Source organism: Amblyomma maculatum, chromosome 10, assembly GCF_055883805.1.
Source record: "Amblyomma maculatum isolate TAMU_Amacu chromosome 10, ASM5588380v1, whole genome shotgun sequence".
Classification (NCBI taxonomy): Eukaryota; Metazoa; Arthropoda; class Arachnida; order Ixodida; family Ixodidae; genus Amblyomma; species Amblyomma maculatum.
In genome coordinates, this window is record NC_139353.1 from 46195464 (window position 1) to 46267552 (window position 72089).

Here is a 72089-nt window from a genome sequence, read left to right on the forward strand (position 1 = left end):
CATAGTTTTTCCATACTGAGTGGGATTCACGCGCTGTGAGTGTCGTAGCGTTGTATAGGGTATCTCGCGCGGCGCTCACCGCAAGGTTTACAAGGACGTTTGTGAAAAGGGACACACCGTCGAAGGTAGCAAGGCACTCGTCGGCCTCAAAGCTCATCTGGGATATGAATTCGATGAAAGTTGTTTTGAAGACGGGATCCAACAATCCGGTCTGAAAGACTTCACTACCCTCCCCCACACCCCTCTTTAACTAAACCACAGCAATAAATAACATGGAGACACCTTCAAGTCCGCACCTTTTCCTCCCCAGCATTGCTGGCACTCTTCTCACTCTCTACTCATCAATCCGAATATTCCCTCTGCGAGGCCCCGAGAGCTACATTCGAACATATTATGTTCAGATGTACAAAGTTTCAACCACCGGCCAAATGGGCCTTACGGACAACGAGGCTTGGGATATCGCGGTTTCCAGCTCAGAACCGGCTTCACAAAGGAGACTGGTCGACTGGGCTGAAGCGGTCGCCATCAGGCACTGCCTGCCGGCCACCACCCGTGATCAGGAGCCGGCCCAGACCTTGTAACAAGTATTTCGTGGCTCCACCAAATAAAGTTTTTCACCACCACCGCCATGTTCAAAAGAAGAAGCTAGGCTCAAAACAATCGGGATTCTACACGAGCATCGTTATCCTTCCAGCGGACGAAGGCAACAAACACAACAGTCGTTCTGGAATCTGGACAAACGGGAGTGTGGAAAAAATGTCTATTCTACTCAACAGTGAAAAATACGAAATACTAAAGAAGGACCCAACAACAAGTACTTAAGCAAAGTGTACAAAATATTTTAAGAAGTCTTCCAAAACCTCTCTAAACACCGAAACCTCTATCTGCAGTTATCATGCACTAACGGATCGACTCCAACGTTTTACAGACTGCTTAAAGTCCAGAATTGTGGGATCTATCTAGCATCTATTGTCGTCTTCCGTTTCCCCCTCTCCATTTGTTGTCGGAATACCTGCACGAGCTCATAACAGCAATCATGGGAAAAACAGCGACCCGCATCCGAAACGCTGGGCATTGCATCGAATTGATATCCTAGGTGAGCCTTTAGGCCAGCGAGTGCCTTGCGTCCTTTGACTACACCCCTTTTCACAACTGCCCTTGTAAAGGTTATGATGGCTGCTGCACGAGACGCCCTGCAACACGGCGACACACTCAGTGCCCGAACGCCGGTCAATATGGGCGAAGTATACCGCCTTGTCAAGTTATGCCTTTCAAACACATACTTCTCGACCAAAAGGAGCATTTCATAGAAAAGGTAAAGAAACTCCAATGGCAGCCTCCATCTCCGTCGCTATGGTGAATCTAACTATGCAACACATCAAAGAACGAGCACTTAGCTCTTTCTATCAACCGTCTAGGATTTATATGAGATACGTCAACGCCTGTTTCGCAATCATAAAGAAACCTGAAGTCAGAAGTCTCATCCCTCCTCCAAATTTCATAGAACTGGATGCACAGTTCCCACTAGAAGCAGAGAAGAAAGACGCCATGTCGTTTCTGGATGTTCTCCTCAGATGGCCTTGGCGGGGCCGCACGTGTGTTTCAAGGCTATGTGAAGTGTCTATGACTCCCTTCCGTTGCAGATTACCGAACCTAAATCTGTATTTATGTCGTTCAGGGCTATCCGCTACTAACCTCTGTGAGTCTTGCAAAGAAATTGAATCCATCGATCATTTTTTTTCTCTTCTGTCGGAGGTTCGCATCTCTCCGCAAAATTTACTTAGCAACTCCCCTTTCGAGATTAGGCATTCCACTAAATATTCCAGTTCTCCTCTCCTTCGGGGCAAGCGTCAAGGGATATGCCTTAAAACCAGTGTGCGATGCTATTCATGATTACATAATTTCAACAGGTAGATTCCTATGCTAGGTATGATTTCATTCCCTTTTCTTTTCCTTTTTATTTTTTTCCAATTTCTAGTGAAACATTCATATTTATCCGAATACCCCAGTCCTTTACAATTATATATGCGCAATCTACAATGCACCCTGGCCAATCCCCCGCCGTGGGTATGAGCCATTTTGTCTGAGGTCATCATCATCATCATCTGGTAACCCCCCCCCCCCCCCCCCCCCCCCTCCAAAACAACTGTCTACAATCATCGGTCTACTACCGCGATCCCACCCATGCAGGCTGATATTTGCACTTCACACTATCCGACACGTCATAAGATTTCACTCTTGAAGAGCATATTATGAAGAGTAGAGATAAACTTCATCAAAGAACCCGACAAAACAATATAAAAACACATGATATTCAAGGAAATAAGCCATGAATGGCTACCCTAAGCTTTTTATCAGGAACGTCACGCGTCTCCAAAGACGCAACTTAGAGGTTTCGGGAAGAAAAAAACAGCCGGCAACTCCAGCTCATAAATACGTCATCCTTCCCTACGTAAGAGGCGCCAGCGAAACAATCGCCAATATACTGAAATAACAAGGCATTCCAGTAGCAAACAAGCTCTGGAACACTTTGGTTAACGTGCTATCTATTCCCAAAAGGCCGACTTCCCGGAGAAAGAGCTTAAGGGATTGTTGACAAAATTTCCTGCGCCGAATGAGACGTTAGCTACATTTGAGAAACAATCTAAAGGAAAAAAAAAATTGATAACATAGGAATGATATGAAACTTCTTAAAAAACGCAACACGATAGCCGAATATACCGAACACACCAACCGCGAAATAAACTTGCAAGAAACATCCGTCTTGGACACCAATACCAATTACAGAAATAGACGCCTTCTTTAATCATGCGACCCCAAACAATGTTCACCGGACAAGCAGCGACCTTCATGGTGTGTACCTCAAGGGTCTTCGCTCCTCGTTGGCCACGTCACAGAAGGAACGAAACACCAGAAATCTCCGCTGCACCGGCTGGAAAGAGAGGGCGGGTGAGGGCACTGTGCCCTCACCCGCCCTCTCTTTCCAGCCTCTTTCAGCATCAATTTCTTGTCCTCCCCTGTATTCGCTCACTCCTCGCCCCTCCTTTCGTATCAAGAAACCCTACGTCCGTCAACCCTGAGCCCCGCCGGGGTGGTGCAGTGGTAAGACGCCCGACTACTGTGGCGGAGTTCCAGGGTTCGAACCCGACCTCGGCGGCTGCGTTTCGATGGAGGCGAAACGAAGAGGCTTCCGTGTGCTGTGTGATGTCAGCGCACGTTAAAGATCCCCAGGTGGTCGAAATTGCTCTGTAGCCCTTCACTACGGCTCCTCTTTCTCTCTTTCCACTTTCACTCCCATCTTCCTTCCTTGCCTACGGCAACGGTTGAGGTGTCCACAGAAAACAAGTGAGACAGTTACAACACCTTTCCCTTCCTATAACAATCAGTCCACTGAAAACAAGTGAGACAGTTACCGCGCCTTTCCCTTCTTATAAATCAATCAATCAATCAATCAATCAGTGACCCCTGAAAAAGGTGCCGAGCCGGCTCAGCAAAGTCGGGTTTCTCTAAAATAACGAAAGCGGGTTCGATCTCGACTGCCGGCGGCTACGTTTTGATGGAGGCGAAACAGAGAGGCGTCCGCGTACTGTGCGATGTTAGTGCACTTTAAAGATCCCCAGGTGGTCGAAATTACTCCGTTGCTCTCCACTACGGCTCCCCTTTCTCTCTTTCCGCCTTCACTCCCACCTTCATCCCTTCCCTTACGGCTCGGTTCAGGTGTCCACAGAAACAAGTGTGACACATACTGCGCCTTTCCTTTCCTGTAAATCAATTATTATTATTATTATGGTTGCTGCAGAATTTTCAAGATTCACTTAACTTTTAACGCTACAGTGTCGAAATATGAAAAATTTTTTCTTGTCAGTACAAAATTCCTGGGCTGGTTTTCACTGTGAACCTCTTGCGAAACCAGATTTTTTTTTTTTTTTTGAAACACCAGAATTATGTGTAGTTACAATACAAGAGTAATGCACAACTACAGGGTATAGAAAAGTACTACAGAAAAGCTGCAGATGTACAAAAAACTGGGACTATACGACGTAACTACAGAACATTGTGTGGTATTTTTAACACAGTTCTGCGACCTTTTTCGACTGAATCGGATCGCTGCAGTAAGCGAAAAGAATAATATAACGGTTTGCTCAGAGCGTCAAAATTAACCAGTAGTCATTGTTTTCTCGACTGCACCTGCACGACGCAAAGAAGGCGCAACTACCTCGCAAGGTGGCTTGCATATCTTGACGTTTGGTTTTCCACCTGGTTGCACGCATCGTGCGAGCAAACTTAATTAAAGCTTGCGGATTAACAACAAAGAGAGACGCCCACGCAAGTCGCACTTACCGCAACGTACGTTACCAAAAAGTTGCGATGAAGCAATCTCTGCAACCGACTTTCGCTCGGTCCGCCTTCGCATCGCCTACTAGGTATTCGCTGTAAAAAGAAAGGGCGCTCATGAAGTAGAGAGCGCTGAAAGAGGAAACAGAATTAATTTCTTGACGCGCTCGCTTAGTACGCTGGGCTTATGCAGATAGAGGCCAGCTATACACAGTTGCCTTTTTTCTTGTCCCGCTTGGAGGAATGGCATGAAGGGAAAGAAGAGACCTGGGCTCCATAATGATCGCGCAATGTATTTGCATTGCCAGCGTTCTCTTTCTCTCGTATTGTGTTTTGTTGCACTTGCAAAGTTTGCACTGTTGTTTCGGCGCTCGGTTGCCGAGGTTACAGCAACATTCGCGCGAGAACATTTGCATTAACGGAAGGAGAGGAAAAGAGCTCAAGCTAGAGTGATGGATAAAGGTACGCGTGGTGGTCGCTTGCGGGGCTGTTTCTTACGCCCCAACTCCGACAGAGCGAACACGAGCGAAGTAATATAAAAAATGTTTCTGCATTCTCAAGTTACTATATACACGTGCTTCAGAAACGTAGTTGGTGGCACTAGTTTTACTTGAAAAGTGTTACGTTTCGCCTTCATTTTTGTGTCTCGCGAGTTTATGATGGATGATGCCAAGAACGACGACACGTTTCTTTTGTCTTATTATTGGGGATAGCTTGTCGGGGAAAAGACGCTTTGCAGTGACAGTTATACTTTCGTTTGTCTTAGCTGCCACAGGGCGTCACTGTTGCGGCCTTTCTACATGATCCCTTTTTTCTGGCCGAAAAACTTTCACCGCACTCACGTGTTCTCGCCTCTGACACGCGTCGCCGCGAGCGAGAAGACTGGAAATAAAAGGAGGCGAGTGAAAAAAAGTGGGGCGAGGAGAAGGGAGACGGGGAGGTGATTGGAAGAAACGACAATGTTCGGGCCTTCGACTAGTTGGAGCGAACAGTTCGCTGCTGTCGCAGAATCCCTACACGGTTTCAACCCAATTATTCGCGCTGCTGCCTTCCACCGATCGCTCAAGCTTTTATATCTGGAACGGTGCAACACGTATACAACGCTCCGGGAAACGGCTGGCACCACGACGCTGCTGCTGCTCGTGACAGCGTAGGCAGTTGTTGCCCAATGTTGTTATCCACCTCGCCTCAGGAGACAAGAGCAACGCACTAGTGCAGCTTGCGGAAAATATGAGATACTTTCGCGCGACAACTTTGTCCTGTGTTGCCGATAATGTCATCAGTTTTGCATGGAATGACGCAACACGCAGCCTTTGTCGAGCTTATTCGTGCCTGCAAAGTTCGAGCCTGCAGCACGCACGCGAATGAGCATGCTCCCTCCACACGTTGGTGCCATATTGTATGTGACAAGTCCATATCTATGCGTTGTTTTGTTTTTTTTTTAAGTAACATATTGTTGTCCCGCCTTCTTTGTTTCAATGCTGGTACTGCGGTAACGTTCAAAGTTGTGCGAAACCATGTGTTGCGTTTGTCGCGCCTCTTAGACATTTGATGAAAGGCAGGGGTGCCCATATTGATATTCGGTGGGAACGCCAAGCTTTTATATCCCCTCCAGCTGTGGTGCTATTACAGGCAGACATGGCAGTAATTGAATTACAGTAATGAAATTACTGTAATTTAAATACTTTTCACGGTAATTTACAATGTAATGAATTACTTTATCGGTTTGGTAATTTAGTAATGTAGTGAATTACTTTTGGTAGTAATTTTGCAGCAAAGTAATTAATTCCTCGCGAAATTACTTTTACTAAAGTGCGCCATCACTCCTTCATAGACAACAAAGTAGAGTGCGCGAAAGCAGGAACGACGTGCTGCAATCCAAAGCCAGCTTAAAGGATCGGCAAAAGGAGATAGAATTGAGCAGAACTATAGTGAACTAGAATATTCTCAAAAGGTAAAAGACTTGCGCAAAAAGTAGATGAAAAAGAAAGAGACGGACGTACTCTGTCTTGTTGTCTCGTCTCTTTCTTTTTCATCTACTTTTTGCGCAAGTCTTTTACCTTTTGCTAATATGAACCAACTCGCCCAGAAGAAAGTACTTATAGAATATTCTGGAGAACAAGTTGTTGTTTTGTTTAATAGCTTTACTTAGTTTTTGCATTTATGGAAACTAGAAAGTAATTTCAAAGTAATTGAATTAGTCAGTAGAATTAATTGTAATGTAATTACATTGCTTTTTGGGAGCAGTAATGAGTAATGTAATTTAATTACTTTTCTGCGATTTTCAGCAAAGTAATTAGTAATGTAATTTAATTCATTTTCAAAAGTAATTTTGCCATGGATGATTACAGGCGGCAATAAGAAGCAAATAAATAAAACAAAATAAACGAGACGACTCTATTTTGTGAAGGCTCGCTACGTCCTCACTTCATTTGATCTTCTTGCGTTGGTCTCAGCTGTAGGAAGCGTAAGGCGTCAGAGAAGAAGCCATGGTGGTTGTGGTAGGTGGTGATGGTAGTTGATTTTTAATAATGGTTTCTTTATTATTAAAAATAATAAAGAAAGAAAAAGAATTTCGCCGGCAGAGCAAAATTTCTAATATCTTAAGCATCCTAGCTGCGGCTGGCAGCAGAATGGGAACTAATGGTGAGAGAGAAACCATTTATTTTCATCAGCTTTAAGAGGTGAGGGTTCGTTTTGATTGTTGGCCGCGCCAGATGGCTGCCAGTTGCGGGGCAAGTAAAAAAAAAAAAGGAGGGGGGGGGGCACTTTGTACATTTTTACAAAATACAAAAAGTAAACGAGTTCACGTCACTCGCGCGCACGTACCCATGCACTGATCAAATTACTATTGCGCGTGCGAGACCACTGAAATAATTTACGCAATATAAAATCAAGAGTCTGTATATACATAGTTGCGCGCATGTAGCTTCCTGCACAACACACTGCACGAGCTGCAGGGTTGGGGTGCCCTGCAGCCTACGTCTGATGTAGCACACGTTCATGTCATGCACGCGCTAGCTGGATAAGGTCAAGCGATATTTAGAACCCGCCAGCTCGATGAACACAGAGGCTTACTATTGTTATGCCATGTGTGCCCGCACTGTCGCACCGCCACAGGAGCGGCTTGTGGTGGTCCTGCAGAAGACTCCCAGCGCCCCGTAGGCAGCGTACATCTCGCAACGTGGCTATTCGGAAGCGGTGCAGCGAAAAAGCAGCCGCTCCAATGTCTCCACCGCCTTGCAGGCGTCGCTTGATGAAAGTAAGCCCATGGTGTACCCAACTTTCCCCAGGCCACACGCCGCTGACGCGCACTCGGATGACCATCGCGCGCTGGAGGTGGGGCCATAAGCATCGCGCGATGCCTAAGTCGGGTGTTGCTAACGGAGATGATCGTAGATCCTCGCACGGACGTACTCCAGAGCGAGTGATTCGTCGCTAGGAGGAAGCTGATGTTCGGCTTTATCGATCTCGTAGTGTAATAAGAAGTGTATTAAACTCAAGTTGCGGTATTCTTCTTTTTTTTTTTTTCGTCAAATGTTCTTGTCGTAAATGTCCCTTTTTCCTAAATAATAAGTCGTTCGAGCCATGAGGACAAATATATTACTAGTGAAAGTGTACAAAGGTGGTTTTGTTTATGGCTAGGTAGAGTCTACGCCCGCCCAAATATGTGATAACATGTGTGTCTATGATTGCAGCGCGATAATAGATTACGTAGTTTAAGCGTAATTTTTCTACACATAATGCGCTATTGGATATGCGAGTCTCGTTGTGCTACCTATAGCTTCTTATGGGTTCCATCTCCACATTATTGTGATGCACACTTTCACGCAGGAACATGCGGAATCCTCGGGCACACACATACACACATAAAAGGCAAACTGAGCCTCACTGGGAGAGGACCGGTTGGTTCCCGTCACCTGTACACCTGAAACATATAAGGGCTATGCCTAAGACGCAACTCACCTTAACTGCGCAGCGCGAAATAAAAAAACAACACTAAGACCGCCTGCGACATCCAACCCTCTCTGGCGGTCATGTTAGTAGCGGCAGCACTCATCATCATCATCATCATCATCAGCCTGATTATACCCACTGCAGGGCGAAGGCATCTCCCATACTTCTCCACTTAACTCGGTTCTGTGCTAGCTGCATCCACTTGACCCCTGCGAACTTCTTAACTTCATCCACCCACCTAACTTTCTGCCGCCCCCTGCTACGCTTTCCTTCCCTTGGAATCCACTTTGTTACCCTAAGCGACCATCGGTTATCTTCTCTTTGCGCTACATGTCCTGCCCATGCCCATTTCTCCTTCTTAATTTCCAATAGAATGTCGGTAACTTCAGTTATTTCTCTGACCCACTCTGCACGCTTCCTATCTCTTAATGTTACCCGTACCATTTTTCGTTTCATAGCCCTCTGGGTTGTCCTCAACTTAAGTAGAACTTAAGCTGAGGACAACAGACCCCCCAAAATTCGAGCGAGAATCTTGCCAACTGTCGCTGTGACTGATTCCTAACAGGCCCACCAGATCGTGACGATAGAGTCCACTTGCCCCCGCTCGGGGGATTCAAATATTGCTTTTTCGAGATATCATTAGTGTAACCAGATTAAACTTGTTTAATTTTAATATGCAAGCCCTATTTCACACAATAAAACCCGACTAAGAATGTCGTGGCTTGCGGATACCGAACGCGAACGAAAGGAAAACCGTCGCAACGGAGCGGATTCGAACGCAGGAAATTTTCGCGGAAAACTATGGCACGGACCATCGTAGCTATCGCCGCAACCGAACGTGCCGCTTGCAGATTGCGACACACTATCGCGCTGTGCATTTCACGTCATCCTCTCCATCGAATTCCATCTGTGCGTGGAAGGTTTCTCAAGTCCTACTCGATTGAACCACGTTAGAAACTCGCCTTTCTTTTTTCTCACGTAGGCACTTTTGTACATTTTGCACTGCATTACGCCGATGTCTGTAGATTTCCTCAGCCGTAACAACCTTTGATCAAGATATATATGATTTTTAGCAACAATTCCAAATAAAAACAATAACTGCGAATCTAATTTCTGATTAAATGCTTCATTACTACTCGATTACGCATAGCAGGTCAGAAACTTCTCGGATAAGATGTGTTGAATGAATACCACAGTGAGGAGCCAAGACTCAAAATCTAAGCCAACATCAGTGTTTCAAAATTTTCTGCATTTGTCTGCAATGCACGTCTTCGAAGGCTTCCATTGATATCTCTAATTCCCTGTATTTCAGCCCTAAATTAATTCTAAACTCGCACCGATGCTAGTTCTTGTCTCCGAATTAGTAAACCATGCAGTTGGACACCGAAGGTAACTAAAGACTTACATTTTGCATCTCATTGTTCAATTAAGTTACTAAACGTCACACCTATGTCATCTCGCATCTGCTTCTACTCAGGTTAATAAAAATTAATCATGAATTGAGCATCCTTATCTGAAGCAGCCAAGTTTAGGTAGTACAAGTCAGCTTCGTGGCAGAAGGTCCCGATTAACCTTTAACGACTAATATTTCAAAACCATCTGGTTACCGCCCCACCGCTTAGACTCTGAGGTTAGCGCGGGCCAATCAGTTTCGAAGCCGGCCTTGACAGCCACGTTTACTTGGAGGCGAAACACAAGATTCTCGTGTGCTGTGCAATGTCAGTGCATATTAAAGGCATCCAGGGGGTCGAAATATTGCTGAGAACTTGATTACATCTTTTTTCATAGCCTGAGTTGATTTCAGTCGTTAAACGCCATAAACCACAAACTGTCCACCTACTGGTTAGGTGAAACACAAATAGCAATCGTAAAATCCCACTCCTTCCGATGAAACTTGAGTACATGACTTTGCTATGAGTGCGTGCCATAGATCGTCGAAAGGTTTTATTTACCACTCACCTCCGCGGCACGCTATTCTATACGGTAATCGAAGTCCCGTTTTATCAACAAACTCGCGAGCTGAAGCCATAATTATATCCCACTGCCATTTCAGTGTACCGAACTGCGCGTATTGCAGGCTGGGTCAAGCCTTTCATTTCCGCAGCTTTTCCGGTTGTATTGCCCTGCTTCTTCTTGTACAGGGTATCAATGAAACCTCATCGCAGGCTACCAAGATCACTAGCATTATCTCCTCTAAACGTCAAAGGAAGCAGCGCAGAATGTTTTTTTGTAAAACAAGAATAAAAAAAAAAAACGCAGTTCCCGGATCCTCCAATACAGGGGCAGAGCGCACGTCGTCCGCGCCCGGAAATACTCTGCGCCGCCAGAGTCATTTCCTTCCGACGCGGTCATTCGTTTGAATTCCTGCCAGACGTTAAAATTCATGGCGACCGAACGCGGCTGAGCTCCCTCCGGCGGATAAAGTATAAGGTCGGCCCCTCTCCCGCCATCCCCCACCAGAGCGCGCTGTGCGGGGCGCCCCGCTCATGCAAACGCCATTACGAATGCATAGGCGCGTTTCAAGATTCACAATTCAGTTCTTCGGACCGTCGGGGGCGGCGCCTCAGGCGCGTGCTTATTTGCGCGCAAATCTAACACCATCGACCTCTCCCTCTCTCCCTCAGCATTGAGGGTGAGTCGCTATGCTGTCCCCACACAGGCTTTCATTTCCCTCCCTGTCTTTCCCTTTCTCTCCCTAGAACACATTTGCGTGCGCGTCATTCAGTACACTCTCGAGCATAATCGGTCCATTTGCGCGGTCTACGAGATGATTCCATGCGAAACCATTCACTATATGCCGACCGCATCTCAAAACGACCACGTGTCTGATTCATTATTTAACGAGTTATGATTCGTGCGCACTGCGGGTGGTCTTCTGAGGAAGGAACAATGACCGGTGTTGGTACGTGAACGGTGGTTTCGAAGCACTCGTGTACGCGGGCCACCGCTGCTGGTATGCGCACTCGCATCACGTCCAAAAGCTCCAGGATGCCATCGTTGCAACGATGTCTGGCCGGTGCGAGGGAAACACAAGCATCAGTGCCGCCATCTGCATTTTTGAGCGCTAGCGTCCTTCCGGCAGTGTACACACGTTCCGTGCTGTGCCCTCATTTGCCCCCTGTTTCTGTCTGTCCAGGTGCAAGAAATGTAAATTGGGCGCCCATGAATGATGGAGAAGACTCGTAGGTCCCGCTTCGTCTTGTCACGTCACTCGCTTAGCAGGGCCACCAAGCGAATGGCAGGGAAGCATCCCTCCGCATACTGGGAGCCCCTGCACAATATCTATAGGAACAAAAACTTCACTTCGCAAGCAGTTTATACACTCACTCCACCCCCCTTTGGTTTCATTTTTTACACAGCTTTAGCTCTACTGCACTCATTCGCAAGTTTCGCGTTATTTCTGAAGCGACCCTTGACCCCAGATATAACGGATACGTGACCTCGGTTGTAGCGCAGGTACACCCATACCACGTGACCTCGCATATAACAAACACGTGACATCGGTTGTAACAAATATGCATGCATTCTATGTGATCTCGGATGTACAGAACATGTAACCTCGGTTGTATATCGGATATAACGAATGCGTTATATCGGTTATAACGAAGATGCATGCATTCCCTGTGATCTCGAATATACCGAACACGCAACCTCGGCTATAATGAGGATTTATCGTCGTGCTATCAGCGGTAAAGTGCCTTCAGCTAACGCTCGATGTACAGTCTTTGTCAAAAGGGTAGAGCACTGGGCGTTTGCTTCTGAGCCACTTCGTGTGGCTTGTAATGCATTTCCAGTACTCCGAATCTCTTGACGGTAAGATTTTTTTACCGACCATCTCTATTAGGGGGGCCTCCACTAATGCTAAGCCAGCGACACTATGTGGCTCAGAAGCAGACCCCCGGGGCTCTGCATTTTTACCAAATGCTGTACGTGTTCGACAGAATGGAGCTGCTCAGTATTTTACTAGTACTTTGTCGCTAGTAGGTTTGTATTCCTGCTCCCGTATGATGGCCTTGTTCGGCGCACTGCTCCCGTGGTCAGAGTCAGAACCATCGATATTATTTTAGAAATTCCGTAGTAACCATAAATTCGTTGGTTAAAGGTGGTACAATCGCGCGATTAAACAATTTTTTTTCTCGAAGGTGTCATAACATTAAAGAATTGAAAACAACAAATTCCCTTCTATCGTTTCAGATCAGCTGGCAGCAAATGAAAACCAATGGGGGGGGGGGGGGGGGGGGGGGGGGGGGGGGGGGGGGGGGGGGGGGGGGGGGGGGGGGGCTCCACACGGGATTTGGAGAGAATTTGAAATTTACGGCATTAATGATGAGGAATCTTTCGCAGTCAAACAAGAGACAAAGTTGTCCACCTGTCGTTGACAAGTTTGAACGTTGTCAACTTCACAACAAAGAAGCTAGCAAAATGTTGCCAGCCACATTCGCTTGACGTATAAAGATGCTCCCTTGTTCTTTTTGCTCTTCGCAAATTTTATCACACACATGCTACTTTAAATAACAATATTTGTTTTATAATCATGTGTGCGGCTTCAAAACAATAACAATGTGTGCGTGCTCATCTTGAAGTGACTAACACCACCATGTTTATAAGCGGTACGATTAACAAGGAGGCAGAAAGTGAGACAGATAGGGCTATGATGCTGTGAGATTGCTATGATACTATTCTATTTATGCCATGCGCTCGTTTGTCAGGCTCCAGGGATACTGAAGACACAGCTCAAGCAAATTAAAAAATGTTTTAAATGATATGGAACTGGGACGGAATGGAGTCATTAAATTGCCGTCTAACGCCCCTTTTTCATGATCATCCGGATCCATATCATCGTGCAAGCACTCCGAATTAGGGCCCGCCGAAAGAGGTATTTTTAGAGTAATTCTCTTCCAAATCCAAGTGAACCCGTTGTTCATGTGTGATAACCTGTTTTCGCGAAAACAAAAAAAAAAAAGAAATTATCGCACAATATTTGCAAAGTTCCTTCTGGTCCAGGCAGCTCATCATTTTAAACTTAAGAGCAGCGTGGATTCCAAAAGCTGCTCTATAAAAATCATGCGTGCGTTTTCCTGTCATGAGCTGCAACATCCTCTTCCCATTCTCCCTCAGTATTGTGGCCACAAGAATAATGTGACAACGATGTTTTCCACCAGTGTATGGATATACCGGAGAGTCACACAGTCAAAGGAGCAAACGGCATTGTTACGGGCCCGCCGATGCTTTTCGGAGTAGCTTTCTACAACGCCGTATCGCGGCGCCAGTTTTGTGGCTACTAATGCATCGGCCTCCCCCTTAGTCAGAGCGACTACAAGGGCAAAGGTAAGCTGCTTAAAGCTTATGTTTATATCAGGTAGGAGCAGGCTTTGAGTACTGGCTTCGGAGTGGAAGGAAAAAAAAAAGAACAATAATTTAGATTCTGCTTAGATTCTACGTCTATCAAGAAATTTTCAAACGTGGATATTGTAACTGGATATGTGGCAGAGTGATATCTAACATTGCATAGCTTTAAGCATTCTGGTTGGGTAGATGCGGTTTTGTTCGTACTATGGTAAACCTAATCCTGCTGGGTAGGACCAAATGCATTTTCTCGCATTGTTCGTAATGCATCTCGTGAGCACTGTCGTGTTCTAAGCGTGTGCAGGGACCAGCTCTAAGAAGAATATAATTGGCAGCGTTCGCACACTTTTTGTAAGTAACATTGATGACGTATGGCGATCGATTCTCTATAGTCTGTGTACATTCCTACAACATGGCAAGGAGAGCGTATTTGAAAGGATACAATTATTTTATTGTCAGCACATTCGGACAAAACTATGACGCAGCGCGAGTTCACAATATTCTTGCACTCTCCGGAGCGAAAGTAAAAAAAAAAAATCAACGAGATGGTACGCCGAAGCGGCATCCCCTATATTCTTAAAACTCGCTCAGGAATGCATTGCAGACAAAGGTAAGAGCTCCAGTCTCCTCACGAGACAGCTCGCCAGTACTTCGGTGTTCACTAACGGTCACTCTCTTCGTTTTTACTACTCATCTTCGCTTTCGCGACGACACAATGTATACAGCATTGATCCAAACGCTCTATCGCGCTGACAGCCACAAATGAAACACTCTCACCTGGCTCACATAAAGGGACCAGTAAAATAGCATAGAGGAGTGGGGAAGAATACGGTCTTTCTAAGAGAAACTGTCTCTGCTTCCGTCTCAACCTGCACAAAGCGGTCTTCCCACCATCTCCGCCACTCCCGAGGCAGTCGTGCCTTCCGTCGGGGCCGTACGCAGCGCATTGTAGATTCATAGCTTGAGGAGCGGAAGCGACCAGGAGACGAACTCGAGAGAGGCTGTGGAGTGAAATTTCTATTGAAAACGTCGCGTGCGGATGTCTCTAGAACGCCGCGATACGCAGCGCACTCCAGCCAGATGTATGCGGAAGGAAGACTCTGAGAAACGCGCCGTCTGAACCCCATCGTCATCATTATCAGCGCTCTTGAGAAACTTTAGCCTGGAAGCGTGCTTCTTCGCTGTGCGGAGTAGCAGTGCGCGTGTTTGCACATTCGGTGGAGAAGTGGAGCTGCACCAGTGGTATTCACCTTTGCAAGTGATGAGCCATAGGTCGTCTTCTACTGATTTTTTTTTCTGCATAGAAGTTTCCAAAGAAATTATCAAGGATAACGTTGAAGATATGTTTGCTGTGAATGGTATGTGTTAGTGAGGCGACTAGAAAATTTACGCCTGGGCAACAAAAATCCACCTGGACGGCTTCAGAAGATGTAAGTGAACCTAATTTGCAAGCGACGATAGAGGAGAGCAGTGTCACTACTTGAGATACTTATGTATCAAGGCATTAGTTCAGAATTGTCAAGTACCATACTTGTAACCAGAGAACACGCGTCGCCGCCTCAGGCACGTATGCAAGGAGGGGTTCCGGCACCGCCCTCCCTCAATTATCATTGAAATAAAGCTCGTCCCCTCCACCTCTTCATCTCTTACCCACTTATTCTTGTAGCAGTGCTCTTGTTAGTAAATTTGTACCCCCCCCCCCCCCCCCTACCCCACCCTGCATTGCACACCCTCCGGGCAAAACACACAAAATTACACTGCGAAGTATTTATTTATTTATCACACTACCCAAAGCACTTTTGACATTACAGTGGGTAGGAAAGAATTAACTACAACAAGGCAGGGCTACATGCTGGTAGGAAAAAAGAAACAGAACACAGAAAGTATCAGTTCAGTTCAGTTCAGTCGTTCAGTCGTGTCCGACTCTTCGTGACAGAAAGTATAGTACAGCAAAATTTCATACAAGCAAACTTAAGTACACGCATTACAGCAGCGCGGCAAACTTTTCACTAGATTTTGATTAAACGACTTCTTAAGGCAGCATATTCCATTCATTTATTGTTTTGTAAAAAATAACATTTTAGTAAGTAAGTTTGTTCTGCATTTTATTTCTTTTACTTTGTAATGGGGGGGGGGGGGGGGTCCTTTTTTGCTGATATGTAGTCTGGCGGCAATATATAAAGGTCACAGTCAATGCCTGTTTCAGAATGAAATGTGTTATGGAAAACTTTCAGTCTAATATGTATCTACGTTTCTATAGTGAAACCCATCCTAAAGTTTTCTACATGGTTGAGAAACTGAAATTCCCAGCTGTATTTATTTAAAATAAAACGTGCTGCTGGGTTTTTAATCGTATGTAATTTATCGATGTCATTAACTTGGTATTCCTGCGTAGGAAACCTAAAACACGACCGGCTTTCGTAATGATATAATTAACGTGCCTATGTCAACGCAGTTAACTAGTTAAACACCAAGATATTTTTAGTCAGTGACAAACAGCAAATGTACTAAATTGATACTGTTAACAAAGTTACATTGTGACCTTTTATTAGTAAAACACATACTGACACGTTTTCTGATATTAATCAGCATGACCCATTTATCACACCAGTCACCAATGGGTTCTATAAAGTGACTTATATTTAGTGACTCCGATAGCGTTTTAAATACATCATGGTAATTCTCTATTGAAAGTGAGATGTCGGCTGTTCGAGCCTTCTGATAGGTATAAATATGCCTAGTATCGGTATGCAAGACCTGCGCATCAGCTTCATGTCAAAAATAACAGCATCGTGATCACTGACTCCAGGTATAACAAGTACAGGCTTCACTGTCATTAGAATGTTAGTCAGGAGAAGATCTAATACAATGGTACCATGAGTTATCTTAAAAACTACCTGGGATAATGCGAACGACTTACATATCCTTCCAATCTGCTGGCTTGACGCAAAATTTGTCTTGGTTGTAGAATACGTGTCTGATCAAGCAATATCCGGCAGGTTAAAACCTCCACCAATTACTAAACTGTCTGCACTAACAATTTCTAACGCTTCTGACAGGTCAGATAAAACTTTAACCTTGCTTCCCGGTGGCCTGTAAAAGGAACACACAGAGAGGGACTTTCCATTACCGAGCCTTATTTGAGCCCATACAGTCTCACATGCTCCATCATTGACATCCAACCCATGGGAAGTTAGTGACTGACTGCGTAAATAAAACGCCATATTGTGACCGTCACAGTCTTTACAGTAACAAGAATAGTTTTCCGGAAACACCTCACTATCTTTGATTCCGCTGTGAAGCCGTCATTCCGTTTTAAGAACTACCGAAGTCTCGGTCATATCAATTAGGTTGCAGAATTCATTTACCTCATTATTTATGCTTCTGCATTCAACTAAAGAAAGAAACAAAGATTGTTGGGAAATCTTTTGTTTTTGGCAGCCAGCCCGAATACCCTCACCTTTTTGCTCATCAATCGTGTACTTGGTTTTATTTAGGTACAATACATCATATTTGACAGCTATTTTGTCATTATCGTGACGATGCAGTCTAGTGTAGCCCTCTAATGCCTTCTTATTTTTTCAGACATTTTCAGAGACTTCTTCAGAAATTGCGATATATAGCTCTGAATATTTCAGTTTTCTTTTTCGCATTAGTAAGAACTGCGTGTTTACCTTGAAGCATAGAAAATTTTGCGATAATTGGACATTTCTCAAATGCAAACTTCCCAGTTCTGTGCACCCTTTCAATTTCTACCTGATCGATTTCCAGAGTAGTACTGCAAAGGTCTCGAACAATATTTTTTTTTAGATTTTCAGTGCGCTTTAGGCTCATCTTTATCTTCAGAACCGAAGAAAAGCAAATTTTTACTAGAGCCTGATAATGTTCCTTTAAAAGATCACCAGTGGTTTTGCACTGTGAAACAACATTCAGGTTTTCATCAAACTTAGCCATTTTGGTTTCCAAGGATGTCAAACAATCCGAAAGACTGTACATTGTTTTTTTTTTTTTTTCAGCATGATATCTTTCGATGGCTGTTAGTTTTCTTTTAATCTCGTTTTGATCATCCAGAAGGCATTGCATCCCGTCATCACCACGGCCGGGATTTGTTTCAATATCACCGCATATCAGCAGCACGTAATAGAAGGTAAAATGAATCTCGCCTCAGAAGCACGAAACGATGCCTCTTTCGGTACAAAATACATAGCTGATTACAACGGCATATAATATGGCTACATATCATAGGGGGTGGAACCGGCAAAAAGAAAAATAACGCATTTCACAAAAAAGACTCACTAACCTGCAAAAAGAGCAGGGCCCGTATTCCGAGTTGGCGTCGTTATCGAAAGTGTCGCAATCTCCCCGACCTCGAGTAATCTGATTGGTGGAAATCCCGGAATATGATGTGGCCACCACTTTCGGTTCCGTATTGGCAACACCCAGTTCCGGCGTTTCGACCAATCAGGTGACTCGAGGTCACCTGAGATAATGAAACTTCGATAACGACGCGAACTCGGAATACGGGCCCAGTAGTTGCGTGAACCCGACGATCATTGCAGTGCCGGTTCCACGCCACAAGGACGCAATGCAGCGGAGTGGGACATGTTGGCTGAAATCCCATGGTAAGTCGACCGGCAATGGACAACCACCAAAATCAGCGGCGAGGCACACTTGATCAGCGATAACGTCCGTTGTAATCGCCGATGCAAAACAGATGAAGGAATCACCATCCACTGATTATAGAGATGCCCCAGTGTCTGCCATGAAGACGATGACTTTGCTGCTGAATAAAGCCTTCACTAAGAGCAGTTGTTGCGTGAACTCGGCATTCATTGTAGATCCGGTACCATGCCTCCAAGTATGTGGTTCTTTATATATTAAATAAAACAAAAACTGAAGTGAAACGATCTTTGCTAGCCACGGTATCTGATATCGAGAATACTGAAGTAGCTGAACTGCAGCTGCGGAAAGAAAGGAGCAGCGAGGAACAGGGAGAGGGAATCACAGAGGTGAACGACAGTGAGAAATTACCGAGTAGGTTAAAATTACAAAATATACATATTTTTAGTTTTATCCTACTCTGTCCTTTCTCCATGTCGCTCACCTGTGTGATTTACTCTTCCGGTCGGCCGCTGTCGCTTTTCTTTTCTTTCCGCAGCCCCAGTTCAGGTGCTTCAGTATTTTCGGTAGTAGATACCAGGGCTTAGAAACATCGTTTTACTTCCGTTTTTGTTTTATTTAATTAATAAAGAACCATTTACTACTGCTGCTACTACTACTGCTACTTCTACTACTGCTACTGCTACTGCTACTACTACTACTACTACTACTACTACTACTACTACTACTACTACTACTACTACTGCTGCTACTACTACTACTACTACTACTACTACTACTACTGCTGCTACTACTACTACTACTACTACTACTACTACTACTACTACTACTACTACTACTACTACTACTACTACTACTGCTACTACTACTACTACTACTACTACTACTACTACTGCTACTACTACTACTACTACTACTACTGCTGCTACTACTACTGCTACTACTACTACTACTACTTCTACTACTGCTACTACTACTACTACTGCTACTACTGCTACTACTACTACTACTACTACTACTACTACTACTACTACTACTACTACTGCTACTACTACTACTGCTACTGCTACTACTACTACTACTACTACTACTGCTACTACTACTACTACTACTACTACTACTACTACTACTACTACTACTGATACTACTGCTACTACTACTACTACTACTACTACTACTACTACTACTACTACTACTACTACTGCTTCTACTACTACTACTGCTACTGCTGCTACTGCTACTACTACTACTACTACTACTACTAATGCTACTACTACTACTACTGCTACTGCTGCTACTGCTACTGCTACTACTACTACTACTACTACTACTACTACTACTATTACTACTACTACTACTGCTACTACTGCTACTACTGCTACTACTACTACTACTACTACTAAATTCACAATGGCGTCTTTACCAAAGTAGGCAAAATGCGAAATATACATGCTAGCTGGTCACGTTTCATTTCGCAATTGGTACGATACTAGTGTATCAGCTAGTGTCAGGCTTCAAGCAAACATTTGCGAAATCAGTGACTGTCGATCTTAGCGGTAGCGTACTTTGAAAGTTTAGGACCTTTTAACTCCTTAGGAGGGCAATGCGATAGTGATGTATTTGCAACTTTGCATATTTCAACACATCACACAAGGCGAGCTTCCGCACATCCTCCGCTGAAACCGAGCTAAGAAAACAATGTCACTTTAAAGATATTTGGTCTAGAAGGTACGCATCCGGCAACGTCTTCGGCGATTGGCTAGTTTCTCGAGATGATTCGGCCCAGTAGTGAAGTTTTGCGTAAACACAGAACCTTAGCGACGCAAGGAGCGGGCAGTGTTTTGGTCACTTTGGCGGCTTCGGGCTCATCGTGCTACTCATCCAGCGCTGTCAATGCGCGTGCGCAGGAGGGGCCCAGCAAAGCAGTATATGTCTACACTAGTACGTCTCCGGTATACTGCATCTCTTTATATTTCTCGTTCACGTTCAGTTCCGCTATCATGTTCCTCTGATCGCCGGCAGGAAACGCTGAAAGGGAGGTCGTCTGAGTCCTCACCGAGGCCTCGAAGCTTTAGATTATTTTGTCCTCTGGAGTCTTTGACCGAAACTTTCCGGTGAACGTCGCCCTGCTGGTATGCACCGATGACGTGATGGTTAGAAGGTCGGCGTCCTCTCCCGTGCTAGGTCTAATTTCCGCTACGTCCATCCCTTGGCCTGCTTCTTGGTTCTCTTGGGGTTGAGAAAGATGCCTGAAATTGGCTTTGCCGCTCGACAAATTAGGGTGTTCAACGGCGGAGCCAAGTTTGCGACCCGTTGGCACAGCCGTTAGATTATAAGTGAGTAAATAGAAGGCTTCAAGGTGAATTTCACCCAAGAAATATCGCTAATGAAGGATGCGAGCTGTATAACCTGGTTTAGTTCTCTAGCGGTGGGTGATACACACTTGCGCTAGGAAAATAAATTTAACTTGAGTAAGCATGCAATCCTAATAAGACATATTAATGTTTTCTCTACAATTTATTTTTTAATTTAACAATACTGCAAATCTCGCTGGAGATTATAGCAAGATGGACACACAAGTAATAAATACACACTGGAATGAAAAGTTAGTTGCTAATGATTCGTAACCCCCTTCTTTACTCAGCAGAATATGGCTCGTGAAATAACACTATTTACAATGCGAACATTTTTAGAGAATTTAAGGCTAATATTAGCTAAAAAGGTTGCAATACCTCTTTGTTCTTCTTCGCTTCTTTTTTTGCTTATTTATATTTATTTTGTTTTATTTATTTATTTATTTATTTATTTATTTATTTATTTATTTATTTATTTATTTATTTATTTATTTATTTATTTATTTATTTATTTATTTATTTATTTATTGGTATTTTTATTTATTTCTTTTTCTCGTGGTACTGGCACCTAGAGTAAAGGTTAAATCCCTAGAGTGAAAAGAAAAGCAAAGTACTGCTAAGGTGCCCTGGGCAGCGAATGGATTTTAAAAACGTGAAAAAGCTTACCAGGGGCGCTGTGAATATTGCCTGCGTTTCAAATCTGCCAAACTCGCGCATGCTATCACTTTTCTTTCTCCACCTATGCGATTCACATTGGCATAAGTCACGCCTTTACTTTAGCTGCCCGACGAAGCGCACAATTGTCGTTTTACATATTAGGGCACGTCGCATATATGAACAGGCTCGTCTATATAGTCACGAGGTTGAAACGACGCTGCACCCGTCCGCCATCACCTGCCGCTTCCGATTTTTCGTGTCAAACCTCGCCGCACCTTGTGACGGTAACCTATCTTGGGCGAGAATCCTCGAGCGATTCCGCTTCACGAGAGATGAAATATATTTCCCCTGATATTTTATTCATTTAGCTCGCCGTCTTCCTCGACGCTCGATTCTTCCTGGTATACCACGCCGGTTCACGGAAACGGCGAAAGGTGGCGACTACTTTGACTTGGAAAAAGATTCGCGCAAATGCGGCTCGCAGATTTTTTTTTATGCATTTATATCTCAGGTTAAAAAGGGGAATGGATGTGATTCCTGAACGCAGTGGAATGACGCAGAGACGATGAGAAAAGACGAAGGATAAAGAGCGGTTGTCAAGGGATGGCCTATTTCCCATGAAACACGTTCGTGATTCGTTGCGAGCGCCGATATTATATATAGTTTTTTTACCGTCCTTTATCGTTCGTTTAACGCATAAGGCATGGCACGTGGGGCAATCACTTCAGCAACGCCGTCACATAAAGGAAGAACAGTTTCCATTTCCCATCTGTAGACAAGTTCTTTCATAGCCTAAAGTGCCCTTTCTATTATCTTTATATTTTGTTTTGTTTCAGTGATGCCCTAACGCGTACAGAAAAATAGTAATGACATGACATATCTGCCATGATTTTGGTCGGAGAAACTTTACAATGCTGTCTCGACGAATTCATCTGATTGCATAGAGACTTAAGCACTGGCTTCAATGCCATCAGAGGTCTTGGTTTGTTTTGATACAGTACCTTAAAGATCCCCGCAAGGGTGTTACATAAGGTGTGGAATATACAGCAAAATAAGTCCAATAGTTGCTATCTGAGTTCAACACATAATATTACCTCTTACTGCTTTGGAAAAGTCCGATGGGCAGGTGATAACGGTGATAATGTGGGAGAGACCGTTTCAGTGTAATGCTGCTCGGAGGAAGGGTGGAGGAAGCAGCGAATGTGATCGTATCAGCCAGAGACCGGGTAACCTGAAGAATATGACCAGTGCGATAAGATATCCAAGCTGGTGGTGTCATGCAGCCTCTGTGGTCATGAGGGCTGTAAAATGACTTATGAAACAGGTTTAGGCTGGAGATGCAGTGACGAAGCACAAGAGTTGATAGGGCGGATTCTGCTTTTAGCGACGACACGCTGACTTGGTAGGAAAAGGTATTGTGAACAAATCTAACGGCATCGTTCTGGATGGATTCGAGGCAATGCATGAGGTATATTTGATATGGATTGCATATAGGGTATTCATATTCTACTTTATGTCTGATTAGCGAATTGTAAGCCAGAAGTTTACCTTGGGGAACATGAGGCCAGTGGAGAGCATGGCGTAAAATCCTAGTGATGTGTCTGCGGATGATATTGCGTTTCAAATATGCATGCCCCAATTTAGATAATGAATTAGCATGACTTCGAAGTACCTAAATGAGTCAACTGCTTCTATTGGTATGTGCGCTATAGGTTAATTAGACGAGTGAAAGATATATAGTACTGCATTCGTGAGGGTTGAGTGTAATAATCCACATGTCACTCCATTTCTGAAGATTAGTTAGGTAGGATGGATTCTTGGTCGGAAGAGTTATTAATAGTATGGTAAATGACCCAATCATCTTCGAACATCATCCGTTAATGGGATTTAACATCCAAAAGCAACTCACGTTAGGAGAGATGAAGTGGAGGGCTCCGGAAATTTTGACCAACCGGGGTTCTTTATCGTGCACTGAGATCCCACAGCACAGTCTTGCTCTTCACCTACATATAAAAGCGGCCGCATCGGCCATAATTCAATCCCACATCCTTGGGTACAGCATTCGAGCGCCCTAACCATTACTTCGCCGTGGCAGGTCAAATCAGGTCTGTCCACCATAGACTTCGCACTAAAACATAAAATTAATGGCCCTTAATGGCTAGGCCTAAACGAGGCACTTTATATAACTATCGCTTGTTTAGGAAGAGGCAGGGCGCTTTGCAATTTGGTAGTTATAAAGAGGAGAAAGAAAATGACAAAAAGCTTAGCGTAGCTGAATCAGAATGATCATGCGCTGGCCCTGCTTGCTCCAGTTTTGTAGCTTTAGCATTCATTTTTTCAGCAGAACAGCAACCGTTATATTCCGTTTATTCTACTACCCCTGTACTCTTACTTGGTGTTTTTCTTTTCGTTGATACTCTGAGAAAATCCGAATGAATTCTGATAAGCTTCCAAGCTAAGCCCAGAAAGCGCGCACAACATTGTTCAAGCACCACCGTCATCCGTTCTATGCGACACTTTCATGCCAACTGTCAACTGTGCGATGTCAGTGCACGTTAAAGACCCCAGGTGGTCGAAATTACCGGAGTCCTCCACTACGGCATCTCTCATAGCCTGAGTCGCTTTGGGACGTTAAACCCCACCAACCGAACCAAACCAACTGTCAACATGCAGCCACACATTTATATATATATATATATATATATATATATATATATATATATATATATATATATATATATATATATATATATATATATATATATGTGCAGCCACACACATATATATATATATATATATATGTGTGTGTGTGTGTGTGTGTGTGTGTGTGTGTGTGTGTGTGTGTGTGTGTGTGTGTGTGTGTGTGTGTGTGTGTGTGTGTGTGTGTGTTTGTGTGCGTGTGTGTGTGTGTGTGTGTGTGTGCGTGTGCGTGTGTGTGTGTGTGTGTGTGTGTGTGTGTGTGTGTGTGTGTGTGTGTGTGTGTGTGTGTGTGTGTGTGTGTGTGTGTGTGTGTGTGTGTGTGTGTGTGTGTGTGTGTGTGTGTGTGTGTGTGTGTGTGTGTGTGTGTGTGTGTGTGTGTGTGTGTGTGTGTGTGTGTGTGTGTGTGTGTGTGTGTGTGTGTGTGTGTGTGTGTGTGTGTGTGTGTGTGTGTGTGTGTGTGTGTGTGTGTGTGTGTGTGTGTGTGTGTGTGTGTGTGTGTGTGTTATACAGAAAAGTTATATAAGAAAATAAAGCACCCCCAGTTCTACTTACGTTGAGGAAAACCCTGAGGGCTATGGAACAAAAAATGGTAGGGGTAACATTAAAAGATAGAAAGCGTGCAGAGTGGGTCAGAGAAATAACTCAAGTTACTGACATTCTAGTGGAAATTAAGAAGAAGAAATGGACATGAGCAGGACATGTAGTGCGAAGAGAGGATAACCGATGGTCGCTGAGGGTAACAAACTGGATTCCAAGGGAAGGAAAGCGTAGCAGGGGGCGGCAGAAAGTTAGGTGGGCGGATGAGATTAAGAAGTTCGCAGGGGTCAAGTGGATGCAGCTAGCACAGAACCGGGTTAAGTGGAGAGATATGGGCGAGGCCTTCGCCCTGCAGTGGGTATAATCAGGCTGATGACAATGATGATGATGATGAAAGCAACCCCCCCCCAAAAAAAAAAATTGCACTCAATATTTGTGCCTATTAATAAACATAATCAATAAAATAATAAATTCTAAGGCACAATATAGGCTCCTTTTAGACCAAGTGAAAAACGAAAATCACATTTAATGACTCTAGTTTGAAAGCGTAGTGTTTCTTTTCCCTTCGACCTCACCAACCCAAATCTTGTTCGCGCTTCTATTGCATTATCTATGGAGCCCTTGAGGACGAAAGCTAAGCAGCAGCAAGTACCTCCGGACTGATGCGAACCTCCAAACGTCAGAACGCAGTCTCCCCGTTTAAGGCTGAAAGAAGCGACAAAGAAGACAGCCCACTGCACGCACGGCACGGGAAGGATAAGGCCAAGTGGGTTCTAATCGAAAGCGTTCAGCCTCGCAATCACGTGATTCGAATTCCGGGATGCCAACCGGGACTTTAACGGTTGACCTAGGCCGCGTAAAAGGGTCACGTACTCGCCACTAGTAGCAAGACTTTCTCTTCCGGCTCCTTATTTATCGGCAGGCGTATATAGCGAGCAACTAACGACGAATGCCCCCGCCTCGTCAAGGGGAGGCGCCGGAGAGGGGAGATAGGTAGGTGTACGCGGGAAACAGCGCAGATCTCGTCGTTCGCTCAGCCATCAGCAAACAAGCCGGGGAAGCCGAATGGCGGGTAGCTGCTCACGCCCGATGAAACAGAGTTATCCGTCTGCGTGGCGTTACTTAGGTACCTTGCCTCATAACGAGTAAGAAAGCCATGCGGCGATGACGAAAATCTTCGATTCAGTCTGCTGCTGATTACTGGGAACAGATCCACCTAACTCTAAAAGAAACATTCGAGGACACTTTGGCGACTAAAGTGATGAAAGGCGAAAGCCTGAGTGCTGCATTCTGCTACGCGACTGTTGTGCATATAGAGATGGATGCTGCTACGAGTAAAGCGAGCGACTACTCTTTCACATTCTGCGAGTGCGTTTATTCAGTGAATTCTACTTGGCAGCGACGAGATCGCGTTGTTTGTATCTTCGCAGTTCTATGTTTAATGTTGTGTGGTTGATTTTACCGGGTATGCGGTATTAATTTGTAATTAATTAATTAAACAACCGTAACTAACTAGTAACTATTAAGTATTAGTCATTAATTATTAATTACTAATTAGTATTTATTAACCTTTACTATATTGGTAATTGATATTGTATAACTAATTACTAATTATGTATTTATTGATCATTGATTGGAATATGGCCATATAAGGCGCGCATTCACGCATACTGTGGTGGCGCTCTGTGATTGTTCGAAACCTCCATGACGTCATCCCGTCTCGACCAATCAGAGCCGCCTCAAAAGCGTGACACTTTTGCTGATGACAACGATGAGGCAATAAAGGCTTTAGCCTTAATAAAATCAAGTATTAATTACGCAACAAAACTAAATGATATGTCGTCAAGGAAAGAGCAGCGTCGGCGTTGTCGGCATCGGTGACAGCGTTGCAAGCGTAGAGTCAAGTGCATGCCTCTTGCGGGCTATAGCTGGAAGCTAACATGGGAGGGCACTTATTAGGGCGAAACCCTTACTAGGCTAGGTGGTGTCCGCAAAATCTGTCATCAAAATATGTCGCCGGATGTGACGTCATCGCCTGGTGATGTGATATCGAGTCAGTGGTCATTAATAGTAGTGCCTAATGATAATAAAAATATTATAATAAAATTAATGCTAGTGATTACCTATGATGTAGATAATACATGATATGTATTCAGTGATAAGATAAAAGTGATAATCACTATGTGAAAATTATTGACAAAAAATTAGTGATATATAGTTAATAATAGGTAGCTAGTAAAAACGTTGCGGCAGTGCTAATACAAAGCTAAATGCGAAGCCGATGTAAAGTTCTGGCATTCTTGCGGTAGATTACCGACCGCAGCAGCTCCTGTTTCTCTATCTCAGAGTGCTTTTCAACAACTTTATAATGGCCAGCAGTTGCAAAGGTCGAGGAATTAAAGAGTGAAAATATATTTCGCTGCTTCACCTGATAGCACCTAATGACGCAGCCCGTCGTAAGCGAAATAGAAGAAAACCGTCGCATTAGAGCGCTGCTTTCATTCCAACCTCACCAGGCCACGTGTTTCCGCGTCATGAAAAACGAGGTTCAGTCTCTACGGCAATTTAGAGCAACTTTCATGAGGACCTGGCTTCTCGGAGCTCTTTTGTTTCTCTCGGAAAAGTCTCTGCCCTGCTTTTCGAACTCTACCGCCGTGCGTACCGCAGCAGGCGCGGATGGTTCTTGTTCCGGTTGCGCAATTCGTGAACGCAGAGCCGTCGCGCCGCCACCCCTGCCGGGCGGCTTTGCGCACTGCGCTTCGGTTCTGACTGCGCTAGCTCCAATTTAGGCTTCCTCGTGCAGACAGACTCGCAAATTGGATTTGGGAACAAAAACTTTCTCCTCTCCTGCAAGCTTAAAAGGAACGCCTGGCGCGTGCACTATCAGTGCGAGGAGCGGCAATTCCGCTAATCTTAGCGCTGAAAACACTGTGCTCATCTCTTTTCCTTCTTTTACTTTCTTGGGGGAACGGCGGAGTGCGCAGGGATTCTTGCACAACCGACCCTACCGACACTCGCTTAAAACGACGCAGCGTTGCGGAGGTTATATCCGGCAATTGCTAAGCACCAGACCAGTTGCTAAAAGCTACTCGGAAGCTAGATGATTTCGTGAGTGGCCCACGCCTCAGACAATCTATTGGACGCTACGTACGGTTAGCTAGTAGCGCATATGTGTCAGCTCTTCAAGGACAGTTTCAAAAGAAAAACGGGGAAACGGCCCCTGCGATCGCTTGCTGACGCTGTCTGTACAGTTTCCCTCGTACAGCACGCTTCTAGTCAGCCGAAGCAAACACGTGGCGGAAAAAATACTGCTCGGGAAGAGTTGTGCGAGAAGGTATCTGGTCCCAGGGCGTTAACTATTCAGCCGCGCTTCGGAACCACCGTGTGTCTCGCGAGGCTGTTGTCAAGGTTTGGCTCAAGACTAATCTAGTTCCTCTTCCCGCATCAGCTAGGACGCGTCTGTGTTACTATGCCGGTTAGTCTGTGCGCATATGCGAGAACAGCCACTTCACCCCGAACGCTCTAACGCTAAGTAGACGTTGATGGTGTCGTCCGGTAAGGGACAACCCCAGCATTTTGTCAGAGTTTGGTTAATTCCCAGCGGCATTCACAGGTTTGAAGTTGGGAGAACTCCGGTGCTCCCTAACCTTCCTGCCTTGTCAGCACAGAGCTCGTCTTACAATATGAAAGTTCGCTTCGCTTTACCAGATAAGACAGAGATTTTTACAGAAACGTCTTTGCAAACTGAATAACATTATGTCTTCATTGCGTAATAGAGGACTTCTGTCGACGGCAGAAAGACTTCGCTACAACTTTCGGCTGGTTGCTACCCTTAATCCTGCTGAAGAAGTTTCGCGCGCGTATAATTAGATGAAGAATTTCTATAATGACGTAATGCTCAAGAGACTCTGGAATAAGCGAAGAAAGCAAAACAATCGTTAAATGAGTTTTGCATAAGTGTTTGCACGTAAAGACAGTAATCATTCTTAAGACATCTTTTGAGGAGTCGACTGTGCATTAACGTGTGGTGCAGAAGCGATCAATCACAACAACAGAGAAAATGTTCCGATTTTCAAACAAAGCGGGCGCATCGAAAGTAGGTGAAAATTCCCGCTTCGGGTTTTAGGACTCAGCAAAAGGATACAGCACGAGGACGCTTAAGTCACTTCAAGAGCGGGACACAGCGGCATTAGAAACAGCACTGCTACAATCATTGTCTGGGAACAGCGGGGACATAGCTGAGTGACGCGTTCTGTTCTCTAGCAATGCATTCGTACGAAACTGCTCAAATCTCAGCTTTACTGAAAGGAATATGTGGATACATGTTTCTCTCATAGCAGCCTGACGCGCTCGTTATCATTATAAAGCGGCCGACACTATATTAATAGCGACAGATTTACTTGGCCTTCGCAATTGCTTTTGCTGAGATACCGCTACTGTAGAGGCATTTAACTGCGAGTCTGTACTCCTGCTGCTGCAGAAACGCTTAGTGTAGGATTTTAGACTAATCCACCAACTTCATGATGCGTTTTACCATTGGATTTCTGCGTCGGGCTCACCTGGCTTTTTGACGCAGATTCCATATTCTTCCTTAACTATAGCCAAACGTTTTCAATATTGTCTTCTTTCTTTTTGTTTTGTTTTTTTGCGCTTACAATAGATTGCTGTCAGCGACTTCGGATAGTTATTGCGCTGCGGTAACCACAGGCGGTGTTTGTTTAGGCTGGATTTCGATTTTGTACGCCCAGCTGTCTAAACACGTCAGTGCAAACTCAATTGCAGCTGCCAACTGCCACTAGAAGCCCTCCGCCGTTCTTGATCATGTCACGTGGTATCAAGCCGCCCCACACACCGGCGACAAATAAGTGCTCGGCCATTTCACCTGCCAACTTCCACCTGCCAACCTCCAACCAACCGGCGATGTCTACAGTGTCAGCAGTCTCGCGAAGTCACACATCGCGACGACCAATCACAGATCAGCCATGTGATGCGACCTTGTGACGTCGTTGAACCCTCAACAGTCGAGAGAGCTCATGTGTCCTGCAAGTATACCACATTATTAAATTCTAGCCTGTAGAGGAATAGCAGCTGCGTTGTTAGAAGAAATGCGCTGATAACAAACTTTCATCCTACCTACACCCGTAAAATGAGTACGGCAGTGGTGAAAGAAACCTATCTCATTCCTCATCGGCACTCCAAGGGCCGCTGCTTTCACATTTTGAAGCAGGATTTAGGCGTTATACAGTTGGTGACCGTATTTGTGTTCACTTCCTGACTAAAGATAGGAGCGGCGAAAATAATAAAAACCGAAAACAGCAGGACAGTGACAAGACACCAGGAATCCAATGGACACCCATTATTGAAGTTTGACTTTCCCTGCCCGAGTGCGGTCACTGTGCGTGTTTCTTCTTCTGGCGAGCTTCTCTGTTGTTGATTTATAAATTTAGTTGCTAACCACCACAATGTCGTTGCAGAAAGCGTTTCGTGCTCAGTATGCGCGGCAAATTCTGGAAGTTGCGAATGATTTTAAAGCAGATTAGATCAGAAACGTTTAACTTGAATAATGCAAGCTAGCTACCATCCGATGCAGAAATGAAACTCGGTTTTTCCGTAGAAGTTCTCTTCGCAAATGCACGGCAGAAGATTCACAGAAAAAGAATGGAGAAAACGACCACAGTCTTTTAAATCTCTTTAGCGGCAGCTGTAGAAAAAAAAGAACGACGTGGCTAAACATTCAGTGTATTTTTGATGAAGCATTTCGTCACCAAAGTCACCTGTGTCCCCATTGAACTTTCTGAAAACAGTCTAAACATTGGACTTGTCAGCGGGCTTTGAGAAGCGGTAGAAACGTATGCGAAAGGTATTCAGTTCCAAAAGTAAACAGGGACAAAAGGAGTTAGCCCCTCGGCCGGTCTACTTTATAAAGGACGAGGGGTCGCAGACGTTTTAGATGCATTTCGCATATGCGAAGTGCCTACAACAATGAAATGGTCAAATCCTTGTTATCCTCCTCTGATAGTAGCGACAGGAGTGCTCTATTACAGAACGCTCGTTTTCACGCTGTTATCTCGCAGCATGGCCTCCGAGATTACCTTCGCGCGCACGTTTCTCTCCGGTCTTTCTAATCGGTCGGAGAGAGCATAAGTTGGAAAAGGGGCGTGGCAGCGTCTTTCGCCGCACCGCGGCGCTCGCCACCTATGCATCAAGTGTTCCGCCGCAGCTTGGCACAAACTATTAAACACGAGTTTCCTTAGCTTGCGCTCGTACCAGAGTCGAGCTACCAGCTTTAAAATGCCACGGGCAAGACAGCAGCCAACAATTTCGCTATCGTTAAAGTACTAATAATATAAGGCCCACATGCGCAAAGTTAGACAGCGACTACCCGAAGCTGCATGCCTGCCCGAAGCATGCATGCGTGCTCTGGCGCTCTCTGCTGCGGTTCCGCGTCTTTTTTTTTTTCTTTTTTTTTGTCAGTGTGTATATATACACGCCGTACATTTGCGAGTTCATTAACTCGCTAAATACAGTATTTACGAGTTCAGAGACTTACGTAAACATCCATCGCACGAACTCTAAATGGTTATTCCGCCACAGCCATATGATTATTGCTTACTTAGATGCATCTCACGATAGCTTTTTTTTTTTTTTCTCGCACGGTTTTAAAGCAGCTTTGGAAGATCGTAAGCACGCAAGTTCGATAGAGTCCTTACGGAAAACAATTTACATGTGTGTTTATAATATGCCTTATGGCAAGCTTGCATAAGAAAAAAAAAAAGAAGTTCGATAAAGGTGAAAGGTAATCGAGGCAGGTTCAGGCACCTCTGTCGTCATATGAGTATATGCGAGGTTTTCGGAAGTGATCCCGATAAAAACGGATCAGCTTATACGATCGAAAGTGAGAAGAAGCTATTACCTCGTTTTTAAACTACGCGGCCCGCCATATAGCATAAATGTGCGCAACTATCACGCGAGCTTCAGCTTATTTCTTGTTTTCACTTGTTTGCATATGCTACAGACTGGGTGCAGTGCTTTTATTTTTAATTTTTACTCCAATGCCTATACACGCAGAGGGCCAAGCCGAGCAATTGGGTTAATTCAAACGAATTGCGATTAGACTATAGAATGGCACTATTATACACGCTGCCACACTAGTTAGCAATTTTTCATAACCTTTCAATGATATGCGAAACTTATCAGAACATTTTTGGCACTAAACATCCGCGGTTGTAATGATACTAGCCACTTTCTGAACAAGAAGTGCACACAAACATTTCGTTATTTGCAAAGTTCAATCACAACATGATGACTACTTGCGTAGTTTTCTATTCGCAAAGATAAAACTCGCCAGACAAAACACGCAGCTCCTATCTTGCTCAGCAGTTTTTTCTTTTTTTTTCGGTAAGCTGCTTGATCAATTACTATTTTTCCTGCGTTGATAAGCTATGGCCTAAGCAAGTTTTCTATGATTATCTTCGTTGTTTCAGTGGCGTGGTCCTTTCTTGCTGCACAAAGCTAGAAGAGAGTACATCTCGAAGTAAGCAACATAAGCTAGTGACATGTGCGCTATACATGAAATGTAGCGATGTACGCTCCACTAGAATTTGTTATATTTGCAAGCAAGCGCAGAAGCCTTAGGATTAAAAATGGGGATGAAAACGAATGTCTCATCAGTTCACCAAACTGCAACAAGACCTTGCAGCTGGGAAACATGCATGCTGTTACGACCAAGCATCCGCATTTGCGCGCTCTATTGTTCGCCTGTGGGCATGGAAAAGTTTTGTGAATATGTGGTGATGGTCCATTGGCTCTAAGTGAGCCTGTTTCCAGGAATCCTGTTTTGTAAGCATGTTTTGCTTTGTGGACAACCTGCAAATGCCAAATTGGCCCTGTCAAGAGAACGTCTGGAAAAACACAAAGAAACGTCCCCCTGCGGGAAATAGCAGGAAGTGCTTTCTTTTGTTCACCCTTCCAGTCGAGAAGTGCTATCCTCCAGTGATGAATGCCTCCTATCCAAAGGAGACGACAGAGTGACATGTCCGCTGACGTGCAGGACAAGAGAAGAGCATGACTCATACGGCCATTAAGTGATTTCCCGGGAATGCAGGAAAGATTTGCAATTGTCGAAAAGGGACCATGTTGGGAGCCCTATGCGGCGCCACGTGCACTCGGGTTTCTGAGAAGTAAAACCCCCAGAACCAGCCTGTGGTTTCTTTGCTGAAGAATAGAAATGTACCTCCTCTCCTCGCCGTTCCCAAGCTTTTCCCGCCAACAAGTGATCACGCCCAACGAATGAATGCCGGACCAGTCAGTGCTTCAGACCATCAGTGCAGTGATGTGTTCGATTGGATGCCGATACCTGAGGGGCGTGCCCTGGATTTGGTTGGTCAGCATCTTCAGAGAGGGGCTGGACATAGGGGGTTTTTAAGGACGCTGCAGAGCACGAAATGTCGCTCTGGGCCCTGGGTAAACGGCTCATCCAGTCGCTTCTCGCTATGAACTCTTAACGCTTGTCATTTTGCTGATGTACCCTTCTTCTTCATGTAAATATTCTTGTAAATACGTTTTCTCAAAGTGCCAGTAAACCTGCTTGTACATATTTTACCAACTTCGAAGATTCAGTCCTTCTTCAACCCGGAGTCTCTGCACGCTACCAAGTGAAGGCCGGGTCGCCATAGCCCCAGCGTCACGACAACTGGTGGCAGCGGTGGGATCTGAATCTACAAGCCACAACATCTGGTGATTGGAGGTGGGATCTGAATCTACAAGCCACAACATCTGGTGATTGGAGGTGGATCTGAAGCTACAAGCCACAACACCTTGTGATCGGAGGTGGCATCTCAAGCAACAAGCAGGAGCAACAATCGGCCAACAAGAGGGCAGCTCGGAACATCGATCGCATGTGTGGGTGAGTGCTTGGCTTTTCTTCTGATGTGGACCAGGTTCTAGAACAGGGTTAGATTTTAGAACTGGTAAAGAGAGTGTGGAAACGCCTTTAGGTTTGGTAGTTTGCACTGTTGTTTTGGAAGTAGCCGACACTCGGAGCGATCATGGACCTACAAAAGCTGCAGAAACCGGAACTGTTGCAATTGTGTGAGGAATTGGGAATTGATACAAGTGGTTTGGCACGAAAACCTTTGATTATAAAGGCAATCACAGATTTGGGAGCCGATGATGAGGAGCTCAGTGAAGCATGGAACCTCATCGGTCAAAAAAAGGAACAGCTCAGACAGCAGAAAGAGCGGGAAAAAGAGGAAAAGGAGCGGGAAAAAGAGCAGAAAGAGCGGGAAAAAGAGGAAAAGAGGCGTGAGCGCGAACGTGAGTGGGAAAAAGAGGAAAAGAAGCGTGAAAGAGAAGCAAAAAAGCTGGACCAAGAAATTGAGCTCCGGAAATTAGAACTAGAGTTGAGCAAGAGGTCGGGCAATTGTCCCCAGCTAGCGGTACCTCTTCTCAACAAGGAGGCAGATTTCAAGATGTCAAAGTACATGCAGCCATATGTGATATCAGGGGATATCGGTCTGTATCTGGCTAACTTTGAGCGAACCTGCGAAAAACTGTCCTTCCAGCGAGACACTTGGTCTCAGAGATTATTGACGGTTCTGCCCTGCGAGGCAGCGGAGGTTGTCGCGCGGCTAAGCAAGGAGGACGCGGACAACTACGAGAAGGTCAAAGCTTGCCTTCTGAGAAAGTATAGGCTTAGCGCCGAGGCGTTCAGACAACGTTTTCGGAAAGCTACTAAGTCCAGGGACGAGAGTTACCCTGAATTCCTGTACAATTTAAGAGTTAATTTGGGCGAGTGGCTAAAGAGCACAGATTCCTACAGTGATAGGGACGCTGTAGTCGAGCAAATTCTTTTGGAGCAGTTTTATAACTGCCTCCCAGAAAAAGAAAGAAATTGGTTACAGGACCGAGGCGAAATTAAGTCGGCAACTGAAGCTGCCGAACTTATTGAGGAGTATGCTTCGCGCCGACAATTCAGCAACCCAGCAGTGGATAGGCCCCGCAATCCCAAGTTCAGTGTGAAAAACCGTCAGGAAAGGCACTTTGCTAGAGTTGGAAACGAAGAAATGAAGGTTTCTTCAGGCAAATTCCCTAGAAAGGACGGCAGTGAGAAAAGTGGGGAAGTGACCAACGTGCAGAACACAAAGAATAAGCTTGAGGCTAGGAAGCCGCTCACATGCTTTAGGTGTAATGAGCAGGGTCACATTGCCGTCAACTGCCGGAAAGAAAAGATTGCTTTCTCGTATGTCAGGGACTGCGATGAAAATATGCAGCTTTTAGAACCCTACCTGCATGACCTAGTAGTCAACGGGAAGCCTTGCAAGGTACTGCGCGATTCGGCCGCAACGATGGATGTTGTCCATCCGGCGTATGTATCGCCTTCCGACTATACAGGACAGTGTGCATGGATCCGACAGGTAGTTGAGGAACAGAGTGTGTGCTTGCCGATCGCGAACGTGGTCATCGAGGGCCCTTTCGGCGAATTAACAACCGAGGCTGCCGTTTCAGGAAAGCTTCCTAAGTGCTATCCGTATTTGTTCTCCAACAAATCGGACATGCTGCTGCGAAAGAGGGGCATCCTTTTCGGAGACAGAGTTGTGCAAGCCTTAACACGTTCAAAGGCGCGAGAACTAGCTACACTGCTCATTCCAGAAAAATCCACAGCGGAGGAAACGGCAGTTAAAACAATGGTAAATGCGGAAGATAGCAGGTCAGAAAACTTTGAGAGCGAGGCATCTCAGATAAGTCAACTTGAAAGTGAGCTTGATGAGACGCGGAATGAGGACGTTCTTGAGAGTAACCTCTTGCCGCCAGTGTCTAGTAATCTCACGAGACTTTTAAGTGGAACCCGAGAGGACTTAGCTATAGAGCAAGCCAATGATCCCAATATACAGGAGATAAGGGAGCGCCACCGCGCCACTAAGACAGCAAACAATATTTCTTTCGAGATGAGAAAGGGAGTGCTGTATCGCTTATTCAAGGATAAGCGCGGAGTAGAGCGGGACCAATTAGTCGTTCCCCAAAAGTACCGCGGAGACTTACTGCGACTTTCCCATGGCAGCTCGTGGTCATGTCACCTTGGAATAAAGAAAACAAAGCAGAGGCTGTTGCAAGAATACTATTGGCCTGGATGTTTTAAGGACACGGAAAATTTTGTACGGTCATGCGACACGTGCCAGCGGGTTGGAAAGGCGCAAGATAAGTGGAAAGCTCCGATGGTGTTAGTACCAATCATTACCGAGCCGTTTCACCGGTTAGTAATAGATATAGTTGGGCCACTTCCTGTGACCGAGTCAGGGTACCGTTATATCCTCACTATGTTATGCCCAGCCACAAAGTTTCCAGAGGCTGTTCCGCTGCGCGAGGTGACGTCCGAGAGTGTAGTGGATTCGCTGCTGTCAGTGTTTGCACGAGTTGGATTCCCTTCCGAGGTCCAAAGTGATCAGGGTAGCGTTTTCACGAGTGTCCTCACCACCTCATTTCTCGAGCGATGCGGCATTAAGGTAGTGCATAGCTCGATCCATCATCCGCAGAGCAACAGCGTAGAAAGATGGCACTCTGTTCTCAAACGAGTCCTGAGGGGACTGTGCTATGAAAACAAGCGCGAATGGGATACCTGCCTGCCTGCAGCGCTTTTCGCTTTGCGGTCAGTGCCGCACGAATCCACTGGATTTAGCCCAGCCGAGTTGGTGTACGGAAGGTCACTGCGCTCACCTTTGCGAATGGTGCGCGAAGCCTGGGAGGGGCGCGGAGAAGACCCAACAGTAGTAGAATTCATTCTGAACCTCTTGAATCGCTTACATAACACTAAGGAACTCGTTGAGGCCAGCATGAAGTCAGCCCAGGCTCGTTCCAAGGTGTACTATGATAAGTCAGCCCGTCAAAGGACGTTTTGTATCGGGGACCAGGTGATGTTGCTGAGAAGTTCAAGGCAGAATAAGCTCGAAGTACAGTGGGAAGGACCGGCTGAAGTCGTTGCAAAGCTTTCTAACACTAACTACGCAGTGAAAATTCCCGGTAGGCGTAAAGAAGTGCGCATTTATCATTGCAATCTTATGAAGCCTTATGTGCAGAGGGAAGCCGTGGTAAATCTAACGTTAAACCTTCCCGAGGAGATGGGGGACAACTTGATTTGCCTCAGCGGAAAAGGAAGCAACGCTCAGGAGCTTCTCAAAAAGACGGAGCAGAGAGGAGAACTAAAGAAATCCCAGCTGTCCGATCTGGGCGAGATAATAACAGAGTTTGAGGCCTGCTTCGTGGACAGGCCAGGCAGAACTGATTTGACTGAGCACGATATTGAGCTGACTTCAGACGTGCCAGTGCGATCAAGGTGCTACCGATTTTCTCCAAGGCAAAGAGAAATTCTGGATAGGGAAGTAACTCGCATGCTGGAATTGGGAGTAATAAAACCCTCGGAAAGCGATTATGCTTCGCCTATGATCTTAGTAGAAGCTCCAGGTAAAGACCCTAGGCCTGTGGTAGACTACCGAAAGCTAAATTCTCTCACCAGGGATCAAGTGTATCCTATTCCGAATATTGAGGAGAGAGTAGAACAGGTCAGTAGAGCGGCATATGTGACTACGCTGGACCTTACTCGAGGATACTGGCAAGTACCGCTCACTGAACGCGCCAGCAGATACGCGGCTTTCGTCACTCCGACGGGCAGCTACCAGCCAACAATGATGAGTTTCGGGCTCAAAAATGCTCCATTTTGTTTTTCCCGACTCATGGATAGGGTTTTAAAGGGGTGTGAAACATTCGCGGTGCCTTATTTAGACGACATTGCGGTTTTTTCCGACTCATGGGCAGACCATATGGTACATCTAAGAGCTGTACTGAGCCTTTTGCGTCAAGCTGGACTAACCGTAAAGGCCGAGAAATGTTGCCTGGCAAGGGCGACCGTGGACTACTTGGGTCACAATGTAGGTCAAGGTTTCAGGAAACCCAGCGAGATTAAGATTTCTGCGGTAGCAGACTACCCGCGGCCGAGCACGAAGACGGAAATTCGAGCATTCCTGGGTCTGACTGGGTACTACAATCACTACATCCCTAACTATTCAGCTTTGGCTAGCCCTCTGACCGACGCTCTCCGCAAGACAGAACCGACAAATGTAGTCTGGGACGAACAAAAGGAAGCCTCCTTCGTAAACCTGAAGGCTGTGCTGATTAGCCGTCCGGTATTGCGAGCTCCAGACTATGGCCGAGAATTCACGGTCCAGTGTGATGCCAGTGATCGAGGGTTAGGTGCTGTTCTCTGCCAGAGAGATGACGACGGTAATGAGCACCCCGTGCTCTACTTGAGCAGAAAACTGAGTTCTAGAGAGAGGGCTTATTGCGCGTCAGAGAAGGAATGCGCTTGCATTGTATGGGCCATTCAAAAATTGCAGTGCTATCTTGGAGGGGCCAAATTCACCGTAGAGACGGACCATTGTCCCCTGGCTTGGCTGCAAACTGCGACATCGAAGAACAGTCGCCTTCTTAGGTGGAGCTTGATTTTACAGCAGTACAATTTTGAAATAAGATACAAAAAGGGGAAGTTAAATGGGAATGCGGACGCGCTTAGCCGCTCTTTCTAAGCGGTCCGAGATGTTCCTCACCATGTATCCAAATTGATAATCAGGTTTTTTTTTTTTTTTTTTCGTGCGCTTGAATATAGATGACTATGTAAAGCAGCACGTTTGGTTTTCGAGGCATACGTGGGTCCTGAACGTCTTGAGAGTGGGCTTTTCTCGAACAACAATGGCAGTTTTCTTTTGACCTGGTCTCTTCAGACGGGAGCCGAGTGCTTGCTTCGACATGTGGTTGAGTTTCAGATAGCTCAAGCAATTTGGCCTACAACAATCAAGACAACGCGACAAGCAACAGCGAGCTTCAAGCGTTCACGTGCAGGCCATTAAGTCGTCTCTTCATGCAGCAGCTGCGGCTGCTGCCCTCCGAGTCTCTTCTGGCGGGGGAGGAGGCTGTTACGACCAAGCATCCGCATTTGCGCGCTCTATTGTTCGCCTGTGGGCATGGAAAAGTTTTGTGAATATGTGGTGATGGTCCATTGGCTCTAAGTGAGCCTGTTTCCAGGAATCCTGTTTTGTAAGCATGTTTTGCTTTGTGGACAACCTGCAAATGCCAAATTGGCCCTGTCAAGAGAACGTCTGGAAAAACACAAAGAAACGTCCCCCTGCGGGAAATAGCAGGAAGTGCTTTCTTTTGTTCACCCTTCCAGTCGAGAAGTGCTATCCTCCAGTGATGAATGCCTCCTATCCAAAGGAGACGACAGAGTGACATGTCCGCTGACGTGCAGGACAAGAAAGGAGCATGACTCATACGGCCATTAAGTGATTTCCCGGGAATGCAGGAAAGATTTGCAATTGTCGAAAAGGGACCATGTTGGGAGCCCTATGCGGCGCCACGTGCACTCGGGTTTCTGAGAAGTAAAACCCCCAGAACCAGCCTGTGGTTTCTTTGCTGAAGAATAGAAATGTACCTCCTCTCCTCGCCGTTCCCAAGCTTTTCCCGCCAACAAGTGATCACGCCCAACGAATGAATGCCGGACCAGTCAGTGCTTCAGACCATCAGTGCAGTGATGTGTTCGATTGGATGCCGATACCTGAGGGGCGTGCCCTGGATTTGGTTGGTCAGCATCTTCAGAGAGGGGCTGGACATAGGGGGTTTTTAAGGACGCTGCAGAGCACGAAATGTCGCTCTGGGCCCTGGGTAAACGGCTCATCCAGTCGCTTCTCGCTATGAACTCTTAACGCTTGTCATTTTGCTGATGTACCCTTCTTCTTCATGTAAATATTCTTGTAAATACGTTTTCTCAAAGTGCCAGTAAACCTGCTTGTACATATTTTACCAACTTCGAAGATTCAGTCCTTCTTCAACCCGGAGTCTCTGCACGCTACCAAGTGAAGGCCGGGTCGCCATAGCCCCAGCGTCACGACAATGCCCTTGACCACTCGAGCATACGTCGTAACGTTGATTGACTGCCGGCTTCACGAGTGACCGTTAGGCACACAAAGGCTACCGCCTACACGAGGTAGTCTTGACGAGTAACTGTTTCACAAGCAAAGAAAACTATTTACACGGGCACAATTCGTAAATTCTAAGTAAAACGGAACGCATTATGTGAACGCCGCAATAACATCAACACTCCGCTTCGGTAGTAAACACAACACTTAAATTGTGAAACATTTCGGACACACCTTGCGGTCAGTCTTTGCTTGAAAACCAGCTAAAAATTAAAGGCTACGTGACACGCTCGTAACAAATTTTTCGTCAATGTACACGCGCGAAAAACGAGAGAACCGCCAGCGGAGATACGCCGCGAGCGGGCTGGACGATGCATCGATGCATAGGCGTGCACTGCCGCCTGGTGGCGCCTGGAGGAACTGACAAACTTACAACATTTGGCTGGGGCGCGTGGCGATTGGAACGGCCAGAAAAACACACGCGTGCGAGGGCGATCTCGGAGGCCATGCTCACAGTATTGCTCGGCCTGCTATACGAAAATGAACTATAACCATTGTCTAGCTACGCGTTTGGTTGAAGAATGCAGTGTACGTGAAACAATAATACAAATAGCGCTTCATCGGTCCAGTCCCGTTGTAAGGCTGCGCAGAAAAGAACCAATCTCAAAAAACAAAAACTCGGCTTTCTTGAAACTTACTGCAAATAAAACAAAACACGTTGCCTCAGTGAGAAAACATAGATCTGCGAAAACTTTGTTAGACACGCGAACGCTTCATCGAAGAGCTCCGGTCACGGATTCCTACTTGGGAGTTTGCGCACCGGCACACTCCCATCGTTTTCACAATCTGCTTCTTTTTTTTTCCTCCGAGCTTTCCTATCGTTCGATACCGAACTCTGAAAATGTTGACCGCAGCAGGTGTTCATCGCACGCACGACTCTAGCGTGCGCACTTTCGACGCCCTGCGGTAGCGTGGCGAACAGAAAAAAAAAAAGAAAAAAACCTTGGAGGCTACTTTCACTTCCCGAGTGTCTCGTCTGATCACCGTGGTCGCTTTCTTCTCATTCTTGGACTGCTTTCTTGCGAGTTCGAACCGTGTGGCTGCTCTGCTGGGGTTCTTATCTCCAGTTTGTATACGTGTGCACTTTAGAGAATTTCTTCAGTCGATAATGCGCGAGTCGGCGTGGGTCACAGGACTGCTGATGCTTACAACACCTGCAGCAATACTCACGATACAGAATGGGCTCTTCTAACACAACCATATCCTTGAACAGGAAGATAACATCATCATCATGCATACTTCCTCACAGCACCGTGTACGCCTTTGTAGATGTTACTTTCTGTGCACTCCTTCTTCTTTTCGGGAATTTATTGACGCCGGCTGCATTTAAAGAAGGATGTTGAACGTAATGGTGTGACCACTTCCTCTCACGGTGACAAATTGATAGCGGAGTTTAACCATCACTTATTTTTTATTCTAGAGCACCTCAGTTCTGGCACCTGAGGAATAATGTGATTTAGTAGTTCGGAATAAATATCATGCCAACGTGCAGACTAAAGCGAAGTGCGAGGTTGAGTGCCAATCCTGTAACTCTGGCTTCTTTGCATGCAAACCCTTAATGCAACAAAGCACGCTTTTCAAGCACAATGTACTCTTGCTTTTCCAATAGAAATTCAAATGTAAATTTATTTATAGAAAAGGAAAGGTGCTGTAGCTGTCACACTTTTCAATGGATACCTGAAATGTTTCGTAAAAGAAGGTATGAAGGTGGAAGTTAAAGAAAAAGAAATAAAGACTTTGCAGTGAATGGCTCCGGAATAATTTCAACTGCCTGAGGATCTTAAGGTGCATTGACATCTCACCACAGCCGCTGAGGTTGGGTTCGAGCCCAGGTACACCGGTTCATTAGCTTAGCACCTTAAAGGGCAACTCCGGTGGTTTTTTCATCATTTTGTGCTTTTAATTGAATTACATTCCTCGGCACGTCCTGACTCCAACACAAAAAACCGTTTTCCAAAATTCCAATTAGAAGTATTTTTTAAAAAAGAAAAACAGCAAATCGAAACCGAAACTGCTTTCACGGCCAGAAACGACGTCACATTTGACGAAACGGTGACGTCACACTCAGTATTAGAAAAACACTCGTACGTGCGTTGGATGGTGAAAATAAAGTATGGAAATCATGACGCACTGCATAAAATGTCTGAGGTAGTTCAATATAAGCCTCACAATTTCATAATCACGCGGGAAGTGGACATTAACGCCTGTATACTGTTTGTGACGTCAGAAACTCAGTGTTGCCCGCAGAAATACTCTCAACTTAAGCCATGAAAACGGCATATTTTAAAGCCGTATTGCGCCTGAACGGATTATCGTACGGCACCCAAATTTTGTAGAATGCGCCAGGACGGAGAGAAGAACCTGTGGTAAAAGTTTCACTACAATATTCGAATGTCAAAAAACCCCCGGAGTTGCCCTTTAACTTCTGAGCCACCGTGGCGGATCACGGTAATCTTGAAGTCCACGCATGACCCATTTCGCCCCCATTAAGCAGAAACCCCGGCGTCGTAAGGGCCACTTTGGAATGTCAACCAACACAATTAAATGTCATGCGTGACGACACGTACTTTAGCTACATTAATTACATGACTGATATTGCGAATTGTAAGCTGATCCATCTATCAGATGATTGAACTTTACAAAGTAACTGTTTTTAGGTAAGAAAAAATGTCTTTACAATCTGGATTCGAAGGCGCGACATTTGGGTCACCAGCCAAACCACCTGTCGAATTCCATGGACCGGATGGTGGGCTATGTTGATTGAGTAGTAGACGTTGCGTTTAGAGATGCGCACCAGTCCTGCCGTCGCTGACGAGAGAGGCGATTCTCATGTCGGCGTGCCGCTGCTGTTAATCTGTGTAGTGTGTCGCGCCATTTCCTAGAAAGTGGCAGTCTAATAAGTGCCAGTTGCGCCCTGCGACGAGCCGCCCATAGCCGAAGAAGACGCAGATCCGGCGGCGGTCTGTTTTCCTCTACCCAACTGGAATGATTTGAAGCGCGCAGTACTGAGTGCAAAACGGCCTGAGGATCTGTAGCTCAAGGCAGCGAGTTATTTAGTACCTTTCTGAACAAGTCTCACTCTGAGACCCAGCAGCAACGTTTACGGCGGCACTGGCAGTCAAGTTTCAAACCAATGTGCAAGCTGTCCAGTTCTCGGACCCATGATACAGGACGTGCACCCCACCACCAAGGGGGATGATCCCACCGTACGATTTCAAGTGAAACAGCGCAGCGGCACGAGGCCAGAGGACAAGAAGGGACGACGCACAGCGCTGACTAACGACGAAAGCTTGTCCCACCAACGGGCCCAGTTCTTGTTCCCACCGTATGGTTGCGGTGCCTGGAAAGTTAAGGACAACTGCTCGAAGACATCGCGCGTTAACGATATCCATGTGGCCGAAATTACTCCGAAGCCCTCCACTATGGCGCCCCTTTCTTTCTTTCTTTCTTCCTTTCTTTCTTTCTTTCTTTCTTTCTTTCTTTCTTTCTTTCTTTCTTTCTTTCTTTCTTTCTTTCTTTCTTTCTTTCTTTCTTTCTTTCTTTCTTTCTTTCTTTCTTTCTTTCTTTCTTTCTTTCTTTCTTTCTTTCTTTCTTTCTTTCGACTTTCTCTCCCGCCTTCCTCCCTTCGCTTACGACGCGGGTCAGATGTTCACTTCACAAAATGTGGCAGATACTGCATGCCTCCTTTCCTGTAGGCCAACTATTACTATTTAAGAAGGAGAGATGAAGTGGGACGCTTATTGCTGACTTTTTCTTCTCTTTAGTGGTCGTTTCGATGTTATTTATATAAAATAAAAGGTAAATGAAGGAGCAAGTTCCAAGAAAGTTGACTGGCTCCGTCTTTGATAGATAATGCATGATTAATGGTTGGACAATCATTGATCAGTGTAATGATGAATGTAAGAAAAAATACGTTTGTACATGTAGTACCAAATCTAATAAGGTATCTGCGCCGATTGTGTGCCATGTATACCACTATGCTAGTGATCGCATGCGACGTTAGCTTGCCGCTAAAGAAATGTAGTAAATACACACGGAGTTTCATTTTATCTAACACTGTCAGTTGGAAGCAATCAAGCTTATAATTTATTTACAGCGTGTTACGGAGTTGATCAATCAGTTTTTGGAAATATTGTTGAGCATAAACTGAACAAGAGTACCTTGGCCTCGCCGACTATTGGTTTCGTCCCCCCCCCCCCCCACACACACACATATATGAAAGGCAGGGCTCCTCCCGAAACGTCGACTCCAAATAAACTTGGAAACAGTATGAAGCAATTTTTCACTTGTATGTAACCTCTAGCAACTAAGTACGTCTATTTACTAATGCTATATATATATATATTGGAATAAAGCTTCCTGCAAAGACCCTGATACTGTACATAAGCCTCACGTTGTAGCAATGCCTATACTACAAAAGGCGAAGTTAAACTTTTGGGGTTTTATTCTATAATTCGGAGAATTCCTTCGCTTTTATTTCAGAACGCCATTTTGATTTTTCTCGGTGGCTAACAATTACAAATGTTTCGTTGTTATCGGTGAAATCTGCGATTTCCGGGTACCGACAAAAGCGATGCAGACTTTGTGTTGCAATTTAAAATGGTACAGTAAGAGCCCGAGGTGGCCGAAAACCAGGGCGGCATAAAGAAACATCTCAATGGACAACATACTGGTGACGTCTAATGTCGGGGCGTATTAGAAGTTCGCAATGTTTAGAGAATGGGAGCTTAAGTAAAGTTTGGCTCACACAATACGATAGAAGTGGTCTCTAAACGAGAGGACGGCCCATCCATCATATGGCTTGGGCAAAGAAGCAGCGATTGAAGTGCCGCGTCATAAGGCTGTTGTTGCTGGCTAGTTCGTGTAATATGGCTTAAACGGGGACAGCGCAGAAACAGGACAAAGAGCATGTTTTGTTCGTTCTTCTCTTTGCCCTGTGTCTGCGCTGTTTTCCTTTTGAACTGCCGCTTAACCGTCGTGGAAGGCAGAACGTGGCACTTTCATGGCGTTTACACGTGACTTCACGTTGACGGTTTGTTGTTATGGTTCCAGGAGGTGTCAGTGTATCGAGATGCAGCGGAAGTGCTTATTTAGCTAAGGGATCACCCTGAAAGTATGATAAGTCTAATCTCAGGCGCGGCATACAATTCTTAGCTGAACGATGAAGGCATTCGATCGTCAATGATATGTCGGAATTCACGAAGAAATGCCTCGGAATTCACAGTATAAAAATAAATTCCTAAGACAAATTTGTCTCACCGCGTTCCTGTGATCTACTGTAACTGGTGCTAAATACCAACTTGGTTGTGATACGTAAGCCAGGAACAGGTTCTTTTTTTTTTTTTTTGTTAAACCTTGACTTGCTAACAACTAATTTTCTTTACTCTTATCGCGGATTTTCAGTTTAAATGGTGTAATTATAACATATGTGTCTTACTAAAAAAAAAAAAAAAAAAAAAAAACTTCATAGAATAGCTAACACTGCACCTTCCGCTATTCTGATAATTGGTCAGATCCCCGGATCCGGATGTATCTTTTTTTTTTTTTTTTAAGTAATAGTGTTTTATTAACGTCACAAATTTCGCGCATTATATCGTGAAGACCAGGGGAATATTGCCCGTAATTCTTACATATAGTATCATAGCATGCCTGAAATAAGCTGCGTGCAGGAAACTGTTTTTTTTTTTTTTTTTCTCTATAGCCGTTCCTCCAAAAAGGGTAATAATGTGAGTGCCTTAGTTCCTTCGCACTTGGGCTGTTTGGCATCAGGGCCCGGTTTTAACCCCTGCTATAGCGTTTCAAGATCTCCAAACTCAGCCCCAGGACGCAGTAACCACTGTGTGCGCTCTCGAAAATATGAGACGGTTTAGACATTGTTCTTTGTCTTCCTATTTGCCAGACTGTTCATGACGTTACTGCTTTTAGACCACAGTGTCGCGTGTTGCAGTGACGTCAAGCTTGACGTCATGCTATGCGGACCAACCAACCTGGTGTGTCCTCTCAACGCTGGCCCCGCACAGCCAGGAAACGCTGCATTAAGAACCATGTTCCTAACGCTCGCGTATCAATATTGGACAGCGTGCCTGTGAACTAAAAATTGGCGAAACGATTCCCGCAGTCTGATGGAGTCCTTCATAGCGGCCAGGTGCACTTAGTCGCATTTGTAGACTTGTCAAAAAATCGTGGAAATAACCCAGAAAATCTGGACAAGCGTATTTCATTCAAAGAGAAGCATTTTATTTGTCAGTGTCATCTTTGGCTCCATGTTTCGACTCCTTTTTTAACAATCAATGTAAACGCAAATCTTCCCTGCGTAGGCTTCTAGTTTCTTGCTGTTAACGGCATTTCTATCGTCAAAAACGTTATCTATTGGTTTGCTATGGCAGGCCTAACTAGTCAATTCGAGAGATAGACAAAATTTACAAGATGTTGCGGCCCATCGGAAGATTGGACCACTCTGTTTGATATGAACATACACCAAATTTTGCAATATTCCGAAGTTGTCTCGTAATAAAAGCTGCTGCCAAGGAAGGATAGACTTAATACAGGCGCAATAAGAAAGACAGTCCCCACACGGCCTGTCTCCCACTAGACAGCTCCTGAATTTAGATCTTTTGAAGTGGTCCCGTCACCTATCTGAACACAGGGCGCAGTTTATGCCCCATCTGATGTATTCTTAAACAGCAGGTTAACAGGCGATTTCGTCGTCCGCTTCCTTGGTTCCGAGAAATAATAACAGGGTACGGCAGATCAAATTTCAGAAGCAAGTTACATAATTTTCAAGCACGAGTACATTGAATAAGAGCACTGTAAAATGTATATAGCATGCTGCTTTTTTGTCCAAATTAGAGCAGATGTTCGCAACAGGCGACAGAAGGTTACTGCAAGGCTACTTGTTACTTGTTACTTGAGATATATAGGTTACTTGAGATATATAGTGTAAAAAAAAAAGACCACTTTTCTTTATTACAATAAAGGGTATGAACAGAGAGAGAAAAAAAGGATGGAACGGCCATCTCTGTGGGCTGTTTAATTTTAACTAAAGCGCACTGGGAGGCGTTCAGCTCAATCGAGGGGAGCTAATGAAGATTAATGAAGCCCGGCTTCATTCGACACGCTCGGTGGTCACGTGGAATGCTCCCGTCTCCCAGCCACCTTTCCAAATGTGGCACGTTATTGTCTGCCCCAGGGCTTTCGTTATTTGCGCGCGCGTGATCTTTCCTCATTTTTTTTTTTATTTCAGGCACATCCTTTCTCTTCGCCTTCGTTTCTCTCGGTCTCGTTTTCTAATGATCTCCTCGGCATTTCTGCGCAAAAGAATTTCATTTTCCTTCTGCCTCTTTTTTCACTTCCCTGCTCTTCTTTCCGGCTTGAAGAATGGCAACTTAGCCGATTCATGGCCCGGCAAGTTGGGAGAGGCAACGGTGAGCGACCCAATGGCGATGGAGGTTTCCGGCTGGGTTACGAAGTATTTATTTTTACTTTATCCTGTAAGCATAAAATGGTAGGGCACGGGGTGCTAAGTAATCGCCTTAGTGCATGCCGCTACGTGATCAGGAAGTTCTTCTTCGACAAAAACAACAAAGTGTAGAGTAAAACTTCTCAGTACGGTGCCGGCGTTAATACTCGGCGGCGCAAGACTTAGCATTAAGCCAGCTGTAAGAGAGCGTTCATTTTTCTCCCAAAGAAAGTGCTTTCACCTTGAGAACTCTTAGGGGGGAATTTTGGTTTTATTTTTTTGCGTGTGTTCACTGACATCCTGAGTAATTGTAACTACCCTTCCTTCATTCATAAACTATAATTTACGGCATGCCTTCATTCTTTCATTTACATTTAAAGTTGTTGCGTGCCGTTTTTACTGGTCCATTGATAAAACGGCCTTTATCCATTAATTTATCTATGCTTGCGTAATTCAGCTGAATATACTGCGCGCGTTTGAAATTGTGCCATATTCCGGCATTTTGTACCCAGCCCTGACTTCTAAGCGGGAATCCACGTGCGTATGTATGTGCATTCCTTTACGTCTGTCTGTCCAGACAATAGTAACTAGTAACGAAGTTATCTCAATCATTTCTAACCTTCTTCTGGTTTAGTTTGTTCTAAGTTAACCACTTTACACCGGTTGTGCAGCTAACGTTTTTTTTTTAATAACGTAGTTTATTTTGCAGTTTTCTTCGTTCCTTTATTCCTTATTTCCGGTTATTCTCTGAGATCGCAATTCATTCCTTTATGAGCAGACATATTTTCATTATGACTAACCACAATACCATATTGACCCATCGTAAGTCAACTATTTTATTCTTGATGAGCTGCTGCCAGAACCCGCCACCATGCCGCGTTATCATTTTGCTTGTTACGCACAGAACACTCTAGGTAATACTGCGAAGGTTCCGTGCTATATTGTTCATGCTCAGTGTCGTCGATACATGCTTTATCGCGTTCTTTGTAACTCACGATGCGTTAAGATTTGTCTCGAAGGATCGAAAACACTCATGGCTGATTCCATACTGTTCCAGACTATTCTATGGTTACCTTGCCCAGTTTTCACAGTATGTACTCATCGACTTTAAACTCGACAACACCAAGACTAACGTCCATTCGTAGTTGTACAATCACCGAGGACGCTTGCTACTATCACTTCCAAGACGGATGACAAGCGTAGGACAAAAATGCACCAAAAGGCAGCTCAGCGTAACTGCAGCATGCGCAGATGTTAGGAGGTGTGTGTGCGTGTGTCGGGGGGAGGGGGGGTTTAAACACGCGCAGATAAAATGGCATAACTGCTTAATTCTTCAGATATGCTCCAATAAAATAAGAATCAATATAAAATGCCTAGCTGTCTGAATTACCTAAAGGGGTTTGCTAAATTTGTAATTTTATTGCAACACGCTTGTTTATAATCGCAGTTGCATTACAAGCCTGGCTTTGCAGGCCTTGTTGAAGTGCTTACTCAGCAGGAAACTGTCCAGTTTCTGATCGCTGCCTTTTTACTGTTTCCTCTGGTTCTTCAGGGAATGCTACTAAGTTAACTCGCTGTAACAATATGTACCGTCTACTAAGTTTTCATCCTGCACGCTAGTTGCTTCTGAGTCATTGCTGTTTGGTAAGAGACTTCAAAGTTTTATTATTCTGTCGTTTTCGCATTCTATGTGCAGCTGGCGCAACGTCATATTGCGTCAATGCGGGGCGCTTCTGGTTTCTTTATACGAGCTAGGCGCTTGGGAAACGGAGCTCGTGGCATGCAAAGACTGATGCACAGTGGTACGTCGTCACAGCGATGACTCTACTGTCAGTGTCACACTACATCGTTTCCCGCTGGACTTTCACACGTGAGGTTTTGTCGGCATGTGGGGTCTACTTTGCGCATGCGTATAGCTAGTTGATATATTCCGTGAAAATGTACATGGAACACACAACGCAGCCCACCCGGCGAGTTGCCCAAACCAAATCGGAGGCGAAAAAGCTGCGCTACCCAATGTGTGGCATTAAAGAACGCCTTTTTGTGGGCCTAGTGCACAAACCCCCGGAAACAGTTGCTCAATTCGTAACCAAGGCGCTCACGACGGAGCGCGTGGCTCAGCATCGCTTCGCCCTGTACGAAATAGACAGACCTGTCCTCTCCGCTTCAATTACGGAGTCCCTCCATGCCTTCAGCAATACTGACTCGCTCCTCTACATGAGATGCTTCATTCTGCGTGATGGGCTGCAGATTTGTTGTGCTTCGTCACCAGCACCCGGTTCTATTGCCAGCGTCGTTCGTGAACGAGGTACAGCAGATGATGAAACCTTCGTTACTGGCGCTTCATCATCTGCTGTACCTCGTTTACGAACGACGCCACCCTTCACAACAGAGTGTCAACGGCCTACCTACGCTGATATTTTGCGGCAATATTCCCCGGCATCGTCCACATTTCTGACCGTCCCTCACGTACAACTACAATGTGCTAAACGATCGATACCCGCGGTACAAAGCGGACGTCTGGCGTGGCCCCGACTGAAGGCGTTTGGGCTTTCACTGTGTAGAGCCCGGTCACCTCTACTGCCAGGGCCTATATCGAGAGTTCGGTCTGCATGGTTTTTCTGCAAATCCTCCGAGACACCAGTTTGGCCAACTTCCCTAATAACGCACAACAATAACGTCCAGACCCGTTGTTGTTGTTGTTGTTGTTGTCCAAATAACTTATGGCACATACCCACAGAGTGGGATCGGCCAAGAATTGGGTAGCAAAGAATTTTTTTTTTATTTGTTAAGTATACTTGCATAAAAAAATGATTTGAGGGGTAGAGGAAAGGACACAAAACGGGAAATAAGTGAAACATAAAATGAAAAGTAGTAACACTCACGGGAGATCTTCATCTTCATCAGATGCCACCTGACGACACTAGATGGCAATATATTGTTCTATACCTCAGTACTCAATTCGTTGTATATTTTGCTAGTATGCTTTATCACTCTATTTGTGTGTTTTTATAATAAAGCAAAATGTACACGAACCATACATGTTGGACACTCTATTGCGAATTGCGCGCTTACGCCAGCGCTTCACAGGTCATGCCTTGCTGTATATTCTACGGCGAAGTATCTGCACAAAATTTGTCATCACGAGTATACTGAGCCTTTCCCTGTCGACGAGGCTCTGGTTCGCTCCCTTCCTATGCCATCTTCTTTGGGAGCCACATTTATAGGATAGACAACTATATGCAAACAGCGGGACGCGAACACATTAGAATGGCAAATGATGGCTGACGTTGAGAGGTCCCTCTCTAAAGGGCGACGTTAGAAATACGGCATAGGGGATCCAGAAATAACTCCACTTTATAATTCGTGCCAAAAACAGACGTAAGTATTCACGTCATAAAGAGTTAGAAACTATACTCCCCCCCCCCCCCCCTCCCCCCATCTCACCACTTAGTGATGCGGTGATGCAAGGCCTTTAAGGTATGGGCGTCTACGATACCACGGTACTCATACTTTGTAACCGCCACCCGCCGAGGTTGCTTTGTGCTTTTTTGGGCGCAAGTCACATCAGTAAAGAGTTCACGTCAATAAAAGACCCTTCATTTAGTTTTTTTGCCTTCGGCAATGTCACTATCGCGTGACAATATCTTTTCTGTTGAGGTTGCAGCCGTGTCGCGCAGGAAAGAATTGTCCGAACGTTGGGGTATCTTGAAAATGTCATGAAAGACGTCATGTACCTCAAACGCGCATGTTTATAATGTAATTTTGCTCATGTATGCTTATCTTGAAGGAATTAAGCCATAACACTCTGCAGACATAGAGAGAGCGAGAGAGAGAGAGAATTCAGGTAAACAAACGACGTCACTGTTGTTAAGGTTACTCACGCGCAATAAACAGAATCAAGCAAACGAATACCAAGCGAAGGTTGCACATAAAGCACGTCCTCGTGTGTTAACAACAGCTTGCAAATTCACGTTGACTCTGAATAAATAATAGGCTTCTGGCAGCTTTGCCCAATTTTGCATTAATTCGCGAAAAACCTCACAGTAACTACGTTTCAATCACCGTCAGAGTTTAATTACGCTGAAAGGCTATCTAAAATAGGAAGCATGACCGTCTTTTAACCTTAAGCCTCGTTGTTTGGCAGCAGAGGCTTTCCGGTTGTGTAAGCTTGGAAGCCTACCCCTCGCACTGCACCGAACTGAGGCGTATCACTAAGATTATACGCGCTTCAGCAAGCTGTGGAAACAGCGCACTCGATGCGAGAACTCCCGCCCAACAGATCCCTTTGCTAACCCCTCAACATCACGCCTTCTGTTTTCTGCTTTCTCCTCCTCCTGCCTCGTACATCTTTACCCGTCAGTTGTGCTTTTTTTCTTGCACTCATCGCAGGCGGCGTACTCTCAGATGTCTTTTGCCGGAGAGAACAACGCAGGCTCCCACTTGGCTCCCACTCCTTTCCACCTTTCTCTCCATCCCTTCCTTCCTCGACGATTGCACGATTTCGTCAGAGTTACGGGCTTGCCTTTCACCCTAACGCGGACTCCAACTCTTCCTCTTGTGCGCTTCGCCCCCTCCTTCAGCCCTACCGGCGTGTGCATCCCCTCCACGACGTCTCACCGCGGTGTTTCCTGTCGTCACGCTCGCTGCGACATCCTCGTTTCGGCGCTCTGCCGTTGAGGCCTATCAGTGGCACGCAGCGCTGAACCGACCTCATCGGAACCGACTCGGGCAATTAGCTCGGCCTCGGAAAGGACGCCACGCGGAAGGACACGGCCAGCCGATGAGTGCTGCGCGAAGGCTGTGCTTCTGCAGCCCGACTACTCCTTCGCCTCCCCGTCCCTGTTCCCGCTTCCCCGGCTCCTTTGCTCCCGTCGCTCGGATCCCCCTGTGTACAAGCACACCCTCTATTTGGCTCCAAACTGTAGGCACTTCCACATGTGCGTACGCAGTCGGGCCCCCGTTTTACGACCCCTTTGGGGCCATTCGGGCTTCCGCGGAGCAGCTACGGTTGCTCCTCGCACTCGTTGTGCCTGTACTTTCGTTTGGGAGCGAATTGGGGAAGGCGGGATAGCGACATTCCACTTCTTTTCACCGCCTTTCATCGAACTTCTGTTTTCTTCATATTTTCTAGGTTGGTTTTGCCGGCTTACACCCCGCTGCAACAATGGCTACCGTTCTTCGTTTTGTTAACTGTACCGCACCGTTCGATTCTGATATATCCGTTGGAGCTACAGATTCAGCTGGACCCTATGACCTTGGCACGGGTCGAGCCCTCGACGGTAATTAAAGAGTAGCTGCTGTGTAAAGGGGCTTTCTGCCAGTGCCACGGCGGACATGAACAAGCATGATACGTTATTCTCTGCCTTTTTCAGCTGCGCGCTATACAATTCACCCATAGGCTGATATTTTTTAACATCAAAAATGGTAAATTTGTGTGGCCCAGACAATGTTTTAGCTCCAACATCTATTCTAGTGAATTTCTAAACATTTTTGTTATTTCCTTTTCCTTTGTTTGCACAAGTAAGCTTATTATTTTTATTTTTTTGTCTCTCTTTCAGGACTTCAACATCTTCGTTATTTACCGTGCTGTGCATACCGCAAATAATTTTACTTTGTTATTATGTCTGTGTTTATTAATATCTCATATATTCTGTACTAGATATTCTGTACAGAGCTACACATTTAAACACATCTACACACACCTAAAGAGTTTGTATCGCTCATCAATGTTACTTCAACTGACGCTTCTACTTTTTTCTATATGATATGTACTGTCTGTGTTTATGTAATGTTATGCAGTAGTGTATATGTATGTTGAACTGTATATCGTCAGACCAGGTGGTTACTGTGAACTGGAGAAAAGGAGTAGCCGTAGCCGCGCTAGGCCGCACCAATTTTTCCTTGATTGTTTAAGTAAATAAAAAAGGTAAATCGCGAAGTTTGCGGTATCTGCTATACTGCACTCGGTGAGATTTATTCTGGTGTCTTGAACCGGACTGCTTGATTACGCAGTGCGTAATGCCTAAGTTTCTACCTGGCACATGTAACAAAATTCATTCCTGCTAAAAGGTTCCCACCATCTCGTGGTTCTTTCTTTCGTGGTGGTTTGTCGTTGTCTTCGTTGATGATTGCTTTGTTAATTCGCTCCGCGAGAAATCTCGGACAATTTACTTTTATTTGTGGAGAATATATATGCTACCCATTTCCAAGTTAAGATCCTGTTTGTCTTAAACAGGGTTCATAAACATTTCCGCTAGCCTTCGTACGGAGCAGCAGTGAGTGGAGCCAATGTCCCAGCTGTAGACGGTTCTTTACAGAGGCGTTCAAATAAGTTACTAGTGTTACATACATAGGTCTCTTTTCTTTTTAAGTACAATAGTTCTCAAATAATTTTTTTTCTTATCCTCACCACTGTAGCGTTGAAAATATACGCAGTGATTGATAGTAGTGCAGGATTAAATAACTGGCTACCAACGCTAAAGAAGCAAAACTTTCTACGGCATCATTTTACACTGGTTACAGAGGAAACTATGTTTAGAACATTGCAAATGTTGTACTAAAACAAGGCATTCGTTTCCTTTCTACCCGTGTACAGTACGTAGCATTTTACTCTCATTCTCAAACATCCGAGCAAGTAAAAAAAATCATAATGGTCAAAAAGAAAGAAAAAAACTAGGGTATTTGTTTGCGTTCTTAAGCTTTTACGAAATGAAGTGTTATAATGTTTTCAGATTAAGGGCGGCCACTAGAGTTTATATATTATGCTGTCTCGGGACCCACCTGTCGTGAAAACTCATTTCATTATGCCATTTCGCATGGAACCGGCTTCATTGATTGCGAACACTTGATTTAGATAGATGGATGAATTTATTGAAAGGAAATGCAGAGAGGTTGACCGGAATGATTAAAATCTAGCCTGCTACTCTGCACTGGGGAAGCGGATGGGAGGAGGAAGAAGATCATGATGGGTAAGAATATGTAGAGAAGGCATATGAAATATATATAAAGGCGCGGCAGCTTGCTTTACAAGCGCGAATCAGCTCCGATGGCCCACAACAAACGGCAAAAAGCCCGCACTGCCTGGACACCCTTCCCCTTGTCTTGCCAAGCGCCCAGTAACAGTTCCTTCGACAGAGGCCTCTTGTCCAATCGCTTCAAGGAAGCGGCTAGCACATTTCTTTCACACGCATACATTGAGCACACCAATATTATATGGTCCACAGTCTTAGGATTTAGGATTGCAGACGACGCTTCAAAACAATCCTCCGCCCCTAACTGTTGCTTTCGCGCTGACCTAATTCTCATTAGCGCGATTCTTCATCTCCTAAAACCTTCTTTCTCAGCCTATTTATAAAATTGACAAACGACCATGTTAGGTTCTAAACAGGTCCCGCCTCGGCACACCAATGACGACGGAGATTGAACTACAGTTTACGTCCCGGCTATACAGCTTTTAATTGTTGTGCTAATTAACGTGCAGGCTTCGTATTTGCTTGGGGCTATAATTTACGCTTGCGAGTTTGTACAAGTGCGGTATATTGGCGGTAAATGGTCCTCTAAACGTCATTTAAAGTTTGATTTGGCTCGTAAGGTACATTGATTCTAAGGACGCCGCAAACGTGACAGAGTACACTCGGGAAGCCAACGGGTCGTGCACCAATCGAGATTTGCTTGTTAGTGTGGCATTGAGTTGACAGATACGATGACACGTTACGTGGCCTTTATTTCATCGTGATCTGGTTTTGTGATATCAGCGCAATGCTTCATCTAGATGCTTCATTTAGACATTTTTACAATCCTTCCGCGAATTTGTTTTGGTGCGGCCGCACGGACTCAATAAGTTAAATAGTGAAATGTAGTTGTCACTTCCGAAGAGGTGACGTCACTGCCTGTCTGGCGATGTCGCTTCTCCGCAGCCAATTGGATGATTTCAAGACGGATACCGCGTTTTTCTCCCGGTGATCTCTCCGATTTTCTCTCACGGCTTTTCGGTCCTCTGTAAACGACTGCTGACCATACACAAAGCATTATGTGCTTTAAAATTAATTTAGCTTATAACTTGTTGAATTATTAAATATTATGTCTACATTCTATTGCGCTCGATTATGCTTGATTTATGAGCAGTTGGCTCTAAAACTAACAGCAATAGCACATTTTGTTGCAGAGCTTCTAACGTTTATAACCCGAAGTGCGATAAGCTACTGGTATTATTTTTTAGGTTCATATAAGAGCAATAGGAATTACATGTTTCTTCATTCACTTCCCGGTATAAAAGTTGGAATATTTAGATTACATTGCTTTATTTTTATAACCTTCGTAGTATGGCCAAGCGTGGAACTCACCGGGCAGATATTTCTTTTCGGAGAGTCGCGCCTATCTCTGGAGGCGACGAAGAAATGTGGCTCGAGGAAACGCGGCATTTAATGTCTTGGTTTGGGTTATGGGATTTAACGTCCCAAAGCGACTCAGGCTATGGGAGACGCCGTAGTGGAGGACTCCGGAAATTTCGACCACCTGGGGTTCTTTAACCTGCAATGACATCGCACAGCACACGGGTGCCTTGCTTTTCGCCTCCATCGGAAAGCAGCCGCCGAGGCCGGGATTTGATCCCGCATCATTGGGCACAGCAGTCGAGTGCCGTAACCACTGCGCCATCACGGCGGGTTGGAATTTAATGTGAAGTAACTTTTATACTCCCCTTCATGGATCACTGCCTTGTCGTGGCAGAGGGGAGAGGGGCTTGCGAAACTCGATGAAGTCGTGAGCTCTGCTGTGTAGGGCCACCCAAGATAGACAGGTCACGGCAGAGAGTTCTGACAAAATGTGATTTACTGGAGAAGGTAATGGCAACCCACTCCAGTATTTCGTGCCAAGAAAACCCTATGGCCAGTCACAATACCATGAAAGATATGGCGCCGGAAGATGAGCCCCCCAGGTTGGAAGGCGTCCCACATGTTACTGGGGATGAACAAAGCTCAGCTACTTTGGTCATCTGATGAGAAGAGGGGAGTCGCTGGAGAAAGATTTGATGTTGGGAAAGGTTGAGGGTCGCCGGAGAAGGGGTAGGCAGCGAACGCAATGTTTTGATGACATTCTCGAGGCGCTGCAGATGAAGTTGTGTGATGCTAGGAAGATAGTGAGAGACCGGAAAGCGTGGCGTGATATGGTCCATAGGGTCACGAAGAGTCGGACACGACTGAACGACTGAACTGAACTGAACTAAACTTTTATACTAGCAGCCTGCCATTAAAACTCTTCGTCATGACTTATTTGCCTTCCTCTCTACTTGGAAAATAGTAGTAGTAGCAGTAACAAGCATTTTAGGGCAAGTGCAGTGAAGACTCCCAGTGGGTTTAGATATAGTCTCTATCATTTGCATCTATAGTCCGCTCGGGGCGGCTCACGAGCCGTCGCTTCTGAGAAGCCCGTATTAGAGCCAAAGAAGTTATATATACATTTATAGACGCTCAACATGGCGTAACGGTTTCACACGACCACGATGCTTAGCCAGGCAGCGAGCGACGGTGGTTTGAGCGCGAAGCAAGTGGGCTTTGTCGTCACTGTTTCTTACTCACTAAAATGTAAAAAGAAATGTTCTTTGATTATTGTCGAGTTATCGTACTGCAACTGCTTTAGCGCTGTTCTAACTAAAATAGGATCAACGTACAAACGCGGGTTACAAGCAAATTGGTGCGTCATCTCGTGTCCTTTTTGATAACATATAGTCTGAGTCGTTGTTCTGCCCAGGGCATTCCCAGTCCGCTCGGCATTGCCCTCCAACAGGCCTGTCTGAATGCCTCACAGGCGCGGCTCGATAGTGTGTGCAAACGACCGTCATAGGGCCTCACTGGTTAGGCGTCTCCTCTCGCTGAGCCACGCTTAGCCATAGGCTTAGTTCAGCCGTCCTTTCCACTTTATAACACTCTTAACTAATGCTCGTCCTCCCAATCTACCCCCTCGTGCCTAGTTATTATTTTTTGTTGATTTCGAGAATACCATTTTTTTTCTTTTCTGTGCTGTTGTATCTTCTGTTATTTAGCCTTTCTAATTGCTGTTACCTCTTTTCTTCTTTTACTGAATTCAAAGAGCTCCGATTATTTCTTCGACAGTTTTTAAGAAGCTCAGATTAGGATGGGTATCGGGATTAATTTATCGTAGTGGTACCACGCAGCAGTGCCAGGGAAGTTGACACTGTAGAAAGAGGCCTTACTGTTTACCAGTAACTAAGCTTTCCTGGCCTACTCAAAGTTGGGGAAAATGCGCACAGCGCATCTTTTTTTCTCTTCTTCTTCAACGTTAGGAGTGCAGGTCTCACAGAACCAGAAACGATGGTCGTTTATGCGACACCGTTCTCACAAGTAAAGCATCGGTGGGTCTCTGAAAAACGAACGAATTGCAGGGATACCAGAGGTGGCCAGAGTTGATGCCGCTGGCACACCGGTTTCGCGTTCGATGAGAAAGAATTTGAGCCATGAGGTATGGTTTTTTAAACAAAACGAGGAAGATAAGGAATAAAAAGATGCTTGCACAAATGTACAAAAACTTTCTAAGTTTGTATAGTGCCAAGCAACGTGCCACAGTATCCGAACCAATGGGCAATAAATGTGCAGTACTTAACGAGCACGAAACCAATCAAGCGCAGAGAGAAAACAAAAATACAGTTTGCAAGCGGGACGCTGAGAATGACGACAAGTTTTTAAGCACTTCAGCATAGCAAGTCGGCAAATGTGTCTGTACCAAAAGGCCTCTCCTCAGCCTCTCCATAAAAGCCACAGTTCAACTGCTACATGTTCCGTTCCGCGTCATCCTACAGCTGTAATTTGAAAATATTTTCGTTCGCTTGCAACTTACATGTTGTTGAGATGGAATAAAGTGAACCCGCGAAGGTGGTTCAGTGCCTACTGAATGTGATGTGAGGTGGAATCGCGGCCACGGTGAAAACATTTTGGTGGAGATCAGAATATAGAAAAAAGAAAGAAAGCATGCTTTCTGTGCAGTCTCAAAGCACGTTAAAAAACTTGGCTCAAATTTAGGCGGGCACCCAGACGAGGATTTAGAATGACGTGAGACAAACGGGTATGAGACAAACGGGACATGAGACATACGGGACAAACAACTATGAACCTTCTTAGAGGAATAAAGTCATGCCGTTCCCTAGCATCACGCATGTGCAGCCAGCAAATTAATCAATAGCGATGCAAGTATTGCAATTCCTTCAAAGATAGAACAGTAGTGCGCTTGTCTTTTAGTGTCATTTCTTATAAGCCCATAGTGAATCGCTACGTAAAAGACCCCATGTGACCATAATTAATCCGAAGGCATCTGCTACAGTGTCTGCTATAGCGGATGTGTCTCTTTTGATCGGTAAATGCCAGGTTAGTAAGCTCACCAAGACAACAAATAGGAGTTCTAGTATGTTGTGTGAGTGCGCGCCGCCACGATAGATGGCAGAGCGCGTCCGCTGGAAGAAAAAGCACGAGCCGTCTTTCCGCCTTCAGGAGCTCGATCGATATCCGCGATGCAGCGATGGGGAAGAATAATAAAGAGTCCGGGAATCGGGGCGCGTAACCTCTTTCCCTACTCCTGCTCACTGCGCTTTCTCATTTTATGTGTTACCGTTCCCGTGTGGCAGTAACTTTGTTTTCGTTAGGCATCCCTTTCCCTCTTGCCGGGTTAACGGCCATCAAGGTCGAGGTCGACCAACGGTCGGAAGGCGCCCGTGCGAGCGGGCGAATTGTTCGCCCGCCCTCAGCATCGCCGTTTCTGCTCCGTCCCGTTCAGTTTAGGATGGTTCGATCGCTGTGGCGAATTTCGACCGACCTCCACGCGAGGCACCCAACTGAGAGCCCCATTCTCAACCGTATGTTATTAGTACGGTGTGCGAAACCTGCTGCTTTATCTTGCCTGTGTACTCCGTTTCAGGCTATACTTTTGTTTCTGTTTTTTGTTTTATTATTTGTTCGTTGCATTCTTGGCAAATATGTGCCAGCAGCTAGAGCGAAGACCAAAACGTCAAAGCCTGGCGTAAGCATTTTATTCCGCCGGACAGTTTATTCGTCAGCTTTGTACTAGCTTACACAATAGAAGAAAGAATATACGTAGGATAGTGCAACACAGGAATACACATACGCAACGCATAAAACAAAAGGCAGTGACACATAAATACCTCAATCACTGCCACATGTAGTTTCCATTCTAACTTTCGAAGGATGAACACAGTGCACACTTCTTATTATAAGAACAGTGATAAGTATTAGTGCGTGCATATACCCCTCGTTTTTGCGATTAAACGCAGAATTAGAAGTCAACCTTTCGACTGACTTCAGCTATTGGTCCTGCGTTACTACCGCTGTCATCTGGATGCTTATTCGAACGCATTAGATGGAGCATATCTGTTCCGAATGCATGTGTCTAGAGTGTGCTATTAATTTTATTTCATGAATCATATCACAAGCCATGATGTCGTTTCTTCTTTCTTGTTATTTTGAACAGATTCTCGCCATTTGAGACCTGGGGTGTTTAAGTATCGGCGTTTATTTTTAGTAAGTTTTAGTAGACTGTACGATAATACCAGTAAGGTCACTCAAATGCCATGGTTTATTTACCACAGCTTGTAATTACCACGATAACTATATCAGCGATATAAATGTTCTGTGCGCATTGGATCATGTCTATTTTAATTATCAAAAGTTATAAATAACGTCAACAATAGACAGAAAACATTCTGACGCAATTTAACCTATGTTGCTCATCTTGTCAGACTAAATTAGTACTTTTTTGATCTCATGAGAATAATGATATGCACACTGTACTCGTAAACATCTCACACCGAAAGTGCCCAGTTTGTTTCATCGGGCTTTTCCGATGAGAGACGTTTTCGCTCGTCCGACACTCACCGCAAGTCCGCGCAGAGTGCCCGTTAAAAGAAAGAGAAAGAAGTATGCGGAACCATGAGTGAAGAAGGTGAGCTATCACTGCTTCGTCAGGTTAAGCGAAACCAGATGGACCTGCTTCATTTTTGGCGACAGTCAGGCGAGACAAGTGGCTCCATATCCTCCATCACACTATCAATCCCTTGTGCGAGGCGCACACTAGCGCGTTTTTTTGCGGCTGCAGAATATTAACCAGCTGTTTCATCTCCGGTCTTTTAAGCTCACGGACGCAAACAAATATCGGCGGAATTCATGCCCGGGATTCTTGGAGCCAGCACACTAAAGTGTTTTCCTGTAATATAACTCACATCAATCCATCCTGCGCTTCCTTGTAAAGCGTGCTCTGCGTTTAGCTTTGTGTGCTAGTGGCGAAGCAAACTTTCGGCAGGAGAAAAATGGAATGTTGTGTTGTGTTTGTTTGTTTGTTTAGGCCGCAAAAATAAAACGATAGTGTTGTCAAGAACCAACTCATAAGAGAGTTGAAAAGAGCATGAAGCCGCATTTTTCGGTAAATACATGTAAATTAAATTCACTTTGTTGTATTAACTGAACGGTTCCGTGTAAGCTCGAAGAAACGGTTGAGTGAGTGAGTGAGTGAGTGAGTGAGTGAGTGAGTGAGTGAGTGAGTGAGTGAGTGAGTGAGTGAGTGAGTGAGTGAGTGAGTGAGTGAGTGAGTGAGTGAGTGAGTGAGTGAGTGAGTGAGTGAGTGAGTGAGTGAGTGAGTGAGTGAGTGAGTGAGTGAGTGAGTGAGTGAGTGAGTGAGTGAGTGAGTGAGTGAGTGAGTGGTTTGGTTTGGTTTGGTTTATGGGGTTTAACGTCCCAAAGCAACTCAGGCTATGAGAGACGCCGTAGTGGAGGACTCCGGAAATTTCGACCACCTGGGGTTCTTTAACGTGCACTGACATCGCACAGCACACGGGCGCCTTGCTTTTCGCCTCCGTCGAAAAGCTGCCGCCGAGGCCGGGATTCGATCCCGCGTCCTTGGGAACAGTAGTCGAGCGCCGTAACCACTGCGCCACCCCGGCGGGGTGAGTGAGTGAGTGAGTGAGTGAGTGAGTGAGTGAGTGAGTGAGTGAGTGAGTGAGTGAGTGAGTGAGTGAGTGAGTGAGTGAGTGAGTGAGTGAGTGAGTGAGTGAGTGAGTGAGTGAGTGAGTGAGTGAGTGAGTGAGTGACCTTTATTAAATGCTTGGGGATCTTTTTCTTCTCCTCTTCAGCCGAGGCTTACGAGCGGTTGGCGTCCCCAGTCCAGGGCACCACTGGCTTTTTCGCCAGCTTGCGAGCTCTAGTGACCAGGTAGAGCTGATCCTCCGGGTCAGAGCTGGCCAGCAAGGCCTCTCACTGCCTTTAATTTAGATTTGGAACTGTTTGTATTTATGTGTCCTGCATTCCCGCGTTATATGGTACATGGTAGGGGTCCTTCCACACCATAGGCATTCGTCTTTCAATTTTTTGGGATGCATCGCGTGTAATATTTGTAAATTAATGAAGGTGCGCGTCTGTAGCCGCCTCAGATCTATGGCCTCCTCGTTGCTGAGCTTTTTATGTTGCTCGGGATATACTTTCCGCAAGCCTCTGTAATTCTGTAGATTTATGATGTAGTCGGGGGTCAAGCGGAATCAGGTCCTCTGCCGTGAGAATGTTGGACGCATGGTAGGTTGTATATCCTGGGGCTACCGTATCTGCGTACAGATTCCCCGTGATCCCTGCGAACATTATGGGCTGGAGCTTAGGCTCTAGTCACTCGCTTGCTCGTGCATGATAACATACAAGAAATAAATTCTTCTTCAGTGAGAGATAAATGAAAGACTGGCACCTAATTTAATATAAGATTTGGCGTCCAGCGATGCAGGACATATATGTCACAATATTAGGAGTTATTGCTGAGTTCAACTTATTTTCTTTATATACCTATAGGTGCAACACGATGAAAAAAGATATCAGAATTTCGTTTGCTGCCAACACTACAAAAGGCCACATTTTGTAACAGATCATAAACATTTGCAAACTGCAAAGATGTGGTAGTTAGTTACTTACGCGCCCTCAAGGGGAATAAATCTTGCAAATAGTTTATTCCACATTTCTCTTCAAAGCATAGGCGCGACTGAACAGCCTTGAAAGGTTAGGACAACATCAACAAAAGGAGCGAATAAAAGGCAAACTCAGCATCTCCTACCGTCCCAAAAACACAAAGACTTTCAGCAACTGTTGAACAAATCCATGGCCTATGATAGTCTTCTTTTTCTACTGCGTTGAACGCGCGCAGACATCTGTAATGCTGCCCCAGTAACTGTGTAGACTTGTTCGTGGGCGGGATGAAAAAGCATAGTCAAGCGCCGCTGTACTGAGTGTTTGCTCCAACATTTTCAAGAGAGCGAATAAAAATCTCTTCTCACAATTCTATTTCTATAGGGAACCATGCAACGCGCTGCGATTCAACGTCCGTGTCTATCACGCTGCACGCAAGGGAAGGAAAAGAAAAAGCGTTGAGGTTAACCGCGAAAGGAAGCCGGATTTATAGCTTGTAACATGAATAAAAGGACATAGCGGGCGTTCATTAGTATAGATGACTCCATATTGTGCGTATACAGCAACAACTTATTTGTCTTCCCGGTCATAGTTACAGAGTTAGAGAGCGATTATCTCCGCGAATAATGTCACACATTTACGTACTCTGACCTCACTTCGGTTTTTCATCATTAACTGGCCGTGCTGTTCGCACTCACTGCAGACGCGAATAAACGAATTAAGGCCCTCTCTGGGATTCAGAACATATGTCTGCAAGGTTTCAACCCGACATATATAGCGGGAGAGCTAAAGAACCAAATACGTTCTGTGTACAATTGCGTAATACGTTATTGCACAAAATGGTGCTTGAAGTCAGAACTGCGCCGGTATTACGCCATGCATGCTCTAGAGTTGCGGCGTTTGCTCCGGACGGCAAGACTCGGAAAACCTGCGCCCTGCCAACGTTACCGATGTGGCCTGTACCTGTCAAGTCGCTCCATTTTTTCTCATTTCTACTGAGTTACCCCTTCCACTCGAGATGCCTCCACGGCTTTCAACGTTACGTACATACGTTCCGCAGGTTTCTTCTTTTCTCGCTTATATATTTCGAACTCTGTTCCCTAGCTAACCATGCTGAAAAAGAATGTCCGCAACATTAAAGTTGTTGTTATGTTTTCTTTCTTTGTTTTTAGTTTTACCACACCAAGAAAATATGAACGAGCAGAAAAGCGTTCAGAGCTTTTTTTACCGCCACCGGCATGCGGGGGTGTATGTTCTCCACTCAGTGCACATTATATGCAGCTACGTCATGCAAGTGTTCATGCGCGGTATCAATAACAAGCGCGTGCTATTAGCTCACTGCGAGGACAGTAATTTCGTTGGCAAAATAGTCATATTTATAATAATTTGTTCCTACCAAAGCGTTTGAAACCCTATATTGCAAAAAAAAAAAATTATTTTGTGTTGGCGGTTGGTTCTCCGGCTCAAGCCTCATAGCTCTTGTGATGATGCAACGAAGTTACATGACATAGCAGAGCGCTGTCGGGTCGACAGGAGTTTTACGTCATGAAACCAGAGGACATGACCGAGTTTGCAGGCTAGCTGGAAGGGGAATCCTGACTTCGGTAAAAGAAAATTTGACATTGGTGTTGTTTTTGTGGCGGAATGCTGACAGAGGCTGTGTAGAAAGCACTGAGTAAGATAGAGAGGAGCGCCCATTCAGGCCCGCCTTAACACATTCGGCACGCTCGAATATGTCATTTCTAACCGCATTGTAATACTATACGACCAGATAGCTGCTCCTGCAAGCGTTATTCTCTATTCTATTAATTAATATAAGTTTGATTGATTGATTGATTGATTGATTGATTGATTGATTGATTGATTGATTGATTGATTGATTGATTGATTGATTGATTGATTGATTGATTGTATCAGTTCTCAATAAAAAAAGCCTGCATCGCCTACAGGAGGCTCATGAGAAGGAACACAATAAAAGAATCACGACCGCTGAATTACACTTTATGATTTTTAGTAGATCTATAAGCCGAAAACCTGGGCAAACTGCAGTGCATGGCAGTCTCCTTTAAAACATTTCGCCCTCATAGTGTTCAATTATGGCCACCAGCAATGGCCGTTCTTTACCTGGGCTCAGTCTCTTCGTCGCTCTTAAAGCGCTGAGGGATCAAAAATTTCTGCTTCTTTAGGTCCTCATGAGAGTTGAAAACGCAGGAAGCGATACTGCATGTCCCTAAATGTGCACAAATTAAGACAACGGTAACCAAACTCGAGGAAATGAAAACTGTGATATTTTAGATCCTTTAATTTTCTAATCTAGATTAATACGCACAAAATTATCTGTTCAGTCACTTTCGCCCCAACTTTAATTTGTAAGTGCGAGGAAAGGAGAACACATGCAGGCTGCCCGCCCTTTTACTTCGGAATGTATTTGTATTGCGTCCACTCAAGCATCAATAGTGTGCATCGGCGCCTCCCTTGCTGTTGTATTGGTGTATAGGAGTATTTTGGTCATTCTGTGATATCTGTAAAATTCTCCAACAAAATGTGTTCCTTAGTTTTACTTAGAATAAAAATAAAGCCTTCACTCAAACCATTAGTTAATACATTAAGAGGACTCTTCTGGTTGCGCAGAATACGAATATATTATTTATGCCTAAAATACTTTCCCCCATGGTTCAAATCCAGTATTCTTCAGCAGACATTCAAACGAAAGACGTGATAAAACTACAAATAGTAAATTCTCGTTCGCCTTCAAGACGCTTTTACAAGTAGTGCGCTTCAGCGCCAAGGAGGAGCCCGACGCCACATTTGTATCAACCATTAAAACAGAACAGGCTATACACAACTCTTTTGGTGTGTTTGTTTAGCGGTTTCAGACAATGAACAGTCCTCGAACACTAGACATGTATTACAAGCCCAGAAGGGAATATCAATTCAGTAGTCTTCGCTGGAGACATTTTAATTAGTAATTCGCATTTAGTCATTCTATCGACCCCAGCTCAATCCTGTCTGCAGTTGAGCATAAAGCCCAAAAATTGCTTCTTTTTGTTTTTTCGCTACATCATATTTCATCCACCCGCCTCCTGTTTAACTGCCATTCATTAATTGTTAGTCCTCTCTTCGTTTGTATTTGGTACTCAATAGAGTAACGTGACTATTGCCGAACTCGCACAAGCAACACGTAGACTTAAAAAAGAGCTTTAATTCTTGTAGAAATGCATAGGGAACAACGATTGCCAAGACGACAGCCCCGCATTCAAAATCAGTCGCTCGCAATATAACCACCGCCTTTGCTATCCATTCTTGCATACTCCGGTCTTACTGCCTATGAGTGCATAATCCACGTTCTTTTATTTTTCCACCTAGCCAATCCTCTACGCTGAACCCTCTTGGTGGTGCTCCCCTCTCCCCTCCTTTTTTTTTTTTATTTAAGTGGGCCTAAGAACTTTTTTTCTTTCCTTTCTTATAGCTTAAGCTGGATTACTTTGTGACTCCGTGTCGGATATTGTTTTCGTAACAATCGCTTTACTCGTATAAGCACGAAGCGAGTGAACGGCTCTTTGTGCACACAGTCGATTCTTCCCTACTCTTGCTCGTAGGCAGCATGCTTTTCGTGCGAAATGGAAGAGCAAAATACGACTCGGAACATTAGACGCACTTTCAAAGCTGCCGCGCCTTGCTCGCTCCCGTGTCTGGCTCGCTCCCGTAGTTCTTCGATGGATGCATTAGTGTCAGAAATCGTCCAGCTTAAGTGTTACAGTTGCGCAAAGAATACACTGCGCGCCGCCGGTGCATTTCCCGCATTGCCAGTTTTCATCAGAGCTTATTTTAGAACGCCGTTCGCTGTGAACCGTAGGTGGAGAAACAGTTTCTTAATGCGCCACTATTTGTCATTCGACAGCGTTGAGTTGAAAGCTCCATAAGGCACGTATGCCTGTACTTAATTTTCAATTTTTTGTTTTCAAGTACGACATCAAGCCGTTCAAAAAGCCATTTTTGAAAGCGTAGAATTTGGCTTAGATGATTCTTTGCGCCAGTTTTTTTTTTTTTTTTTTTTCATGTATTCTGCGAGCGGATCACAACGGCGCGCAGCGAGCTCTGGTGTGAACATAAAGGCACTTTATTTAACGCAGGAGCCTTGGCATGGTGTACAACATATATTTTATTTTATTTTCTCCTTGTTTGATTGTATCTTGGTTTTCCTTTCTCACTGTCCGTCTGACCACCGGCACTCACTTGTATATGGCATATGATTACATGATCACCATATTGTTACGCGGTGGCATGACAAGCGATTAAACACGGCGACACAACAGAAACAGAACGACGTGATGGCATGACGATGAAATATGCTTTAATGGCCAGCGGGCCTGGCGCGAGCGCTCCGCTCCGCGCCATTGCCCGCTTCGTCATTTTCCTAGCAATATCTATCAGTTGATCAATTAGTCTATAATTTATTTTCTATAATCAGCAACAGCACTAGAGTTGGAATGCTGGTACATCACGCACGAAAGGGTATAGAACAGTTATCATGAAAAAGATAAAATAGGGAAGCAAATCTGAAAGTCCATTTGCAAGACTGCAGTGAATAGCAAGTGTGAGGCAAAAACTTTTATTAAGAAGAGTAACAACATGCCTTCCGAATCGGCGGGAGATTGCTGCTCGCCCTCCGGATTGCGAACGTGACACAGCACAGCGGTATCGATGATTCACCTTCATCAACGTCGACCAATGCAAGAGAAATGACTCCTGCTTCTCGTCCGTACGCTAGCCAACTATAGCCTAAGTGTCACGTGATTTACATTAGCGCCGCAGTAGCAGGTGCCCAAGCGATTCCGAGCTCTTGATGTAGAGAGAGAAAGACAGAGGGAGAGAGAAAGAGAAAACCTAATTGACGAAAGAAGCGTTACTGGGTCTTCTCAATGAGTAAAGTGGCTGTCAGCTGAATCTTGCTGCGAATTCTTCAGCATGGTTTATAGCCTCGGATTTCGCGTTGCGCAGCACTTCCTCCCAGCTTGAATAGGGGAGGGGGGGTGTTGCTCTGAGCAATCCCATAGGATATGGCGTAGGTTGGCTGTCTCCCCGCACCTAGAGCAAGATGAGCTTAAGCGGGGAATAGGTGCGCGCAAGCCACGGGATTGGGGAATGAGTTGATAGGTAAACTCTAATAGAGAACAAAATTTTGTGTAAGATTGTTGTATGTGAGCAAACCCGCCATTAATTAGATGTTCCTAACTATCAGGTCTCACCGCTCGGCCTACAAAACCTCGAACGTGTTGATGAGCACCCCATTTGTCTCGGTTGCCTGAGTTTGCAGGGGTCCGTAAGAGTTGTGCCTCTCTGTCCACTCTGACATCCTCGAAGATGTTTCTAACGGTAGTTGATATTCTGCCTCACGAGAAATTACGTACGGCTGTTTTTGAATTGCTGACAATTATGTCCTCCGCATCTTAGCGATAGTTAAAAAACTTGTTGCCTCTTCCGCTTGGTCCAAGTAAAGGAATTTGACCGAACCAGCTGAGGTGATTTGCTGAAGTTATTAGACTGAATTATTACAAAGATGTCAAAAGCACCTTCAACCACATTGAAGTCCGAGGCGTCGGTGTATACCAACCTCCCATGATTGAGGTATTTTTTCTCAAGGGCCTTAGCCCTCTCTTTCCTGCTAACTTCTCGGAAGGGCGGATGTGCGATGATTTTGTTGCCAATTCCTCTTGGTAGTAGGCATGGGTAGGCCGCGTTAATTTCCATGCGGTTGAGAGTTTGTCTGTCTGCTTTAGGGCTGGGTAATCATTCCAGCTGCGCGGTTACCTGTACTGTGATCCGCTCGACGACCGTGTTGTGTATCCCTTCCAAGACACGTTTCTCTGTTGAGAGGTTTCCAGTAAGATTTAGCCCATATTTTTCGGGTGCTACTGATGAATCTCTCTCATTTCTCTTTGTCAGATTGAATGAGGCACACATAGGTGACTGGTGTAAAGTTGTGTGCACATCGCACCGCGCTATTTCTGTGGAACTTGATACTAACCGCCACCACTGCGAATTAATCAAGCGGGCACATAGAGCCACTAATACGAAATTCACTGCAGCAAACAGGCACCGCCAACTGCCTTAAAGCTTAGCGGAAGGCGGAGAAGTTGTGTGCATTCCAGAAGGACCTATAGATTCGATTATATGTATTCATTAGAAAACTAGAGGAAGTGATTTTGAAACATATCTAGACATAGTATTCTATAATTACTGCAATCTGGTACTGATAGAGCATCCAATATAGAATGCTCGAATATAGATGGCGGCGGTGGTAAGAAAAAATATACAGACGACGTGATTTGCCACTTTTCATTTACCTAGCAAAAATATGAAAGCAACAAAATCATTGGACGCAGCACTGACGCACTGTTATCGCCGGGTGCGCCCCAGGGTTCAACGTCCTCGTACAGTCAGCGTTACACTCTTATTTTTCATCATTCTTTCTTTCTTTTTTTCTTTCGCATGCGCACTTTTTCCCTTAAGTTCTGTGACCCTTTACCCTTGCTCTCTTTGCTCCACGAGTAAAGACACTGTCCGTAGCAAGAAACGATGCCGCGGCGCTCTGCCACGGAAGTGGCGGTTGGGATACAATACTAGGAGCTCCAACGGCTTCCAAAAGTTGGCTAACACGAGCAGTTGTCTATGCTAGTCCTGCCCGCATGATGTGCGCCTCATCCCAGCCCTCATTCGAGCGGTAGTTGACTACGTGTCCCCAACTGTCCTTTTCCGCCGTGTTCGGCGTCACTTCCTTCGCTTACGCTTCTTCTGTTTTGCAAATCGGCAGAGCAAGAAAAAAAAAGGAAAGAAAGGCACTGCAAGTAACGTCTGCGGAGGAGGAGGAGGAGAGTGGTTCAGTGAACGGTGCGCCCTCTTCATTCGTTGTTGGCTTCTGACCACTACCCAAGATACGCTATGCCGTTCCACACGCTCGCGTTCCCCATCTGCCTCCTTCCCAACTCTCGCCCTCTGGACCTTGGCTCGGCCACCACCGCCACCGTGGCCACTTCCGTTTCCGCTCGCACGCTCGGGGCTTCCTCTGTTCTCGCTTCCGCGCGCGCCCGTCGAGCAGCCACTGGGGCCCCGCACAACGAACCCCGGCGTCCGTGTGCCGGCTACGGTCACCGGCGCCTTTCTTCTGGCTCGCTTCCTTCCGCTAATCCTCCCGCTTTCTCCTTCCACTTTTCGTAGTCCGTGTTTTCGGGGGATCTGACCGCATTTCCGGAACGAACGGCAGCAGCACTTCCGGTCGAGTTAAGCTAGGAGAGAGCGGGGGTGACCGCCGCCACGAGGCGGCGCCGGCTGTGCGTGTGCACGGGTGCTAACGTGCGAGCTAATGGGAATAGCGCCGTCCACAGCACACAGCGGACGACTCTACGTGCACGGAATGTTGTGGCAACGTTGTGTCAACTTGGACGCAGCGCACACATGGCACCGTTGGGTCAATTGAGCAATTTTACTCCTCCTCCCTCTTTTACACCTTGGGAAGACGGTTATCTTGCACTACGACGCAACGCGAGCCAAGCATCTGCAAAACTCACATCGTCGGTGCGTGTTCAAGAAACGCACACATTTTGGTGGAAAGCGTTTATGCGTCTCGCCACATCCTTAACGGATAGGGGAGCTTCCCGAATCGTAGACATAGTGTATGCATTGCGAAAATGGCGGCTGTTTCATGCGGCTCTGAATCATTATGGTGATAGCGCGTATAATAGCTGTAGGCAATGAAACAAGTGCCCTTCATCCTTTTATCTCAAGGAGGAAAGTGTGGTTGACAGAAATTTAAATCGTGTGCTAATAGATATGAGTGTAATGCTTAAAGCTGCCTCGATCGAATTAAAGCTATCACAGGAGGTCGACAATGTGTGTGTGTGTGTGTGTGTGTGTGTGTGTGTGTGTGTGTGTGTGTGTGTGTGTGTGTGTGTGTGTGTGTGTGTGTGTGTGTGTGTGTGTGTGTGTGTGTGTGTGTGTGTGTGTGTGTGTGTGTGTGTGTGTGTGTGTGTGTGTGTGTGTGTGTGTGTGTGTGTGTGTGTGTGTGTGTGTGTGTGTGTGTGTGTGTGTGTGTGTGTGTGTGTGTGTGTGTGTGTGTGTGTGTGTGTGTGTGTGTGTGTGTGTGTGTGTGTGTGTGTGTGTGTGTGTGTGTGTGTGTGTGTGTGTGTGTGTGTGTGTGTGTGTGTGTGTGTGTGTGTGTGTGTGTGTGTGTGTGTGTGTGTGTGTGTGTGTTTTCATCTTGCACGGGGACGACGCGAAGTTTCGACTTCTCATCTCCTGTCTTTTGGTGGACAATCTGCGTTCGACTAAGTATTTATTATCCGAAAGTACCGTGGTTTGCTCAGTGCGCCCAAAAATGCTTAAGTAGTACATTTTGGGCTACTGGGCCGAAGTGTCGGTAGCAAGCGCTCTCTACAAGGTGCGTGCGCAAATTAACAGGAAATATCTCAGAGATTTGCGCGCGTTTTCGGTCAATTACTAAATTATAGCGAACCTGGAATTTTTCATTGCTCGCAGTTCTCGCTGTGGATGGACTATCGCAGTGCTCCACTCTCATCTACAGGACGTCGATAAATTTCATGAATGCAGGTGGATATCATTCGAAAAATGACAATTACGGGACGCCACTCTGTAGGTTCGGGCATCAAAGTGGTCTGCAGCTTATATACAGCTCCGTTACACACACCGTGCATAAGCTAAGCTTACCAATTCCAAGAGACCCCCCTTCCAAGGCTGGACGCGCCTGCCTACTTCCATATATATATTTCCTGTATATTATGCCACATTCGTGGAATATGTATGTAGGGTCCAGTAGCCAGTAGCGGCCATTTTGGGGGCCATGTAGCACGGCCAAATGCTGAAAGCATGGCCGCCTGCTCTAGCTTGCACGGCTGAACCGGTACATTGCATCATAAAATGGCGTCGTGATGTAACTTTGATTCCTCCGATAAAGAAATTCGCCGACGATCATTGTTCACCAACCATAACCTGAGATGCGGGATTTTGTGCATATATGCTTCGTAGTTATGCTCATAACGTTCTCTCTCTTCTGCTTCTCATTTTCGAGCAACGATCCTGAGTCTGACTATAAAACTTGCGCACAATTGTGCGATACTGTGCAAAAAAAATATCATTAGGAAGGACGACATCCGAGGCAAGCTGGTCTGCAATAAAACTGGCCGACAGAGGACTGTTTCCCTGTCCAGGAGAAAACGTCAGCATGAGCCGAAAGAACCATCAACGAACACTTTGCAAAGGCGAACCACAAATACACAGATAGAAGGCTGGAATACTATTAGACACCACCCATTCGCAGCCTGATCGCCCGGTTATGTTTTGCGTTGCAGGTCAAAAGCAAGAGGACGTGAGCACTTACGCGTGCAAGCCAGAATGCTACAACATGGCCGCTTTACTCACAAAAAGAAAGTTGCTGGGAAGTAGCATCTCAAAACAATGTAGAAAAATATGAAATGGCGGAAGGTCGTCACTAGCAGCATTAATGTTTATGGGAGTTCATTATGGCAGTTAAAGCATCTAATACATTGATAACAGGTAATGTAATTACACGACTGTTAGTTTAGCCAGCCCTTCTTGCAGCGAGCCACAAGACCCCGTGCGCTGTTCTCACAAGCAGCGCTCCTCCCTGCCCTTCCGCCGCTTACCCAACCATGGCTACTCGGAATCTTTCGTAACAGGTCGAACGGTCGTGGCACAATAACCGTGTGTCAATGGTTGCATGGCCTCGATGACGTTTCTAGTAGACGCTAGATTTTTTGTCAGCCGGCCTTTGGCTCCCTAGTGAAAAAAATGTATGAGGCAATAACCTCACATTTTCTCACACAACCTCACTCAATTCACATAATAAATCACATACAAGTCGCATATAATTGCATAAGGGCTCATGGTTTCTTGTACATTATCATACCTTTTGTAGGATATTTTATGATAATGATGTGCACCGTATGAGAGTCTATGCGATTAGATGAGATTTTATGAACATTGCCCCGTAGAACTTTTGGTTTTTTCAGTAGGCTATGGCGGCGGCTGAAGAACAGGGAGGTGCAATCTGCCTTGTGGGTCTGAGAGAGATGGCAGTCGATGGAGTGGGGTTTTAATCAGCCGGGTA